Source organism: Saccopteryx leptura, chromosome 1 (genome assembly GCF_036850995.1).
Source record: "Saccopteryx leptura isolate mSacLep1 chromosome 1, mSacLep1_pri_phased_curated, whole genome shotgun sequence".
NCBI classification, from domain to species: Eukaryota; Metazoa; Chordata; class Mammalia; order Chiroptera; family Emballonuridae; genus Saccopteryx; species Saccopteryx leptura.
In genome coordinates this window covers 303,144,907-303,216,099 of record NC_089503.1, presented here as the reverse complement: position 1 = coordinate 303,216,099, position 71,193 = coordinate 303,144,907, and the positions used below count along the sequence as shown (strand labels likewise).

General features: G+C 47.3%; 1 protein-coding gene across 2 annotated transcripts; it reads right to left on the bottom strand.

The window, feature by feature from the left end:
* Window positions 1–15,929: 15,929 nt before the first annotated feature.
* Window positions 15,930–51,995, bottom strand: CD9 (CD9 molecule). 2 transcript variants are annotated; one of them, XM_066357572.1, is made up of 9 exons: window positions 51,881–51,995; window positions 51,386–51,563; window positions 27,669–27,771; window positions 21,164–21,261; window positions 20,412–20,486; window positions 18,361–18,459; window positions 18,129–18,218; window positions 17,453–17,536; window positions 15,930–16,429 (listed from the first exon to the last, which is right to left on the bottom strand). In XM_066357572.1, exons 2-9 carry the CDS (start codon window positions 51,449–51,451, stop codon window positions 16,364–16,366), a joined length of 681 nt encoding a protein of 226 aa, XP_066213669.1. In that variant the 5' UTR covers window positions 51,452–51,563; window positions 51,881–51,995; the 3' UTR covers window positions 15,930–16,363. The 2 variants fall into 2 exon arrangements, with proteins under 2 accessions (XP_066213669.1, XP_066213660.1); XM_066357563.1 differs by having other exon boundaries at window positions 51,386–51,568; window positions 51,881–51,898.
* Window positions 51,996–71,193: the final 19,198 nt, after the last annotated feature.

Genomic DNA, 71,193 nt, shown 5'->3' with positions numbered 1-71,193 from the left:
ACTGGGTTTTGGAGCCCAGTGTATGTTTTTACTTGCCCGCCGGGTGCAAGGTAGGATTAAAGGCTATGGCCCATCAGTTTTTGGCTCCGCTGTTTCTTTACCGACTGTCCGAATCCAATGCGAACCTGCATGGGCCAGGCGGCTGCTTTGATGGTGGCCCTGGCCTTGACTGCTGGCTTTACAGGCAATGTTGGGCAGATAAAATGTATTATGCTCACTTTGTAAAAGATAACGCTGCCCACGTGGAGGTGCCCAGGTGATATTAATGTGTGTCTCTGTGGGCAGGTAGAATCCTTGTAGCCTGGTGCTTGGTTTTGGCATTAAGCCTTTCCCACCCGTTTTGATGTGGGGCCGTACAATCCAATCATGCCTCAGAGAAGTGTCTTTGTATTAGAGACTTCCCTATTTTGTATATTGGATTAAAGGTTTGGAATCTACATTATAAAATGGGGGCAGAGTGCCTGACCTGTAATGCTGAGGTCACCGGTTCGAAACCCTGGGCTTGCCTGTTCAAGGCACATATGGGAGTTGATGCTTCCAGCTCCTCCCCCCTGTCTCTCTCTCCTCTCTAAAATGAATAAATAAAATAAAAAATTTAAAAAAAAAATGTAAGGCCCTGGCCGGTTGGCTCAGCGGTAGAGCGTCGGCCTAGCGTGCGGAGGACCCGGGTTCGATTCCCGGCCAGGGCACACAGCAGAAGCGCCCATTTGCTTCTCCACCCCTCCGCCGCGCTTTCCTCTCTGTCTCTCTCTTCCCCTCCCGCAGCCAAGGCTCCATTGGAGCAAAGATGGCCCGGGCGCTGGGCATGGCTCTGTGGCCTCTGCCTCAGGCGCTAGAGTGGCTCTGGTCACAATATGACGAGGCCCAGGATGGGCAGAGCATCGCCCCCTGGGGGGCAGAGCACCGCCCCTGGTGGGCGTGCCGGGTGGATCCCTGTCGGGCGCATGCGGGAGTCTGTCTGACTGTCTCTCCCTGTTTCCAGCTTCAGAAAAATGAAAAAAAAAAAAAAATGTAAAAATAAAATAAAATAAAATGGGGGCAGAATGAGAGCTTGCTCTCTTGGTTCCTGGGATGATTAGCATGAGAAAGCAGAGGGAGCAGAGCAGAGAGCAGAAAGAGGCCATGTGGCCAGGAGAAGCAGCCAAGATGGCGGAGTGCTGAGTGAGATGCCAGTTTGTGCAGAGTTTGTATCTGGGATAAGGAAGGAGATGGGGAACTGAGGGAAATAAGGCTGGTGAGCTAGAAACCTTTGATTCTAGGAAACTCGGATAAGTCAGTAGCTTTGTGAACACTGAATGTGAGTGGGTTTTGGAGCCCAGTGTGTGTTTTTACTTGCCCGCCGGGTGCAAGCTAGAATTAAAGACTATGGCCCATCAGTTTTTGGCTCCGCTGTTTCTTTACCGACTGTCCAAATCCAATGCGAACCTGCATGGACCGGGCTGCTTTGATAGTGGCAGCCCTGGCCACTGGCTTTACAGGCAACAAGGAACCTTTCAAGTACTTCCCTACAGCTACGTGCTCAGCCCCACAATCTGTCCCGGGATGGCAGCCTGAGCCCTGTCCCTATTCTCCTTCCACACATCAGTAAGATGAGCCTGTTACACTGATGACATAACGGTACCACGTGAGGACTTGCCTCTATCGCTGAACACTCTGTGAACTTTGCTGGATCATCAGCAAGGGAGAAAATGGGCGGTGAACCCATAGAAAATTCAAGGCCCAGGCACTGCCGTAAAGCTCTGGGGAGTCATTTGGTTGGATAAAATGGCTGTTGTCCCACAAGCTGTGACTGATAAAGTGCAACCCTTAAGAATGCGAAAGATGGCCTGACCAGGCGGTGGCACAGTGGTTAGAGCATTGGACTGGGATGCCGAGGACCCAGGTTCGAGACCCCAAGGTTGCCAGCTTGAGTGCGGGCTCATCTGGTTTAAGCAAAGCTCACCAGCTTGGACCCAAGGTCGCTGGCTCAAGCAAGTGGTTACTCGGTGTAAAGCCAGTAGCCAAGGCCACTATCACAGCCGCCGCCTGGCCCATGCAGGTTCGCATTGGATTCGGACAGTCGGTAAAGAAACAACGAAGCCAAAAACTGGTGGGCCATCATTTTAATCCTATCTTGCACCCGGCGGGCAAGTAAAAACACATACTGGGCTCCAAAACCCACTCACATTCAGTGCTCACAAAGCTACTGACTTATCCGAGTTTCCTAGAATCAAAGGTTTCTAGCTCGCCAGATTATTCACCTCTGTTCCCCATCTCCTTCCTTCTCCCTGCACAAACTCTGCACAAACTGGCTTCTCACTCAACACTCCGCCATCTTGGCTGCTTCTCCTGGCCACATGGCCTCTTTTTCTGCTCTCCTCTACTCTCTCATGCTAATCTCAGGAACCAAGAGTAACTCTGGTTCTGCCCCCATTTTATAGTGTAGCTTCACAATCTTTAATCCAATATACAAAATAGGGAAGTCTCTAATACAAAGTCACTTTCTGAGGCATGATGGGATTGCATCACCTCACATCAAAAAGGGTGGGAAAGGCTTAATCCCAAAACCAAGCCCCAGGCTACAAGGATTCTGCCTGCCTTTAGCCCACCCCCAACACACATTAATATCACCTGGGCGACGGCCTCCTCGTGGGCAGCACCATCTTTAACAAAGTGGGCATAATATATTTTATCTGCCCAACACTCGGTCTGCTGAAGGCCTGCAGTCAAGGCACATATGAGAAAGCAATCAATGAACAACTAAGGTGTTGCAATGCACAACAAAAAACTAATGATTGATGCTTCTCATCTCTCCGTTCCAGTCTGTCTGACCCTGTCTATCCCTCTAACTCTCTTTCTGTCTCTGTAAAAAAACAAAACAAAACAAAAAGAATGCGAAAGATGGTGTAAACCATTATAGGGATTTTGTAGGAGTTTTATTCCCACCTGGGGCAGTGACTCTGTCATTAGTGCCTCCTGGTGAAAAAAGGGCACGGGTAGGACAGAGGATCAGAACATCAAGCTGCCTTTGAGAAGACAAAAGGACTAGTGAAGCAGATTAAAGCCCTGGGCATCTCCCAAGCAGGGCAACCATTTGAGTTAGCTATGTCTGTGACTCCGGAAGGTATGGGTCAGGTACTGTGGCAGAGATAACAAAAGGGAAGAGTGCCCCTAGGATTTTGGTCCCAGCTCTGGAAGAGGCAGAAACCCAATATACTCCCATAGAGCAACAGCTCCTAACAGAGAGCCCAGGGCTCCTCCAGGTAGAGCCTCTCACACAGCAGCTGGTGAGCTGAACTCAGAATATGGCTGTGTCAATGGGAAGATGAGGGGCGAATGATCATGAGTGTGCCTGTAGGCCCAGTAGTCGCAGCCGTGGGGTGCAGGTTCCCATTAGATTAAGACAGATGGTAAAGAAACAATGGGGCCAAAAACTGCCTTTATTCTAGCCTCGTAACCGGCTGGCGAGTAAAAACAAACACACGGGGCACCAAAACCCACTCATATGTTCTCCAGTTCAACAACCAGGAGAATCTTTTCTGGTTTTTCTTAGAAGCAAAGGCCCCCCACCAGTCTCAGCAGAGCTCGCAAGAGCCCTCACCTCTGTTCCCCATCTGCACACCTTCTCTCTTCTACTCTGCACAGACTATAAAAAACATGGCCTCCTTCCTCTTCTTTCTTCTTCTCTTAAAACTTTTAGGTGTGAAAACCCCTCCTCCAGCACACATTAGGATAACAAAGCCCCTTCCCAAGCAGGAAGGTAATTAGCAGTTTCACAAATCACATATCTGGGCAGCCATTTTTAACAATAAAAGTGAGCAACTCAGAAAATAAAATTTTACAAACTCATTTGCCCAACAGTGCCCTTGAGGTGTCAGGATGTGTAGAGGGACATTTGGATTCACCTGAAAGACCTGAGGTAGTTCTCCCTGTCTTCCACTGGCACAATCATTTGGCTGCTGTTTTATTTTGTTTGTTTGTTTTTGTGGCAGAGACAGAGAGAGTCAGAGAGAGGGACAGATAGGAAGGGAGAGAGATGAGAAACATCAATTCTTCATTGTGGTGTCTTAGTTGTCCATTGATTGATTCCATTGATTGATTTCTCATATGTGCCTTGACTGGGGGGCTTCAGTAGACCAAGTGCCCCTTGCTCGAGCCAGCGACCTTGGGCTCAAGCTGGTGAGCCTTGCTCGAACCCGATGAGCCCATTCTCAAGCTGGGACCTCGGGGTCTTGAACCCGGGTCCTCCACATCCCAGTCTGACACTCCATCCACTGTGCCACCGCCTGGTCAGGCCATCTGGCTGCTGTTTTTGTCCCCTCCATTGGGCTGGAAGACACTATAGAACATATAAGAGCACTTAAAACTCACCTGGCAAGCCTTAAATGATAGACAAGCCTGTCTCTACTGGATACTTAAGTGTCTTTAATGAGAAAAATTGTCCTACAAAATTGGATGGCTTTGGACATTATTATTGCATCACGAGAAGGCATCTTTGTTATTATTCAAACAGAATTGTTGACTGTTTATACCTAATGAATTTGCTAATGTAGAATCTTTATTAAATCACATGAGAACTCAAGTAAATGCCCTGAGTGATCCTACTCCTAACCTAGGAGACTCAGTAAATCAATGGTTGGAATCATGCCTCTTGGTAGAGAAAATTGTTACTTATTCTGGGAATCATTTTAATCTGTTTTCTCTCACATGTACCTATATTGTTGCTGTGGCATCTGCCTCCTATGTAGCCAGGCAACTGCCAAATGAGCCACGTCCATGCCAGTGAAGCCCTGAAGCCCCTTGCTGACCACTCAAACACATTGTGGAAGGGGGTGGGGACGTGACAGTGTAAGAGCTGGTCATGAGGGGTGGGGTGTTGGGGGAGGTGATCAAGGGGATGTGACTGCTAGTTGCCCCTCGAGCTGGATTTCACCTGGGAAGCTCTGAAGTGATTTTAAACCAGTACCATCCTTGCAGCGTGTGTTAGAACAGCCCCTCTGGTCCCTCACTGCTTTGCTTGGCCAGCAGGTCAGTTCTGTCACCTTGGAGCCTTTCAGAACTGGGGAGATTCTACACTGGGATAAGATCTGATCCTACTGGCATTGCCAAAGGGGAAGCAGATGGTTTGGGGAAATCCAATTTAAAAATAGGAGAAATTGAATTAGTTCTCCAGGGATTTGTTGGCCAAAGCTTAAGTGAAAACTATTACATTAGCTGCTCAGGCCTCTCCAAGCCAGCATTATAACTGAGGGTGGGTGGGGTAGACTGGGGGAGCGTGTGGAGAAAATTTAGCTTGGTGGAATAAAGTCCTTAGACTCTGATGATCCCTGGCTTGGGACCCATAGAACTACAGCTGACCCTCCACTGACTTTCCATTGCTCACACACCCTCTGTAACTTCCTTTACTCAGAGACCTACATGCATAATCCTACTTCTTTTGGAGGGTAGTCATACTTATTTAAGGAGAACACACCTCAATAGGCATATTTACTCTAAGAATTGCACTGCAGACCTCCTTAGGATATAAAGACTATGGGGCAGTGTAAAGCCAGTAGGCAGGGCCAGGGCCACTATCACAGCAGCCCGGCCCTTGCAGGTTCGCATTGGATACGGACAGTCGGTAAAGAAACCATGGAGCCAAAAACTGGTGGGCCATAGCCTTTAATCTAGCTTGCACCCGGCGGGCAAGTAAAAACACACACTGGGCTCCAAAACCCAGGCACATTCAGTGCTCATAAAGCCACTGACTTATCCGAGTTTCCTAGAATCAAAGGTTTCTAGCTCACCAGCCTTCTTCTCCTCAGTTCCCCATCTGCTTCCTTATCCCAGATACAAACTCTACATAAACTGGCATCTCACTCAGCACTCCACCATCTTGGCTGCTTTTCCTGGCCTCCTCCACGTGGCCTCCTTTAGCTGCTGGCTCTACTCTCTCCGCTCTCTCATGCTAACCTCAGGAACCAAGAGCCCAAGCTCTCGTTCCATCCCCATTTTATAGTGTAGCTTCACAACCTCTAATCCAATATACAAAATAGGGAAGTCTCTAATACAAAGTCACCTCTGAGGCATGATTGGATTGTACCACCCTACATCAAAAAAGGGTGGGAAAGGCTTAATCCCAAAACCAAGCCCCAGGCTACAATTCTCAACACACAGTAATATCACCTGGGCAACAGCCTCTTTAACAAAGTGAGCATAATACATTTTATCTGCCCAACAGGCAGGAATCATCTAGAGTGGCTGTCCCAGGAGGTCCTTAAACCAGTCAACTCTAACTAGGGGAGGAGTCCCAGGAAGTTCTTTCTGTCTAATTTCCTGAGCTTGGGAGGCCATGGGGTATCCTCAACACTGGTACTGCTCCCTTAGCAACAAGCACTGGGGCCAGGGATCCGTGCCCTGAACAAAGATAACAAGGATGCTCCCCCCGCCCCATCAATACCTCTATTTTATAAGTAGAAAATCTAAGACATTTCATGAGAAATAAAATCCATTGTACAATGTATAAATAGTCAAAGATCTGAAATTCATTTGGTGTCTTAACTATTCCCCATCTTTAATCATTTACATTATTCATCCTAAGAGGAAGTAAAAAATTACCCATATTAAAACACTGAAAATAAACATCATTAATAAACACCATTAAACAATGAATAATTCAACATCTCTCTAACCTCTTTGTTTCATTAACTAGCAGCACTCCAGAATAAATATAGTTATGGCTTCATATTTCCTTTAAAATATTAACTAAAATAGTTTTCAAAATAGATAAACCTACACCTAATGCCCTTTGGTTTTAAACAGAATTATATCTTAATCATCAAGCTAAAGATATAAGAATATAATGATGTTGGGCAGATAAAATATATTATGCTCACTTTGTTAAAGATGGCACTGCCCACGTGGAGGCCGTCACCCAGATGATATTAATGTGTGTTGAGGGCGGGCTGTGGGCAGGCAGAATCCTTGTAGCCTGGGGCTTGGTTTTGGGATTAAGCCTTTCCCACACTTTTTGATGTGGGGTGGTACAATCCTATCATGCCTCAGAAAGTGATTTTGTATTAGAGACTTCCCTATTTTGTATATTGGATTAAAGGTTTTGATTTCTACTCTATAAAATGGCAGAATAGGAACTTGCTCTCTCGGTACCTGAGATTAGCATTAGAGAGCAGAGAGCAGAGAGAGGCCACGTGGAGGAGGCCAGGAGAAGCAGCCAAGATGGTGGAGTGTTGAGTGAGAGACCAGTTTGTGCAGAGAGAAGGAAGGAGATGGGGAACATAGGTGAATAATCTGGTGAGCTAGAAACATTTGATTCTAGGAAACTCGGATAAGTCAGTAGCTTTGTGAGCACTGAATGTGAGTGGGTTTTGGAGCCCAGTGTGTGTTTTTACTTGCCCGCTGGGTGCAAGCTAGGATTAAAGATGATGGCCCATCAGTTTTTGGCTCCATTGTTTCTTTACCGATTTTCCGAATCCAGTGCGAACCTGCATGGGCCAGGCGGCTATGATGACATTGTCACTCGAAGGTCACTCAGTGTACTTGTTCACCATGTAATCAGACACCTTTAAATCAACTCCAGGAGAAAGTCTAAGGAATTCAAGTATGGTTCTCCTAAGCACATCAAGGAAAGTGCTAATACACTGGACATTTAAAAGACAATGACTGGCCTTATCAGGAGGTGGCCCAGTGGATAGCGCATCCGACTGGGATGCGGAGGACCCAGTTTCAAGACCCCGAGGTCACCAGCTTGAGCGCGGGCTCATCTGGTTTGAGCAAAGCTCATCGGCTTGGACCCAAAGTTGCTGGCTCTAGCAAGGGGTTACTCGGTCTGCTGAAGCCCCATGGTCAAGGCACATATGAGAAAGCAATCAATGAACAACTAAGGTGTCGCAATGAAAAACTTGATGATTGATGTTTTTTTGTTTGTTCCTGTCTGTCTGTCCTTATCTCTGACTCTCTCTCTGGCTCTGTAAAAAAAAAAAAAAAAAAAGACAATGGGTGTAGAACAGCTTATTTAAACTTTTGGTAATAAAACAATACAGAAAATGAAACCCTTCTGAAAAATATTTTCTCAATACTTTATACTTGTGTAACACTGTAAAATTTAAAGAATAAAATAAGCAAGAGAGCGCCATAATACACTTGAAATATGAAAGACTACTATAACATTTACAGGCACAAAATTCCTTAGGGTCCAAGCAAGTCTAGTCAACCTTCATTATTCATTAGGACAATTTCAGGAAGGCCTGCTAAACTAAGCAAATACACTACAAATGGCTCTTACTATTACCTAATTCTTAGGATAAACTCGCTTGTACTCGGAAGTCACGTGGATACTATACACATGACTACTGTGTATCACTACTGGGTGAAATTTCTTAACTCATGATTTCTTCAGCCCCACCCCCACCCCCACCCCCACCCCCACCCCCACCCCCAGTGGACAAAAGATTTTTTAGGAAGGTCTGAATCTTCTAAGAACAGTGTACAGTTTATCTCCTGATCTGAATCCCCTCTAATGCATGACCTGAACAAAATTTGTGAAGAGAGGGGCAAAGTTTTCTGTTGTTCTTATTTTATAGAACTCTGAAGATTTCAACAAAATTTCTTCTAACATGAAACTAGAGGTGAGTGGGCAGTCCACCCTTCCAAATCTGAGTGCACTGGCTGCTGCTCGCACAGGCAGCCGCGGAAGAAAGCCACATGGAAGCGGCGAACGGCAGGACCCATGTGCGCCAAACGTGCCGCGCCCACGGGTGGGGCGTGCGCCGTGCAGGTGCGCACAGGCTCCGCAAGCGGCAGGTCGCTGCAGACGTGGACGTGCTGGGCGACCTGGCCGCCGGCGCGGACGCTGCGACGGGAAAGGAGACAGCGGAAGGAGTGGGGGCGGGGGGCCTGTGAAGCCGGGGACCGACAGGCGACAGGCGCAGCGGCTGTGGGATGCCTCTTACTGGACAGTGACAAACCTTTTAAAACCTTTTTGCTAAGCGAGCTTGAATGAGTTGCAGAAAGCGTAGCGATAGGGGGGTGGGGATGGAGAGCAGAGGCCACGTGAAGAGCTGGGAGGAGCCACTGTCTCAGGTCCCTGCACGGCCTGTTGCACAGTCTAGGCTGGGGCTCACAGAAACTCGGAAGTCGTGGTATGCCTGCTGAGATGCCAGACACCCTTCAGACAAATCCCATGATTTAAGGGTTTCAGTTAAAGGGCTCTCTTCCTCTCATCCCGAAGAGTTCAAGAATGGCATGAGTATGAGAAATGCAACAATTTCATAGATAAAACACAATTTTGAAATATTTTGGGTTTGCCCATAGAAACTGTTTCTTACGTTAACCTTTATTAGAGATCCTCCTCTCACTCTTGCCACCTCCATAATGAAAACTTTATTTTTTCCTTAGCTACCTACATCTGTATAAGTGCTTAGGGATGGAAAGGATATAAGAATTCTTCGTCATTATCACAGCAAGAATTGGCACAACCCTATCTCCAGCGTCTCCTGGGGTGACCACTACTCCTGGAGAGCTTCTTCTCTGTTGGAGATCCCTGGTTTTAAGTTTTCTTTGTGTTCAAAATCTGTTTCTCTGTGAGTTCCACCCATCAGTTCTCACTGTAGCCTCTCAGACAGTGAATACCCTTTTTAAAAAAAAATTTTTTTTTAATTTTATTTATTCATTTTAGAGAGGAGAGAGGGAGAGAGAGAGAGAGAGAGAGAGAGAGAAGAGAGAGACAGGGGGGAGGAGCTGGAAGCATCAACTCCCATATGTGCCTTGACCAGGCAAGCCCAGGGTTTCGAACCGGCGACCTAAGTGAATACCCTTGATATAATATAGCACTTATAGCTCTTTAGATATTTGAAAACAAAGATCATTGTGTTGTTGCCCGTCTCTCCCCCAGGTTAGATTCCCCCCCCCTTCACTCTCCTCTTGGAGGACATGGTTTTAGGCTCCTCCCCAATAAGGTTTGTCTCCTTCAGGTTTCTGTAGTTGACCACCTTCCTTTTTTTTTTTTTTTTTTTTTTTTTTAAAGATTTTATTTATTTATTTATTTATTTATTTTTTACAGAGACAGAGAGTGAGTCAGAGAGAGGGATAGACAGGGACAGACAGGAACGAAGAGAGATGAGAAGCATCAATCATTAGTTTTTCGTTGCGCGTTGCAACACCTTAGTTGTTCATTGATCGCTTTCTCATATGTGCCTTGACCGCGGGCCTTCAGCAGACCTAGTAACCCCTTGCTGGAGCCAGCGACCTTGGGTTCAAGCTGGTGGGCTTTTCCTTAAACCAGATGAGCCCGCACTCAAGCTGGCAACCTCGGGGTCTCGAACCCGGGTCCTCTGCATCCCAGTCCGACGCTCTATCCACTGCGCCACCGCCTGGTCAGGCTGACCACCTTCCTTTTTAAGAACTGGCCCCAGGGCCCTGGCTGGTTGGCTCAGTGGTAGAGTGTCGGCCTGGAGTCCAGGGGTCCCGGGTTCGATTCCCGGCCAGGGCACACAGGAGAAGCGCCCATCTGCTTCTCCACCCCTCCCCCTCTCCTTCCTCTCTGTCTCTCTCTTCCCCTCCCGCAGCTGAGGCTCCATTGGAGCAAAGATGGCCCGGGCGCTGAGGATGGTTCTCTGGCCTCTGCCTCAGGCGCTAGGATGGCTTTGGATGCAACAGAGCGACGCCCCAGAGGGGCAGAGCATCTTCCCCTGGTGCGCATGCCGGGTGGATCCCGGTCGGGCACATATGGGAGTCTGTCTGACTGCCTCCCCGTTTCCAGCTTCGAAAAAATGAAAAAAAAAAAAAAGAATTGGCCCCAGATTGGAGCATCATACTTGCATTTGTGACTCGTTTGTCTGTCTTGATCTTGACACCCATCTCCCTGAATGAAGCCCAGGACAGCCTCACTTAAGGTTGTGGTAAGCTACATTTCCATGTCTATTTTCAAATGAAATTGTTTCTCCCGCCTGCATTTTATGAGTTCTTCCAATCAAAAGATGTTCTGGTTTGTTCCTGTTGAATTTCCTCTTATGGTATTAATCCTGGGAGGCACCCTCTGTGAAACTAGAGAAAGATAAACCTTTATTCAGGTTTGTATCCAGTATATTAACTGTATGATCTTGGGACAAATATTTAACTTCTCTGAACCTCAAGTTCTCCAACTGGAAAGTGAAATAAAGACAACTCACTTGTCCCTTTCCTACCTTCACTATAGATTGGAAGAACTAAGTATGTTCTGAGCCTCCCCTATAGTTATGAGTACCCATGTGACAGATTTGGGCCAATGATACACAGATGGAAGTTGGTTTACAGTATGTTGGAGGAAGCTTTCGCATTTTAGCTAAAAGGGATAGACTTAGTGAGCATTTGTCCTTCTCCCTTCTTTTTTTTTTTTAATTTTGTTTATTTATTTTTTACAGAGACAGAGAGTGAGTCAGAGAGAGGGATAGACAGGGACAGACAGACAGGAACGGAGAGAGATGAGAAGCATCAATCATTAGTTTTTCACTGCGTGTTGCAACACCTTAGTTGTTCATTGATTGCCCTCTCATATGTGCCTTGACCACGGGCCTTCAGCAGACCGAGTAACCCCTTGCTGGAGCCAGCGACCTTGGGTTCAAGCTGGTGGGCTTTTGCTCAAACCAGATGAGCCCGCGCTCAAGCTGGCGACCTCGGGGACTCGAACCTGGGTCCTTTGCATCCCAGTCCGACGCTCTATCCACTGCTCCACCGCCTGGTCAGGCCTTCTCCCTTACTTCTTGCTGTGAATGTATAGATGGCTGGAGCTGCAGCAGCTACCTTGTGACCATGGGGGACAAGCCAAGGGAATCAGATATGCCATCTTTGACAGCGCCTAGTTGTTAAATCAACACCTTGTGGTTGCCTCCAGATTTAATACATGAGGGAGAAAAATCCTATTACCTAACCAGCTAAACATCTGGTTACCCTACTCAAGTTGTAAGGATCAGGGACTGTGGATTTTTAAATTTCATCTACCTATCATTTCTTTCTATTAAGATACATTATTTGAGTGTCATAATCTATTATTCTAGACCCGGAGATCTCTCTTTGAACTATAACTGTTACCCAAATTACTGCATTTCCTTCAGACCTTTGAAATGTATGATATTTAATAATGACCCAAGTTATCATTTAAAACATCAACCAGGATAGGGCAACGCAGGGCCCCTAGCCCATCAACAGAGACCCCTCCCCTTCATGAGGGTGTCTGGCCGCCTGTGGATCTGCCTCATTGTGCTAGAAGTCCATCCATACTTCTCCATTTTTGCCCATGAAGCTCATGAGGTGCCCTAGCCTTTCACTGAAACAAAAATTCACTACTCCGGGAGTGTCTTAATGCACTAGTCCAAACCCTCTTCCCAAGGCAGTGACAGCAGCATGAGAGCTGGGACACATGGGATCTTGGCTCACTTGTACCACACCACTGTAGAGGACATGGGATGTGGAGATGGGTTCTTGTGAGGTGAGTGCCAGGAGTTTGGGCATTGTAAAGCACCTTTAGTTCTTGAAGGGCACCAGGTGAAGTAATAATAACCTTTTACTATCCAGCTGTTTATATTCAAATTTATTGCCTTGGGCTGCTTTATCAGTTGAACCAAGAGGCTAAAATACCCAGCTATAGGTTTCTCATTTATTTATTTATTTTATTTTTTATTTTTTACAGAGACAGGGAGTGAGTCAGAGAGAGGGACAGACAGGGACAGACAGACAGGAACGGAGAGAGATGAGAAGCATCAGTTATTAGTTTTCCATTGCGCGTTGCAACACCTTAGTTGTTGATTGCTTTCTCATATGTGCCTTGACCGCAGGCCTTCAGCAGACTGAGTAACCCCTTGCTGGAGTTAGCGACCCTGGGTCCAAGCTGGTGAGCTTTGCTCAAACCAGATGAACACGTGCTCAAGCTGGCAATCTCCGGGTCTTGAACCTGGGTCCTCTGCATCCCAGTCTGACGCTTTATCCACTGCGCCACTGCCTGGTCAGGCTATAGGTTTCTCTTTGCTTAAGGAAGTTCTTTCTGGACCCACAGCTGTTGTTGCTATAGGCAGTCTTTTGCCTTTTTGTGACCTAAAACTTTTTTTGTGTGTGTTAGAGTCAGAGACAGAGAGAGGGAGAGAGATAGGGACTGACAGACAAGAAAGGAGAGAGATGACAAGCAGCAATTCTTCGTTATGGCTCCTTAGTTGTTCACCGACTGCTTTCTCAAATGTGCCCTGATGGGTGGGGGTGGGGCTCCAGCAGAGCGAGTAACCTCTTGCTCAAGCCAGCGAGCGATCTTGGGCTTCAAGTCAGCCACCATGGGGTCTTGCCATGCTCAAGCCAGTGACCCTGCACTCAAGCCAGCAACCTTGTGCTGAAGCTGGTGAGCCCTGGCTCAAGCCAGCTACATTGGGATTTCAAACCTGGGTCCTCTGCGTCCCAGTCAGATGTTCTATCCACTGTGCCACCGCCTGGTCAGGCTGGGACCTAAAACTTTCTAAAGGCCTTTGCTCCAAAAGTCCGTTAGGTCCTGATCGTTCTGCATCATCTTGGTTTTGCCTTAACTCCAGAGCGCCACCTGGACCCGTATGCTTGGAATCAGGGCAAGCTAATTTCTCTGGATTGATGGCAGGGTGGACCAGCTGGCTTATTTCCAAGTGTCTACCAGCTCTCAATGATCCCTCCTCTTCTGGTCCTGAGCCCAGTCTCCAGGTCAGAGGGTGGCCAGGTCTATACTACATGCACCCTTTGCCCCTCCTCACCGGCTACGAGGCAGGGAGATATCTGACTGAAACTGGGTCCGATTTTTCTCTCCTAAAGCTTCAAATGGGGCTAATGTAGGTTGTCCCTGTGTAAACTTGGGAGATGAGGGCCAGCCCCTTTCTCAGCCCATGTGGGCCGAGTAGCAGAGACCTTTGGTCTCTTTGGAAAGCAAAGAGCACACAGAAGTGGAGAGCTGCAGTTCCTGGTCCATGGTCCCAGGATCTTCCTATGGCTCACTTGTGTTTCTATTCTTGGGTTCCATGAGACACCACCTATGTTCTTAATAAATTGTTTGCTCTTGCTTAAGTTAGTTCATTGTTCTGTTACTTCCGGCAAACTGAAAAACAGGGTGTAATATGAAGGTAGTCCTCCTTGAAATAGTAGCAATCTGCTGTACTGGCTCCACCCACCTTCAGCAAAGTAGTAGAGTGGAAGTGTGTATATGGGAACTGCTTCTCCTAGAGGGAGCTAGCAAACAGTGGATATTAGAATTAAGAGGGGGATGTGATGCCGTACATAAAATGAATTGTTAACCTTTTATTTTCACAAATAGTAGTTAGCCCTCAGATGCTCAAAATAGGGACCTGGGGCCTTATTTGCTGTGGCTCAGGATGCCAAGCCTACTAATTTAAAAATTGTGATAAATGTAACATAAAATTACCATTTTAACCATTTTTAAGTGTGCAGTTCAGTGGCACTGTGTACATTCACAGTGCAACCACCACTCTCAAGTTCCAGAACATTTTCACCACCCTAAACGGAAACTCTGTGCTCATTAAAATAGTAACTCCCCATTCTCTCTTCCCCCAGTCCCTGGTTATCTTTAATCTACTTTCGCTCTCTATGAATTTACTTATTTTAGGTACCTCATCCAATTGGAATCCATATAGTATTCTTTTTCTTGTTTCTGGCTTATTTTACTTAGCATGTCTTTAAGCTTCACCGTGTAGAATGTGTCATTTCTTTTTAGTATTATTAGTATTATTTAGCAATAATATTCGATTGTATGGACAGACCACATTATCTGTTGATGGATAGATATGGGTTGTTGCCACCTTTTGGCTATCATGAGTAATGCTGCTAGGAATATTGGTGGTCTGATTTTTTTTAACATTATAAAAGAACCCAAACTGAATCAAGGGGTGTAAAATAAAAACAGGCTTCGAATGCCTCTGTACTTATCCTCTCTTATGACAGTTTATCTCACTGTCATAACTGCCTGCCTAACTTTGAATTGCCCACTAGACTGTAGACATTCTGAGCAGGGCCATGTCTCCCATACTGGTGGCTTGGAAAGTGGTCACCTGGTGAAGCTGAACTAGACTTCCCAGCATGCCTTGTCCTGAATGTTTCTGGTTAGAGTGGAGCAGCAGGAGATCCAGGAGACCCTTGTGGGAGGTCTGGAGGGAAATGAAGCAGCAGTCATTTTGTAGTTGACACACATTGTTGCTTTTTTGCTGGCTCACTTCAGCTTCTCCCAACTCCCCGCCAATAATTGATTTAGCTGTACTACATAGGTTCCGGTCCCTGCAGGACCTACACCACCAGCATGGGAGGAGATTTATCTGTTTCCAGGGGCTTATGTTGGCAGTTTCAGCTTGTTCTTGCCCTCCCGAAATTCACATCCATCTGCCCTTCCCTTCAGTCCTGTGAGCTTCAAGCTCCAGCTTCAGAGGGGAAGACAGTCATCTTATAGAGGTTGTGCATCTTACAATGACTGTACAAGGTCAAATCCTTGTAACACATTCTCTTTCTCTCTCTGCATAATATTTAATATTATGCTTCTAGGATTACACCCTGATGGATACAACTCATTTATCAACCAAAAAATACTGATTAACAAATAAGGAGCAGCTACTATGCACCAGGCACTGGGTTCTAAGTGCTAGGGGCACAGCAGTGACTAAAACAACGTCCTTGCCATCAGGGAGCTCACATTTACTGTTGTATCCCCAAGATACAACACACCGACCGCTGCAGGAGCCCTGGGTTGGGTTCCAGTGTGGACTGTAGATCGACAACTTGTGTGACCTTGGGTCAGAATCCCTTCCTCTCTCCACACCTTGGTTTCTTTATTAGTAAAGTAGGAAGACCACCTTCCAACCCACTTCTCATGAAAATGCAGTTCAAGCAAATAGCAGTTGAAAAACATCTGAGAAATACATAGCTCTAAAAAAATAAGGAAGCAACCCCCCCCAAAACCAGTCCAGGAATATTGTCATAATCTTTTATTATGTATCAAATTGTCTTCAACATAAGTTACAATCTGATTAAATTGGATAGACATATTTAAAATCTATTTAAAGACAAAAAAACTTCTCTTTATGTACAATATCTTTTGTCCAGAGTCTAGCAAATATAGTACCTTTCATTGCAGGATTTCTGCTTAACATAATAAGCAAAAACAAAACAACCAAAAATTATAAACCAGAGCAAACCAAATCCCCCAGTCTCTCAACTATCAATAGTGAATAAAGCATTAAAAAGATAAACACAGTAACTTTTTTTTGTTTTGTTTAGAAATGCAGAACGAATACTAAAAGTTAGTGGTAAAAAAGAAAACAACAACAACATAAAAAAAAAACCCCAGGAAAATGACCAACAATCTTCAGGGGTAAACTCTCCCGCTCAGGAGTGCAAGCTGACTCTAGACCATCTCCCGGTTCCTGCGGATCGCACAGCACAGGATCATGCTGAAGATCATGCCAAATATCTGGAAGACAGGAAGGAACAGGAGGGTGGCTTTGCAGAGGGAAAGACATGAGTCATTCAAGCCAAGACAAAGGACCAGAAGAGTTAAATGTCAAAGCAGGGGAGTTGTAGGCTACATAATGGGAAGGATCACTGACAGGTGGGATTCTGGAAGTCTACAGCCTCTTGGTAATGCAAACCACACAGGCCACTTCCCCGGGAGAGACAAACTTGAATGCTCAAATTCAGATATTCCAATAGTCCACACAAACAGGACCTTTTGCTTCCACCTTTGTGTATCTGTGTTTTATATTCTATTTTAAAAGCTTATCTCTTTTACTAAAAGCTACTCCAAGCTCTTCTTAGATACAGATGAGAGGTACAAATATAACCACTAAGAAAGGAAGCAATTCTCTTTTGGAGTAGTGTTTGTAAGGGGTAGAGGAGACCACAGGGACCCTTGATGGTTTCTGGGAGCTGATTACTACAGAGTAGGTTACTTGATGCTTTTGTGCTTACTTCTGGCTGTCCACCTTGGATGCCTTTCAGAGACTACAAGGGTAGGTGAAACAATTCACATCCATGTAGCTTTTATTGAGCTACTTTCTTGGGGAAAAAGAAGAGCAGATGCGTGATAAAAACACGTTTTGAACATTATCCCAAAATAACAGGCTTGGGGTGATCAGGATCTTTGCATGGTCCTACATTGATGCATGGTCTGTGGACCAGCGGCCCTGGCGTCACCTTACATTTACCCCTGAACCTTAATGGTTAAGAGAATGAATTGTGGATACACACTGAGTTCGAATCCCAGGTGCTTCACTCACAAGCTCAGAGACTTTGATCTGTTTACTCGACCTCTCTGTCTGTTCCTTCGTCTCTAAAATGGGAATGCTAAGAGTTCCCACCTCATAGGTACAGTGAGGATTCAAACACTTGACAGATGTATAGCATTTACACAGTGCCTGGCCAGAGCATGCACTTAATCAACGTTAACTACTAAGAGGACCATCCCCCGCACCTCCACCACGTCTGGGACACTCACCATCACCACGGCAATCCCGATGCCCACTGCGCCGATGATGTGGAATTTGTTTTGGAAGACCTCTTGGATGGCGTCAGGGCAGGACTTAGGGGGCAAACCAAGACCCTAGTTACACATAATCCCGGCTCTTGGCACACCTCCTTCCTCCCACAGCACCCATTTCATACCCGGGGCATTGGTGGTCCCAGAGAAAGAACAGGGGACAGGGGTGTGCAGGTGTCTTGGTTGGTGGATGGGATGGAGAACAGAGAGAGAGATAGGAGGTGGGTCCCAAATATTTGTGATCTCCTGCTTTGGGTCTATTTCTTATCTGGGTTACATCTTATAATTCTGAAGTTTGGACATTAGCTCTTGCTTACAATCTTGAGCTATTGTTGACAAGTCTAAAAAAGCAGATGTCCAGGACTCAGGGCACACCTGTCCCTGATTTCTTGGGTACCGGGAGAGGCAGAACATGGGACAGCAAAGGCAGTTCCAGGTGCCAAATCACTGCAGGCAGCTAGAACACTTTGCTGTTTCCCTGGTCTGGCCTTTGTTTTGCTGTCCTTGAGGACACCGAGGTGGCAGGGCAGGGGCAAAATGAGATGGCCACCCTGGGGTCTTACAGGTGGGAGAGGTGAAGCGTTTGGATGCCTGTCCTCCTGGAGTAAGAGGGCAGACTTCTCTTAAAGTTTACCTTTACTGTGAGAGTTGAGAGCGGATCTTTTTGGGGGCAGATGTCTGAGATGAATTGTTCTATTCCCCCAGCCACACCACAGCAGTTCAACTGCAGAAAGAAGGGCAGGGAAGGGGGCAAGAGAAACAAATTAAAAAAACAGTTGAAATAGAGACGCACTGATCCGGTAGAGCGGGTACCCTGTGTGCATGTGTTCTGGGGACCGGCTGGCGTCTCTGCAAGGATGACATACCGCGTAGTGGATGGCTTTCAGCGTTTCCCGCTGCGGCTCCTCCTTGTTTTTCAGCTTCATGTAGGTATCTGTGTAAAATTCCTGGAGCTCCTTAATCACCTGTGATGGACAGACAGATGAGAGAGTAGCAGAACAAATGAATGAAGATCACCTGTTCTGTTTTCTTCGCACTCAGCCAAGCAATTCCTGTGCTTGGAAAACTTAACCAAGCGGATGGCCCCTCCTCGCTCCTTGCCCCCACTCTCTTGTTGCCTGCCCCAGCCTCTTCCCTTCTCCTGCACCTATGGTTGGTCCTTTCAGCCCCGCTTGGCTCCTTCCTTTCTGTCGATGAACACAGTGGAATCTCTTCAATCTAAATATTAATAAAAAAGACCCTGGCTGGTTGGCTCAGTGGTAGAGCGTCGGCCTGGTGTGCAGGGGTCCCGGGTTCGATTCCCGGCCAGGGCACACAGGGGAAGCGCCCATCTGCTTCTCCACCCCTCCCTCTCTCCTTCCTCTCTGTCTCTCTCTTCCCCTCCCGCAGCCGAGGCTCCATTGGAGCAAAGATGGCCTGGGCGCTGGGGATGGCTCCTTGGCCTCTGCCCCAGGCGCTAGAGTGGCTCTGGTTGCGACAGAGCGAGGCTCCGGAGGGGCAGAGCATCGCCCCCTGGTGGGCAGAGCGTTGCCCCCTGGTGGGCGTGCCGGGTGGATCCCAGTCAGGCGCATGCGGGAGTCTGTCTGACTGTCTCTCCCCGTTTCTAGCTTCAGAAAAAAAAAAAAAAAATTCTACTCCTGATCTGGCTAGTTCCTCAGGCTTCCATCTTTATTCCCCTCACTCAAGAGACTGTGTGACTTTTGGCAAATTAATCAAGCCCCTCTCTACGTACATCCCGTTCTGCATATTTAGGCTGGAGATTATATTAATCCCTCTCTGAGAGATTATTGTGAAAATTTCAATGTGACATTGCATGTTAAGCCCTTAGCACAGTGTCTGGCACAGAGTGAATTTGGAATAAGTATTAGCTATTAGAAAATAAAGGGTATATTATCATCCTCCTGTAACTGGGTGCATCCCAATTTAATGGATGCTTGTCTCTTGGTCCCTCCACCCCCAAACAGCAATAAACCAACCAACATCCAACATTTCTCTTTCAGTATCTTTTATAATTATCCCTTCCTAGTTCCATGACTGCAGCTTCTATATCTGAATAATTAAATTAAAAAATAAACAACAAAAAAACCCCAAACAATCCTCCCCCCCAAAAAAACCCTAAAACAAAAAATAAAACAGGGTTCCTGTATTTAGTGTGTCTCTTTCCTTCCTCCTGTTAAGTAGGTTAACACAGCCGCTCCTAAAACATTGTTCTGATGTAGCCTATCCTGGCCTATAACTCTGGTCTCTCCATGGGTCCCAAACTCAGACCCTTTCTTTGCCAGGTAATTACAGTCTCCCACCAACTTTCCTCCTGAGATCTTGCCTCTCAAAGTTTAGGTCAGTGTCCTCTTCTCCACGAAGCTAGAGATTCCCCTTCCCCACCCCACCCTTTCATATCCCATGGGACTCTTGGATAAAAGTGACTTATATGACACTTATCAAATGCATGTCTTTCTGCCACACTAGGTGGCAAAGGACTATAAAGTGAGGGGAACGGTTCATGCATTTCCAGACAGCAGCTGGGTCATATTTATGGACTAACTGAAGGAGCAAGGGCGTCCGGCCCAGAAAGCCACGTCTTCTTAAACTGCCTTTCCAAAGGAGTTGGGGAAGGATACACGCGGACACACACAGACGGACACACACACACACACTACTTCCTGAGCATCTACTATGTGCCAGCACTCCTCAGGGAACTGGAAGCAGAGGTTGGCACAGTACCCACTCAGGGTAGTGTAAACACTCACATTCCCGGCCCTGGGGAAGTGCACATTCTGAGGAGTGTGTGGGAATGTGGTAAAATCAGAGGCAGGATGAAAGCTGACCAGGGTGGCCAGGACCCCCCTCCACCCTCATCAGCACACTCCCAAGCCTGTATCCCTGGAGTTCCCAAAACATCTTATGGAAAACTACTTACCTCATCTTTGTGCGAATATCCCCAGATGGCCGCAGCTATTTCAAGGGCGAATATCACCAAGAGGAAGACAAAGAACTAGAAGGCAAAAGGGGGCGGGGTGAGGAACGGTCCCAGCCAACCAGAAAAAGCAAAGGGTATTCTGGAGAACGGGGAAGAAGGACAACCACATGGGGCTGGGCATTGGGGGGACACAAACGAAGATGTTCACAGAACTGCAAGCACACAGCCAAGGTGCGGAGCGAAAGCTGTTGCAGGGAAAGAAGTAGCCACAGCCGCCCCCAGAGTTGATATTCCTAAGAAGTTACTCAGGAGTTGGCCATAAAATGCCACAGCTCACTCGCAAAAGCCCAGAGATTTGAGGAAATTAAGTGAATACACTCTGGAGTTTGAGGAAGATTGTAACAAATTTTTGAAACAAGAGAAGGGAAAGGTGCCAGTGGATTTGGGGGGGGGGGGGGGAGCAAAAGTGGTCCTTGAAAAAAGGAAAAACGAAGTCCTGGCATGAATTCACCTTAGGGAAGTAATCAGATAGAATCCAAAGAGGAAGAGGAGAAAGGCATCACCACAGGGAGGAGAACAAGATGGACGCCTGGCTAGGAGGCTGGGCTACCCAGAGTGGAGGGGCCCTTGGCTGTAGAGGACAGCGCATGCCCTTAGGACACCCTGTTAACCCCATCTCACCCCATCTGTTGTATGGGGTTGTGGAGTCAGGGGCCATGGAGTGGGTGTGGGAACACAGAAGGGGTACTCACCAGTCCCAGCATGCACTGGGACTCTTGCACAGCCCCACAGCAGCCGAGGAAACCCACCAGCATCATGAGGGCACCGGCTCCAATCAGGATATACACTCCTGAGGGGAGAGACAGGAATGGGACATTAGTGCAAGGCCTAGCTGTTTCCTGAGTCTTTTTCCCCTCTATATGATTGCAGTCCCACATCGCTGTTGTCCCCATCTCATGGAAGAAGTGCCTTCTTAAAAAAGAGGCCCCATAAACCTGACCAGTTGGTGGTACAGTGGATAGAGCATTGGCATAGGAAGCAGAGGACCCAGGTTCGAAACCTCGAGGTTGCCAGCTTGAGTGCAGGGTCGCTGGCTTAAGTGTGGGATCCTAGACATAACCCCAAGGTCGCTGGCTTGAACAAGGTGTCACTCCCTCTGCTAGTCTCCTGGTCAAGGCACATATGAGAAAGCAGTCAATGAACAACTAAGGTGCTGCAACAAAGACTTGATGCTTCTCATCTCTCTCCCTTCCTGTCTGTCCCTTTCTCTGTGTCTGTTGCAAAACAAAACAAAACAACAAATAAACCAGCCCCCTCTACCTTTGCTTTCAAGTCTCCTTCCGCCAGGCTCTCTTCTAGAACCCCTTGCCAAGTCCTCGCTCCTACCTTACCTTCAGCCTTCCTGGAAGGTGCCTATTACCCCGTAACTGGGACAAAGTATATCCTTGGGAACCCCCAGATTCTACTCAGGACACAAACTGGTCCAGTCTGCCAGCTGTTTCCAGCTAGAAGAATCCACTGACACTACTTAAAACAGACCCTCCAAGCTTGGGGTCAATTCCTGGGGCTCTGATGAGCCGCCTGCTGGCCCCTGCCCGATAGAAGAGCAAGCTTTTGGCAGCAAGGGGCTGTGCACAATCGGGTGGCCAGCTCTGCCTACTATCGAGACCAGATGGATGTCCCTGCCCTGCTGTGGGTGGCAGCATGTGCAGTTAGTAACACCCAAAGGCACATGTTGGCAAAAGTCTCTTTAGTGCAAAGAAGATAGGCCTGGTGTTAGGAGACTCTTGATGTGATCCTAATTCTGCTACTAAGTTCTGTGTGATCTTGGTTAAAACACTTCCCCTCTCTTGACCTCAATTTCCTTATTAGTAAAATGAGAGGCTGTTTACTAGAAAATTTAGAAAGGTCCATCCCTAAAGCACACTAAAGAGATCTTATAGTTACAATTTGGTTATTCTCCATTAGCACTGAAAAGTATCAATTCTCTTGTTAAGGGAGGGGTGGTGGTGGTGGAGTAACATTTTTTCTAAGCCCTCAATTTTAGTGACCCATAGAGGGCGGTGAGAAGGGCAGTGACTTCTACAGTTTCTGACCGTGCCCAACACCAATGCACATTCCTGGGATGGGGACACAGTGGTGCATACTCGTCCTAGTCACCCCCAACCCCCTGGAATGTCCTGGTGGCCCATCTTGCAGTTATACTCTGGAGAAGCCACAGCTGTTCTGCAGGGACCACTCCTTGACCTGGCTGCCCCAACACGCAGGCTGGATGGAAAACCAGCAGAGAGGTCCGGAGTCTGCCTGTCTTTCAGGCCTGTTCTATCCGCCCTGGGCGGAGCTGCCGAGAGCCAGCACTGTGACCCTCCGGAAGCCACTTAGCCTCTCTGTACAACATTTTCCTATCTGCAAAACAGGGATGGTAATAATGTCCACCAAGGGACACTTGTGAGGATCACTACGTAACCAAAATGTGCACAACAGATGTGAGCTACTGCTAATCTTAAAACTACAAAGGATGGGTGACAGTTATTAATAATCCCAGTGATGTATATTTACATACTTGCTGACTGCTCTCTGCTCACGGGGACCAGGGCAGCCTCCTTGAAGTAGGGGCTGAAAGGGAGAGAATCTATGATGTTGCCACACAATACACAACAGGATACTGCAGCAAGGATCCTTGGCAGGTGTCAGTGACTTCACTGGCCCACATCTGTACTCCTAGAGTGGGGCTGAGGCTTTGCCGGCAACAAACCGTGCAGTCTGCCTGCAGCTGAAGCTCACGGGCAGCTCCGAGCAGCACACACACAAAGGAGCATTTGTCTCTCTTCCCCTTTCCCCCCACATCTGTCGTGATGTCAAGTCACGTGGGTTTACTGGCAAACCCCTGTGTTATATGAATATGGGTATTGTTCCCAGGCATGCCTGGCCCAGATTGGGCAAGGGGACAAATGCAGTTTGTCCTCGAGTCAAGTCCCATCCTCCTGGGCAGTCAAACACTGTGGGGCCACAGACTGGACTGGAAGAGGCAGTGAAGCCCCAAACATGACCACTGCAGGAGGAGAGCTCAGACATGGGGACACCAGTGCACCGAAGCAGTGGCATGGCCCCATCTCATTGGGACAAGACAATGGAGTATGAATCACTCCTCTGAGCTCCATAGCACGGGCTGAACAAATAGTGAGTATTAAGAGACAGAAGCATTCATAGGTACCTGAAATCTGTTTAGTGGGAATGAACAGATAGGCATGTTTTCTCTAAGTCCATGTCCCCAGTTGGTAAGCCATGAGACCCTGGCAGAAGTTGGGGAGTTGAGTGAACAGCATTAGGGAGCTGTGACAGGAAACAGCATGTCCCACGCAGAGGCAGAGAATCCTCCTAACGGGCCTCAGTTAATATGAAACATTCACTCTCAGGCTTAGCAGACAAAGACTTTAGGACAAAGGGCGTTGTTGGTTTTAAATCTTGCTCAAGCAGCTGCAGATCTGGGGTGTCTTGACTTCACCCTGTCCAGTCCCCTGGCAGCTGTTTATGAGGATTTCAGCAGCAGCGATAGGATGGCTCATCTACAAGCAGCCCCCTGGAAGCCATGGGATCACTGCAGGGCATGGGCTGCTGCTTAAAAGGACCATCAAGGACCTCCCTTGCAGAGCTCCTCCTAGCCTCCACTCTGAGCTCGTTAGCAAAGGCCACCATGACAGATGACAAAGCGTTCCCTTTGTAAAACAGGCCGAGTGTGGGCTTTCTGTCTGACTCATGGAAAAAGTTATTTGTCACTGAGCCTTCTCTAGGATTACTGTATTAATTTGCTTAAGGGCTGTTGACTCTGCTTTCTTCAGGCTGGCTGACATTATAGCTAGTTTTTTAAAAAGCCCTTAGTGTAGCTGTGGCAAATGCCAGAGTGTCCTTTACACCAGAAATGGGCCATTCTTTTTTACCTGTTTATCAGTGCTCTCAGCTTTGGCTGGGGAGAGGACACATCAGACTCCTGTCAACACCTCAACCCCATCTTGCAAAGAGCACTCACCACACCTGCTTGGTCGGAGAACAAAACCCAGCAGAGCTTCTGGCCTCTACTTGCTTAGAACAGTTTATTATCTCCAATTAGCATACTCACGGTTCCCACGAGCCCTAATTCTGCTCCCAATGGCTCTTTTGGTCCCTCTCTGTCCCACTGATGGCTGTTCTCATTAATGAGCACCACTGTGAACCCCATTTGTCAGGCACGGAGTTCTCTAGCTTGGAGAAGTGTGGGTATGTATACTCTGCCAGTTTCAGGGCAGGAAGACGAGTCACAGAGCAGCAAAACAAGCTGCCCCGGGCCCCAGGCTGAAAACAGGGGAGCCAGCTAACTGCAGGCAATAGTCAGGTACTGCATCATAGAAGGGGGACAGTCCTTGTGAGTGTGGATGCCCACAGCCTCTGGTTGGAACCCCCTCGCCCTCCTGATACCCTCATTCAGAAGCTGTATTCTGGGAGGACATCAAGGAGTTAAGGCGTTAAGGAGGGCTGCTGGCCTGAGACCAAGTAAACGAAGTTCCCCAACATGTTTGCAGCCTGGGATTACGAATACTGCTGACAGGTTGAATCTCCCAGGGCCTGAACTGCAGAGAAGGCCCATATAAGGCTGCCTGTCAGCTGTTCTGGATTCACTATGGACTGTTTTGAATGTTGGAAAGTTTCTTTTTCACTTGCTTCTCTGTCTGGTTATGCATTCCTTCTCTACTTTGAAAGCTGTGGTCCCGCTGCAGAAAAGACACCCTGGGTCCTTCAGATCTCCTGATGGGTCAGCTGCACGGTCAGGCTGGCCTATGGGTTGCCCGGTGGATGGTTGGTGCCCCTGTGCAAGGGATGGTCACTCCCCGATGTTGGGAATAACGGCTTGGGTAGAGCTGGCACTCTACTGAAAGTCGGGCGATGGGTCAATATCAAGGCTAGTGTCACAGTCCAGGAGGAAGGGGACACAATGTATGAAGCTTCCTCAGCCCTCTGCCCCTGGATGACAATTATTTACTTTCCCAAAGTGCTCAGTGAAGGGCAAGGCCCAGCTAGACCCAGGTGGCCACCTGGCTGACTGATGTTCTGGTGTCACTTGCATCAATCACCCTCTGTTCCCTGGGTTCCCACAAGCTGAACTCTTCAAAGCTGAGCCCTTTTCCAGGCAGGGGGGCCAGCAGTAAAGGGTCCATTCCCTCTGTTAGAGTTTCTGGGGGCAGAGGCCGCTGGCCCCCAACCAGGTATTACACTTTCAAATCCCTATCCTAGTCACTTAAGGTAGAACTACTGGCCATGGAGGGCGGGGGATGGGGAGGGCCTGCAATGACCTACGGTACCTGAATCCTGTGAGGCTCCCAGAAAGCAGGTCCTAACTCCCCTAACAGTGTGATCATCACTTTCTTGCCATCTCTGCATGACTTCCCCACCTGTCATCTGCTGGCTGGGGCCACCGATACTTAAGGTTTCTCACCCCCAACTACAATTTGGGTACAGCCAGAGGCCAAAAGAACCCCTGCCCTGCCCTGCCCCTGGGGAATGTCCAGTCAGTATAAAGGTTTTCTCTTCCCGCACGGGGAGTCCTACCTACAGTCTAGCATAGGTAATACAAGAAGCAACGTTCACCGGACTGGGTTCAACTCCTACCCATATGCGCTTAGACAGGTTATCTAACTCTCTAGGCCTCAGTTTCTTCATCAACGAGATGGGACTTATTCCATGTACCTTAAAGAGTTACCAGGATGACATTTATAACATCACGTGTGAGACAGTGAGTGACACACAGAGGGGGTTACTGGGAGAGCGAGGCAGCCAGGCACCCTGCAGAGAACAGCGGGAGATGTTGGGGGACTCCCCACCTAAGATGAATGCCCTGGCTTCCTCCAGTCCTCCAGCAAATCTGCTCTCCCTGCAGAGGGTGCCCAGCTTCCTGGTGGAACATGACATGACCAGACAGAGGGGTGCTCATGGCCGCCCCCCCGCCCCAGCTCCGCCAGCTCCACAGGGCAGCATTCCAGGCCGCCACAGACTCACACAAAGCAGGCTGTTGCTAAAACAAGTCGGGGCACTATGGAAACCTGCTCCCTAAAAACTCCGAGTGTTTTAAAAAAAAAATGCATTGTGCTTTTCTTCCCCTCACTATTTTTTTTTCTCACAATAGGAAGCCACACCCTGAAAAACACCAATTAATGACAAAAGTAATAAAAGCTGGGAAAGTGTCCCCAGAGCCTGGCTGGGTGTAACCCAGCGGGCCTCTGGGGGCGGGCGGGGGTCTGCACGCCGGCAGCTGCCCACCACGTTCCTCCTGAGGGTCTGGGTGATAAGTCTCTTCAGACTGTCTTCTTCATGGTTTTGTTTTGTTTTTTTTTAAATAACTTCTTTGGTGGGCGGGAAGGAAGTGACCAAATATACACTTTGGGCCCGATGACATGACAGCACCAACCTAAAAATAGGGGGCTGCTTTTGTTTCTCGCAAATGAAATGCTTCTATCCCCAAATCAGGCAGAAAGGAGAGCCACAGGTTCTGAGTGTTGTCCCAGAAACGGGGCGATGGCATCTGACAGGCGTCAAGGTTCCCACTCATTTTAGAGGCGCTTCCACGGGGAGACAGCGGGGAGAGGGGCAGAATGATGCGAGAAAAGATGCCAAGGAGCCTGTTTATACGAAGAAACCCGCGACGTCAATTCTTGCTTAAATTGGAAACCTTCTCCCAAAAGCAGAAGCACTTGGCCTCTCCACCAGCACCGGGGCCCCAGAGGGCTGGCACCTCTTCTAGCCTAGCGTTTTGACTGTTATTATCAAGGAGGCAGGTCTTACAGGTCTCAGAGTCCCTATCTGAGCTGTGGGGAGGCATCACCTCTCCTTTTCCTGGCACTGTGGATTCCCCAGGACGTGTTTGTTTTTTTTTGGTTTGTTTGTTTTTGTTTCTTTTTCATTCCGGAGATGATTAGGCCTGAGAAGCCATGCAATGAGGAGAGGTCCAGGGACCAAAACAGAGCTTCCTACGCTCTCATGAGTGGCAGCAACTTTGGCAAGCCAACTTCAGAGCAGAGGACAGTCAAAGCGCCAGGCTTTGTCAGCATGAAAGAAGAAACCACACCAATCAAATGCAAATTTACCGGAGCAACTACACAAAAGCAAGGCTTGAAAGGGCCAGGAGGATTGTCAGTGTGGCCGGAGCAAATGTCCTTCCCCAAGGCCAAGTCCCTGGGCCGGCAGGGCATCTCCACAGTTGGAGGAAGCACCAAGTCTCCCCGTGCTCACCTGTGTAGAAGCTGGAATGAGTATTCTCTTGCTCGAAGATGCTCTTGGTCTGAGAGTCAAATCGAAGCCATAGTCCAATGGCAAGGACTGCTATCCCTGTAAGCTGCAAGAAACACAGGATGTTGGCATTAATCCTGGCTGCCAGGAAGAACACGGTTCCCCGAGCATGGAAGGTGACACCACCCCTGGTTTCTGCTCCTCACCCATGTACCTGTAGTAGCCGCAGCCAGTGTGGGGATGGGAGTGTGGGATCAATCTATTAGCTAAAAATACCGGTTGGGAAGAAATAATTACTTACTAGGTGTACAGAAGTAGAACGGTTACTTTATGAACAATGGAATACTACACAACAGCGAAAAAAAGCCATCTTGTAGCAATGTGCGATACTATGAGTGCATCTCATGACACTAAACAAACGAAGAACCACAAGAATACATTCAGTATGATTCCATTTAGTTAAATATCACTCCACTGTTTAGGGGTGTATATAGATGCAAAGGGGAAAAAAAAGAAGGAAGCAATTATTATAGAGTCAAGTGGTGGTGATCTTTAGTGGGAGGGAGGGATTTCTCATAAGGGAAGAGCACTGGGGGCAAGGTCTGGGGCACTGGCAATATTAATAGTCTAGCTTGACTTGGGGGGTGGTGACTAGGGTATCCACTTCATAGTTATTCTTTTAGCTGTTCATGTTCTGTGCACTACTTACTCCATGTATATACCATACAATAAAAAAGAAAAAGTTGCTGAAAGCGCACATGCACCACCAATGGGGGCAGCTGTGGTTCCTTATCAGACCTCAGAGCCCCTCTCTGGGTTGTCTGCCTTTGGTCCTTACAAGCTGAGCTGCCCAATTCCAGGTTTTAGGTGCATGCTTACTTATGAGTGATCCTTCTGAATAACAGACAAAAAAAACCTCCAAATAATTTCCCAATCTTATGAAAATCCCATTTCCCAGATAGGCAAGTCGAGATACTAGACTGTAAAGCAGACTTTCCCAATAAAGAACCGAATTGAGGTGCCAAACCTTGGCCTGGCACCCACCGCTGAACTAGAGCCTGTGGAGGTGGCCTCCTGCCAAGCCCTCACCCCACCCCCAGGGCCAGCTGAGCCGTCTCTCACGCTCGTACCAGGGCTTGCTGGGGAGTGACTCAGGCTGCAGGGCAGCGGCCAGCTGGATGCGTGAGTGGGTGGGCTCGGGGCCAGCGCGCAGGCGCCAGGTTTCGCTGGTCTACCCTTCTCAACAGAGACGCCCTACGTCAGAGCTCCGCTCTTCAGGAAGCTTGGTTCTCTGCTCCGGGGGCCGGGGCAGCCTGGAGGTGTAGAAAGCCTTCTCTTTCCTTCCTTTTTTGTCCCCCCCCCCCCTTTTCCCATGACTTGGCTGTGGTTCGGAGGTGTTGGGTGGAGAGGAGAGAGGGCAACAATGGGAGGGGCCACCCAAGACCTCCGCCTGCAGTAGTCCCAGTGGTGTACACTGCCCTGGGCGTGTTTCCCCAGCGAGGGGCTGGAATTCCCAGCCCAGAGTTCTGCTTCGGCTTTCCCACCCGTTAACCAGGAATGGGGAGGTGGCCCTTCCTTGCCTTTTAGGTATGGCTAAAAATAAAGGAGATTATATATTACAAGTACTAGAGGTGACTGAGAGTGATTTCATCAGTACTCAGGTCGCCAGTACTGACTGTACTCCTATCCTCTTGCACAGTTAGTCACTTCGCACCTTCCCAAACCTCTCAGTCTTCCCTTAGGGAAGGCAACACCGAGCATCAGTAAGAATGGTGTAACACCACAGGCCCCGCGGTTGCACAGGGCAGAAAAGAAAACCTCATGGAGGCCAGGCTTGAAGGAGCCGAAATTTTAGAGTTAAAACAAACCAGAGAGAGAGAGAAAACAAAAAATAAAAAAAAAAAAAAACAAAAAAAACAAACCAGAGAGCTTTGGGTTCAAGCAAATGTGGCAAGTTTCCCCTCTTGTTAAGAAAAAGACATTCAGGTAAGCGAGGGTCTCCTGGCCTAAGTCAAGGACAGCAGACATGGCTCTGTGAGGGAGTATGAGTCTCTCTCTCTCTCTCTCTCTTTCTCATTCCCAGCCTGGACACCCGGTCCACACTGGGTTCTCCTGGCTCAGGAGCATGGCCCTTGGAGCTGAGACATGGAGGGGCCCAGCTGGGACATCCTTGTCTACTGGGTTCAGGATGAAAACACACTAAGTACCAAGTGGGCCTTGACTACATGGTGCGCAGGCCCTGGCCTAGCACCCCTGGACTCCTGGAGAGTTAGAAGAAAGAAGGTGATGCTTACCCTCTCCCCCACCCTAACACACGGAGGCCCAATCAGACCCCTGGGAAACGGAAGCCAGGCTGCTGGCCGCCCTGCGGACACAAAAGCTTCACTCACACCTGGAGGTAGTTCTATGTTTTGTTAGCACTTGACCACTGACTTGTCCCTCACCCTTGTCCTAGCGCTGCTGCTGCCGAGGGCCTGAGAGAGGCAGTATGTCGTTTATGGTCCTTTCTGCTCTAGGCTTGTGCATGTCAAATAATTATTTTCCAGCCATCTTATTCTCCTGGTTGATAAAAGTTACTCACCCACCCCACCCCTTCCTCTGCCAGGAAAGTTCTTAAACCAAGAAAAGAATGAAAGCAATTCTGCGCCGAAGAAACGATGAAGCTACGGAGGATGATGCAGACTCCACTGTGCACAGAGGCCGCTCTCGGGCAGAAGCTGGGTCTCTTTGGGAGTGACACCATGCTTGGATCATGACAGGGCTCTCAAATAAAACCTCTAATGGTAAAGGCTCTTCCATTTTATAATTTCAAGGCTCCTGAGCCAATCTGTAGAAGTCCAGTCACTTATCTGGTCTATATATGCATAGGGGGCAAGGACAATTTCTAGAGAACTGAGGCCAGAAAGGAAAAGACTTCAGTTCTCACCCTGGCCAAGGACAAGGCCAGATACAGGAATCGGGGTCCTGCATGTCTGGACCGCGTCCCGAACCTCACATTATGCTGCTGGGTTGTCAAAGCCAGAACGCTTTGCAGGATTGGGGAAGGAAAAGCAGCTGGCTCTGGAGAAATGGAAAAAGTGGGACTAGATCTCAGTCTCATACCTAAAACCTCACCACAAGAGAGGGCAAGGGAGGGCAGGGGCAGGACTGGGAGCAATTTGGCTATGACTAAAATCACAGAGGAATGAGCCTTGCTGACTTTTCTGATTGGATTACTGAGTTAATTGGCCCGAGGAGATGCTGTGTAAGACACTAGGCCGCCCCATTTTCTGTAATGCTATTGGAGAAATTGCTTTAGTGGGCTGGGTCACGATGGCTGGGGGGTTGGGGGGTCTCAGAGCCATGAAACGAGTGCAACTGGGCCCACCTATTGATGAAATCCACGGTTGTGCAGACAGCACTCAGCACTAGGCGTTCAGAGTACTGCTGAGGAGAACTCACTGTTGGTGGCACAGAGGGCTCCCAGCCCCCAGCCTGGCTCTTGCCCCAGGTACTTGAATACTAAGAAACCGAATGGGAAGGGGCAAGCAAGAACTAAAGAGAATTCTGACCTTTTAAAAAGGGCATCCAGTCAATGATTAAGGGACTCCATAAAATAAGAAAAGAAGGCCAAGAAGTTAATGGTTTCCTCCCAGGGTCATGACTGCTGTGCGGCGGGAATGTTGGCTGCGCACTTGCACTGGCGGTTACTTTACTCTTGCCCATCATGGTAGGGTCTGAGCAGGTTCCACGGGGATGCTCAGGTAGACAAACCTTCTCACAGAGACCTGCCCAAGATCACAACTGCTCTGGTGGGGACAGAAGTCAAAAGTCCAGTGCCTCTACTCCCAGGCCCTGCCCTGCTGGTTACCTCTCCTTTCCAAATATGACCAAAGGGAAATGTTCTTGTTTTGCTGAAAAAAGTTCCTTTGCCTTTGGGCTAGAAATGGTCTTATTCGATTAACAACACCGGGAGAGAAAAGAATATTTTTTTTCTCCCATTGTTTTATTGGAAATGTCTTTTATGTCTTTAAAGAATTCATTTTATCAGAAAATGGGCCATGAGAAAAAAACACCACCACCACCAATCAAACTGAGGATGTTCTACAGAATACTTGACCAAGACTTCTCATCATGGCCAAGGTCATGAAACACAAGGAAAAACAGAAACTGGTACAGACCAGCGGAGATGGAGGAGACATGACAGTGGTCATGTGGCACTGTGGAGGGGACCCTGGAGAAACATGAAGACTAAGTCTAGTTGAGTGAACAGTAATGACCCAGGTTGTTTCCTAGCTGTGTCAGCTGTACCTTGGCAATGGGAGATATTACGAATAGAGGAACCGGCCTGACCTGTGGTGGCGCAGTGGATAAAGCAACGCTGAGGTTGCCGGGTTCAAAACCCTGGGCTTGCCTGGTCAAAGCACATATGGGAGTTGATGCTTCCTGCTCCTCCCCCCTTCTCTCTCTCTCTTCTCTATAATGAATAAAATCTTTAAAAAAAAAAAGAATAGAGGAATCTGGAGGGGAATATAGGGGAACACTATATGACCTTACAACCTTTCTATACATCTAAAACCATTCTAAAATTTATTGTGTATGTCTAATAGAAAGAAAATGAGGCCTCTCTTTTAAGGCTGTCTGTCTCCCTTGAGAACCTGCCCCATGAATCCACCCCCTTCCCGCCTCTGCACTGTCTCTGCCATTGTTTCATCCTTTGCCAACACACGTGGGCAGGTCTGTCTATCCGAAAACACCAAAGAGAAAATAAAACCCCTCTTCCTTCCACCTCGCTCTGAAAGGCTGCCGACAGCTTAGGTTGCTTGCCAACTTGAAGGCTTTTCGCTCTGTCTTATTTGTTTTATCTCCCAGCAGTCCGACAGCATTCAACTCTTCCTCCTCCCCACGGGTTTGCTTCGTGTTCGGGCTCACTCCAGGTTTCCCAGCTACATCTCCCGTCCTCCTGCCTCTGCTCAGTCCCTCCTCCTGGAGTGCAGTCACGGCCGCCTTGGCCTGCTGTTTCCCCACCGGGTACTTCCTTGGTCTTCTTGCGAGGAAACGCAATCCCTTGACCCCATGTTTATTCCCTCCAGCACTGTCACACGCGTGTGCCTGTCTGTGTTTCTGAGCAGAGCTGATGCTCCCTGAGGGCAGGGACACTGACTCATTTCATCAGCGTCCCTACCCCACCCACACTTTGCACAAAACAGCCAATAGTAAGTAGTTATTCCACAAATGAATGATTACTGCGTGAAAGAGGACCTCTGAAACCCACCAGAATGTCCTCTCCCCATGGACAAACCTTTCCTACCTGGATTTGCATCCAGATCTACCTTCTAACATCTCAGGTCAGAAACTACAAAGAATAATTGCTTGCCCAGAGGAAATACTGAGAAAAACCCATGAGGATATGTGGTGAATATGACAATAAGATTTAGGGGCAAGTCCACATAAAGTCTCTTGAAAATAAGAGTTTGCCTGACCAGGCGGTGGCACAGTGGATAGAGCATCGGTCTGGGATGCCGAGGACCCAGGTTCGAGACCCCAAGGTCGCCAGCTTGAGTGCAGGCTCATCTGGTTTGAGCAAAAGCTCACCAGCTTGGACCCAAGGTCACTTGAGCAAGGGGTTACTCGGTCTGCTGAAGGCCCACGGTCAAGGCACATATGAGAAAGCAATCAATGAACAACTAAGGTGTCGCAATGCGCAACGAAAAACTAATGATTGATGCTTCTCATCTCTCCGTTCCTGTCTGTCTGTCCCTGTCTATCCCTCTCTCTCTCTCTCTGTAAATAAATAAATAAATAAATAAAAATAAATAAGTAAATAAAAGAAAATAAGAGTTTATAAAAAGCCTATGCACTGCTGTCCTCACTGCTCCCCTGACCCCCAAAGGAGTCCAGTTGGACACTCTGATTTTTGATGAGCACACGACACAGGTAACTCTACTGCCTGTTTTGCCAGCTTCAGGAGACATGACACTCAGCACCCCGCCAAGCTCAGGCCCACAGCAAACAGCGTCCTGGCCTCTCTCTGCCACAGTAAACACAACGTACTGAAAGTGCCCATGCAAAGAGCGGTATATCAGTGAGTCCCGCTCCAGCAACAGGCCTAGAAATCTTACCCTTAAACACACCTGGCGCTAAAGGAAATATCTCCACTTCCAAAGGAGGATTGAAAACAAGTCAAAGAGTAATGCTGCTCAGGGCACCTGGCTGCTCTGGACCCCACACCAAGTATGCAAAACTGGTTCCAGTTAGAACCTGAGGAGCTTTTAACAGAGGCAGCCCTGTCCAACGGAAATGCTTAGAGTCAGCTTGCAGAAAGATGAGGAGGGGACAAGGAAAAGAGCAACTGGCAGATGAGGAGGGTGTTTCTGTGTGTGTGTGTGTGTGTGTGTGTGTGTGTGTGTGTGTGTGTCGGGCTCCTGTATCCCATTCCTCAGATGGAAGGAACCAAGTCTGCCTGTGGGACGAGTCCCACTTCAGTGAAAACTCCTCTCATGGCAAGTGAATTGGGTGGTCTTGATGAGGTCCCACTACCCACACCTTTTCCCTCTAGGTCCCCTCTTTCTTCTGTAATATGACCTGACTGGTAAAAAAAACCCCACTTTTTTTTAAAGGACAATATACTCATTACGCTTTCTCTATCCAGCTGTCTCAGAAAGCCCAGAAAGTGAGGGCAGATCATTGTCCACAGTGGTTTCTCTCTGAGGCTGGCCTCGGACTTATGGTCACCTCCACCACTGTGGAAGGGGCTGCAGGTGGGCAGTGGTGACAGGATGGGGTTGGGGAGCATGAGAGCACTTTCTTTTTTTATGTCCCATTGTCTTCCTGGAAAAGTAATGGCTATTTGGTTACTGTGAGCCTATGGTCAAAGAGATGCTGCAAACTTTTTTCTTTTCAGTAAAGGACAAGTGGCACAGCAGAAAGAATGGTGAGCAGGGAGCAGGAGACCTTGACTTCATGCCAATCCATCTCTTGCATGCCTGTGTTACCCAGGGCCTGGTTTACACAGGGTCAATGGCAGAATCCCTGGGAAGTCTGTGCACCCAGGTGCTTCCTCTGCACAGGCTCGCAGAGAAGGGCTGGACTGGCTGAGGGGCATGGGCTCAGGTCTAATTCTGCCACTGCCACCTGGGAGCTGTAGGACACTAAACACTTTCTTTAGCTTCTTTGAACCTGAACATTCTCATTTGTTTAAAAAAAGTTTGTATGGTCCCAGTCTTGCCTTTGACCTAGGCTCAGGGTGAGGATGAAATGCGGCGATGCATATAAAACACTCTGAAAACTGTGAAGTGCTATAACCAGACAGATTCTGTAGGGGAAAAAAAAATGATACAACAATAATAATGGCCCTTGAGAAAGATGAGACAACAGTGGGGCAATTCATGGCACTTGGCGAACGTCAGTTGTGTGTCCTTCTGTGACTGAGGAGGTGGCTGGGCGGGAGCGAGGCAATTTAGGACACTGGGGTTCTATTTTCTGGTTTCTGGGAGCGTCAGTGAGAGCTGTGTGGCGGGAGAAGTGGATAAATTTACCTTCTTCACACCCATACACAGTCTCCAGAGCTCGGCTAGGGTCAGGTGGGAACAGCCACAGGAAAGTGGGGAAGGGAGGTTAAAGGGAGATTGTTGGCTAAGACTGGAGGCCTCTGTCCTTCCTTGGATCAGACTGCTCTCTGTGGGCGAATTAAGTCTGCAGAACTGAGTTATTAAAGGAGCAGATATCAGAAGAGGGAAGGAATTTTACCTCTTGACTTCCTCCCTTCAGTAAGATACATGTCAGCCTTGGTTTTTTGTTTTATTTTTTTTCATCATACTGGACTTTGGAGACCTCTGGGCATGGTTGCCCACAGTGGCCAGGAAGTCAGAGCGAGACTGAATACTGAGGATGCAGGTTTCTCCTACCAGCCTTTTCTGGGGCCCACACTACTACCTAAGTCACGCTTTAAGGAAGCCTCAGAAGTGGAGATAAGGGCCTCTATGTTCACACAGGCTTCAACGGTTACAAACAAGTTAGGCCACCCAGACCTGTGGGCTCTGGGCCTCACCCATCTCCATGGCAACCCTGGCTCACCACTGCATGCCAAGCTTGGATGGGCTGATTCACTGTCAGGAGGCTGGGACAGGCACTGCCAGCAAGAACAAACAGGCGCCCAAGCCCCACTGCCTCTTCTAATCCTCTCCTGTATTAGAGGAAGGCTAAGGCTGGAGCTGTTGTCTTCGGAAGGGGAAAGCCACTTGGGCAGGGACAGAGTCCTCCCTTATCCAGTCCCATGACGCTGTAATACAGCAAAAATGAAACAACTTTATTCAGTAGCAAAAACCGCCATGATTTGCTTTCACTAAGGATCACATGTAAAGTTAGTTCACAGCAGAATTTTAAGGTAGCAACCAGGAATATTACTAAGTTTTATTAGAGGTGAGTTGAAAAGCCCCAGAAATCACAATTCTGGAGAACAAGTTCCTTAGTGAGTGTGATCACCTTGGGATGATACTTCTGCTCTTGGGAATTCTACTGAGCTCCCCACCTTAGGGCCCTGTGCAAATCTATAGAAGCCAGTATCCTCAACGGCCACTGGGAAACTGTTTTCTAGACCAGTGCTCTTCCATGTGTGGTCTTCAGACCAGCTGTTGCAGTAGCATCTGGGAACTTGTCAGACACGGAGATTCGCTGTCCCCATCCCCAATTATTCAACAAGCAAGTTGAGTGGGGTGGGGCCCAGCAATCGTGCTTTAACAAGTAATGGGTCAGATGATTCTGAGGCTTGCTCAAATCTGACAACTACCACTTTAGGTCTTCATATACATGCCCAACAATCAGGAAAACATGGGAAAGCTCTCGGGGTGGGGGGTGGGGATTCTGAACCCAGAGGCTAGCTGTCTAAATGCCAGTGTGGAAGGGCAGACAGCCATGGAGTAAGGGGGTGAGCCCTCTCTGGGCTCAGCCCAACAGGGAGCAAAATTTCACCTTTCCGTTAACGTTATGAATCTGAAGAGTGTGGCTCAAATGCCCTGCCTCGGGCTGTAAAGCCGTGGGGATTCAGCCTAAGGACCACCTTGAACTGCTCACGGTGACAGTTAAGGGGCAGGGTACAGGACCGTTAAGCTGGGAGGAAGACAGACAGACACTGGCTGGCCAGCTCCACCTTGAACCCACTGAGCCTGGGAAGTCATAGTTAATAGCTCAAGTCACAACTTGCATTTGGCTTCTGAAAGTGCATCCACCACACAGGTCCAGCCCTTTGAACGCATCTCCCCAGGAGGCCAAAGCAACTCCTAGAGCCTCAGAAGCAGGATAGCTCTGCTTAAAAACTCTGCTCTGATTTCTGCAGCCTGTGTTCTCTCCGGGCCAGGCTGTTCATGAGAGCAGACTCTTCCTCAAAGCACCTTAGACTCTAAAAATAAGAATTAAAAAGTGTAAAGAATACATGCAGAGGCAGATGGTCAATGATGATGTAGGCTATTTAGCTTTAGTGTTAACCTGACTTCTGGCACGCTTTTCTGTCCATTAGCAACTCCTCCAGAGGCCAGAGAATGGAAAATAAACAATATAATAATAGCAGCAAGTATTATCTACGTGTGTCCCACATTATAGGAGGTGATTTACATATATCATCTTATTTAACCCTCTTGTCACTCTTATAGATGAAACAGGCTCAGAGAGGCTAAGCAGCAACAATTTGCTGAAAAAGACCCAGCCAGCAGGAGGCAGGGCTCAGGGGACCGTGGAAACACAGAGCTGCACTCTTCACAGCACTGTGTGCCCGGTGAAGGGGAAGAATGGGAATTCCTAAGGACTTAATTCTTGCGAAAAAAAGAGAATGGTCCAGACATGTTGAATTTGGCACAATGTTGACCCTAAACCTTCATCTGCCTGCTGTAGTTAGATGACTCAGATTCAGGGCATCAACCCGGCCAAGGGCAAGGCCCAGAGGCAGGGAGGGCACTGACCGCTGTCTTCTCCCTTGGGTTCCCCTCTCCCTCCGCAGAGCCTGCGAGAGGCAGTGGTCTCAAGTCCAGTCACTGGGTCCCAGGAACAATGCACCCTTCCGGGTCAGCTCTCCCTTCCTCTCTTTTCTTCCCATGGTGCCCACACAGAAGCAGTGGTGACTTTGGCTCTGCCCACCTCTGGGATCTGCTTCCAGGTGTCAAGAAAGTTCTAGATAAGAGGGATTCATCCCATTTTGGGAAGCGGAAGTGAACAGAAGAAGAGATGCCAAGGACACCCTCCTTGGTTTGGAAGCTGAAGAACTTTCTTCTTTTGATTCCCGTCATTCAATTCCTAGCTGGACACCAGAGGAGAGCCTCTCCCAACTGGGCAGCCTATGGAGCCATTTCTAGCAAAGGGCAAACAGGTACCTCTCCTCACCCACCTTTCCCAGACTGGGAAGATCCCTGAAATGGGCATTGTGAGAAAGACAGAAAGACAAGTCCTCTACTTCCTCTTCTGAAAAGGATGAAGCCCCGTGGTGAAAGTCAGCTTTCAACAATCCGTGTGATGTGGCTTTTACAAAACTGCAGCAAGGAGCTATGGGTGAGTGTGAATGTTCACAGCAACTTCTACCTCAAAACAATTCTGAGAGGTATTATTGTAACTCCACGACAGCTGCTGACATCTGAGCTCTTGCTATGAGCCAGGCATCAGGAGAAAAGCTTTACATGGACTATCCCATTATTCCTCCTAATGGTTCTCAAACTTTGGTTGTATTATTACCTTCATGGTGCAAATAAGGAAAGTGAGGTTTATTTGTTTGTTTGTTTGTTTTTTTGTATTTTTCTGAAGTTGGAAACGGGGAGGCAGTCAGACAGACTCCCGCATGCGCCCGACCGGGATCCACCAGGGGGCGATGCTCTGCCCATCTGGGGCATCGCTCTGCCGCAATCAGAGCCATTCTAGCGCCTGAGGCAGAGGTCACAGAGCCATCCACAGAGCCATCCTCAGCGCCCGGGCAAAGTTTGCTCCAATGGAGCCTCGGCTGTGGGAGGGGAAGAGACAGAGAGGAAGGAGAGTGGGAGGGGTGGAGAAGCAGATGGGTGCTTCTCCTGTGTGCCCTGGCCGGGAGTCGAACCCGGGACTCCCACACGCCAGGCCAACGCTCTACCACTGAGCTAACCAGCCAGGGCCGGAAAGTGAGGTTTAAATAGTCAATTTTTGCTGCCGGGAATCTTCATTCTAACAAATCAACTACCCCTTTTCCCAATGATCAGCGTGTGTGTGTGACTCCATGTTGCCCTTTTACACATCATGGCTGGCTGGGACCTCGACAACAATGAAAAGTCCAACCATTGAGAAGCTAGAAGCCAGGTCCTTAGGGAAGCCAGCTTCTGCCTCTTGTGGCCAGATTAGTGCCCTGAACACTGACAAGATTATGGCACCTCCCCTACCACCTATATATTTCAACATTAAAAAAAAATAAAAAATTTAAAATTAGCATACACAAGTTCAAAAAAGTGCTAACTTGCTCCACCATTCCGTGGGCTTGCCTGCACTGCAGGCATCCTAAGCACATGCTCAACCTCTTCCTGTCCCTGTGACCTCCCTTTCTGGGGATTCTAGTGTACTTGGGGGCTCTCTGTGGGGAGGGGTGATAGTGGCTGGATTGCTACAGCCTGTGGGTTCCATCCTATCCCTATGCCTGGCTCTTCTGGACTCATCCTATCCCTATGTTTAGGCTTGGGTTCAGGCTAGTACAGGTTAATGGGCACATTCCTTGTAGGAGCAAGTGAGGGATGATTTCCTGGGGAGGAGAGGAATACTGGAAGATAAATTCTACTGTAAGGCTGACAGCCCCTTTGGAACCTAAGAGTGCTGGAGGGACTGCCTGATGCTTCATCCCGACTCAGGTGAGGAAAATAGACCCTGAGAGGCCAAGTAACTCGCCCAAGGCCACAGAGCAAGTCTGGAGCGACTCAGCTGCCAGGTCTGTCTTGTCATGTGCCATCTCATCCTTGGTGAAAGGGAGGTAGCTTGGTCTCCTCTCTGGGGTGTGGCAGAGGATGAAGCACCTTGTAACCTTTTTCTCAGCACACTTTTTAGAAATTTGGGAGCAGCCTAATTTGTGTTGATAAGTTTTCCATTTCAAGGACAAAGTTGGCCTCATTTAAAAACCAGAACCTTCTGACCAGGTGGTGGCACAGTGGATAGAGCTTCAGACTGGGATGCGGAGGACCCAGGTTTGAGACCCTGATGTTACCAGCTTGAGCTGGCAACTGCTTTGAGCAGATCTCACCAGCTTGGACCCAAGGTTGCTGGCTTGAGCAAGGGGTTACTTGGTCTGCTGTAGCCCCATGGTCAAGGAACATATGAGAAAGCAATCAATGAACAACTAGGGTGTCGCAGCGAAAAACTGATGATTGATGCTTCTCATCTTCCTCCGTTCCTGTCTGTCTGTCCCTATCTCTCTCTCTCTCTCTCTCTGACTCTGTAAAATAAATAAATAAATAAAAATAAATAAAAACCAGAACTTTTATTCTGCCTAAGAGAGAAGAAAAACTTCAGCTAATACGATGTGTGGTGTTAAGTAGCTTGGGGCTCAGGGAGTGGGAGGGAAGGTCTGTGCCCAAGGCAGCCTCTTTCTAAATAAGAAATCTCAAGTTTCCATTGCCTGCTTGCCAGACACGTAGTATATACTAGCCAGCCCATAAATCCATGTTCTGCCTGATCTGTGGTGGCGCAGTGGATCAAGCATTGACCTGGAACGCTGAGGTCACCGGTTCAAAACCCTGGGCTTGCCTGGTCAAGGCACCTATGGGAGTTGATGCATCCTGCTCCTACCCCCCACCCTTCTCTCTCTCTCTCTCCTCTAAAATGATTAAAAAAAAAAAAAAAAAGCCTAACCAGGCAGTGGCGCAGTGGATAGAGCATTGGACTAGGATGTTAAAGACCCAGGTTTGAGACCCCAATGTCGCCGGCTTGAGCGCGGGCTCATCTGGTTTGAGCAAGGTTCACCAGCTTGAGCTCAAGGTCGCTAGCTTGACCAAGGGGTTACTTGGTTTGCTGTAGGCCCCCATTCAAGGTACATATGAGAAAGCAATCAATGAACTAAGGAGCTGCAACAAAGAATTGATGTTTCTCATTTCTCTCTGTTCCTGTCTGCCTGTCCCTATCTGTCCTTCTCTCTGACTGTCTCTGCCACAAAAAAATAAATAAATAAAAAATAATAAAATCCATGTTCTGCTGAAAGCAGTCATTCTGATCTTAACCAAACTTATCTGATGTGGAAGACTGTTTTGGGGATGTTTTGCTTTAAATTCCAGAACATCACTCATTTGTTTTCCACTGCATGCGCCTCACGAAGATGTCCAGTGATCACAGACACACACACTCTTGCTTATGCACCTTAGCCATGTGGACCAGCTAGCTCTCATTCCATCCCTGAAACCGGTTACCAGTTGCTTGCATAGCCCTGAGTAATGGAAGATACCCCTTCTTTTACACATTCCGAGCAATGCTCCATGGTGTATGAATTGGCAGTGTTGGCAAATGGCCCTCCTCCCCCATCATAGGGCATTTTGAGTATCAAGCCAGCCAGGGGACAAGAGTCAAGGTTCCCAAGCTGCTGTGTCTAACCTATTACTTGCCCTATTGTTCTGCCCTGATCCCTGCCTTCATTTTAGGTCCCTTGATTATTAGCTAGCAAGCACCCCTATATTTGCTATGTCCCACATCCTACTCAAAGCACTTCTTTTGTATTAATTTCCACAGTAGACCCAACAGGTAGGCAACATTAACTTTCATATTTTAGATGAGAAAACTCGAGCACAGAAGAAGCTTATCTGAGATCACGAGTCAAATAAATGGCCAAGTTAGGACTTGAACCCGAAATAATCTGAATGCAAAGCCCAAATTTTCAACAATTTGGTTAACTGTTTGTCTTTTTGATCTGTTTTGTAAATTTCAGAGCCAAATTTTTTCACTTTTGTTCTTTTTCCCTTACAGCCACATCTGGTTCTATCAAAAGTGCCATCTTCTATCATCCTTAAAGGCCCCAAGAGAGTCCACCTGCAAGAGCAGAGGGCCCTACTTTCTCACCGACAGGAAGGCACCTGCACAGGCCATGTGACCTGCAGGTGCCACCTGAGCCTGGCCTCTCGGGGGGAGCTGCAAGGGGACAGACTCTAGAGAGCCCGCACTTTCTCTTGCTGGCCTCTGGCCCGACAGCCTCGCCACCCCCTTGACGCACTGGCCAGAGAGTCAGCATGGACACAGCGTTGGTCTGGGAAACAATTCTCTAGAGTAACTGGACACATCTTCTCCTCATCCTGGCCTCACTACTCCTGCAGGCCTGGCAAGTGTGGACACTGTTGCAGCTGCCCACAGGCCACCAAGTCCACAGATGTGGCTGTGGTACATCAAGTAGCCACTGCCCCTGAATTCACTATATGACTTTATGGTAGGACCCAGAGCCTCTGCTCTTCCCAACCTGCTGGCAAAGGGAATGAGACAGCATCACAAGTCTGGGCCCGGGGACCTAGGAGGTACCCACAACATGAGGATAATGCCAGCTTCCCATAATACTCAGGGGGTCCCTCCCCAAATCATCTCTAATAATTTATCTTTAAAATGAAATTTCCGGGCTGTGGGAGACCAGAGGTTATCTGGTCTTAGAGAGTTGGGGCCATACTTTGATTGGCGAGGGGAAAGAGTATGGGTAGGTTTCCTCAGGCCTGTAGAAAGGGAGCTTTAACAAGTGTGAGTGTAAGGTTGAAACCCACAGCCCCACATCACAAGGAAAGTGTTCACACTGCACTGGGGTGAGCAGGAGGAAGACACTCAGCGAGAAGGGTTTCCTGCCTCTGGAGTATACATTCCGTTCTAGGTCTCCTCAGCAGCAGGGCTGCTGAAGGGGTGCTTGCTACCAGTCAGAGAGGGGCACTGAGGAGAGGGACACGTGCAAACAGCACATTGCGACTGCTCACCTAGAAGGAAGAGGTGATTTTGATTTGAACCTGTAAATAAGTATGTCTTGGTCCATTTGGGCTTCAATAACAAAGTGCCATAGAATGGGCAGCTTACAAACGACAATGATTCATTTTTCATGGTTCTAGAGGCTGGAAAGTCCAAGATCAAGGTGCCAGAAGATTTAGTGTCTGGTAAGGAATTGCTTCCTGGGTCACAGAAGACTGTCTTCTTGCTATAAGGGGGAAGGAAAGAGGGCACTCTCTAGGGTAGCTTTTATCTCCTTCCATTTTAAAGTTATTTTTATTTTTCAGTTACAGTTGACATACATTATTATATTAGTTTCACGTGCACACTCCAGTGAGTAGATATTACATAACAACTAATTTGTACTTCTTAATACCTTAACCTTTTCCACTCATCCCTAAGCCCCTCCCCCTCAAATCTGGCAAAACGTTCTCTGTATCTATTAATGTTTCTGTTCTGCTTGTTTGTTTACTTTGTTTTTTAGATTCAATTGTTGATAGATATATATTAATAAATCTTTTTCTTCTTCTTCTTCTTGAAGACCCTATAACATTTCATGTAATACTGGTTTGGTGGTGATGAAGTCCTTTAGCTTTTGTGTGTGTGTCTGGGAAGCTTTTTATCTGTCCTTTGATTCGAAATGATAGCTTTGCTAGGTAGAGTGATTTGGTTGTAAATCCTTACTGTTCATTGCATTGAATATTTCTTGCCAGTCCCTTCTGGCCCGTTAACTTTCTGTTGAGAAATCAGCGGACAGTCTTATGGGAGCTTCCTTATAGGTAACTAACTGCTTTTCTCTTGCTGCTTTTAAGATTCTCTTTGTATTTAACCTTTGACATTTTAATTATGATGTGTCTTATTGTGGGCCTCTTTGGGTTCATCTTGTTCAGGACTCTGCTTCCTGGACTTGTATGTTTATTTCCTTCACCAGGTTAGGAAAGTTTTCAAATAGGTTTCCAATTCCGTGTTCTCTCTCCTCTTTCCAGCACCCCCATGATTGAATGCTGGTATACTTGAAATTGTCCCAGAGGCTCCTTACACTATCATCATTTTTTGGATTCTATTTTCTTTTTGCTGTTCTGATTGGGTTTTTTTTTCTCTTCCTAACCTACTGTTGATTCTCTGTAAATTCTTCTTCATTTCAGTTAGTATATCCTTTATTTCTGACTGTTCCTTTTTTATGCTGTCAAGGTTCTCACTAAGTTCATACAGCATCCTAATAACCAGTGTTTTGAACTCTGTATCTAGTAGATTACTTGTCTCCATTATTTTTTTGTTCTTCTTCTGGAGATTTGTTCTGTTCTTTCATTTGGGACATGTTTCTTTGTCTCCTCATTTTGGCAGCCTCCCTGTGTTTGTTTCTATGTATCAGGTAAAGCTGCTCTGTTTCCCAGGCTTGGTAGACTGGCCTAATGTAGTAGGTGTTCTGTAGGGTCTAGTGGCACAACCTCCCCAATCACCCAATCTGGGCACTCGAGGTGTTCCCCCACCACGTGGGTTGTATACACCCTCCTCCTGTAGTTGAGCCTTGATTGCCATTGGCACATCCACGGGAGGGATTTACCCCCAGGCTGACCAGCTGCAATTAATAACTTCACCACACAACTCCATGAGGATCAGCTGTGTAGGGCTCACCCACAGGCCAGGATTTACTTCAGCAGGGTTCTGGTGCCCCTAGGGCATCTTCTTTTAAGGGCACTAATCCTATTCATGAGGATTCCATCCTCAAAATTTAACCACCTCCCAAATGCCATCCATTGGGCTTTAGTATTTAACATATGAGTTTTGGGGAAACACACTCCATCTAGAGAAAACTATCTTTTAAAAACACCGAACTTCTATCGACTGAGAAAAGTAACGAGTTCACAACTACGATTTTGTGGATCTTTTCATTTAAAGCTTTCATAAATCAATGTTATCACTTTTCACGCTATTGATTCAATCAATGTAGGTTTAAAGGTGAATTAACACTAAAGTGCTATAGTAATTTTTTTGAATTCAATAAAACTGTCCAATTTCTGCTTTGACCCACGTGTTACGTTTCTGCACTTGGACAGTGACTTGCAGCTCAAGACTGAAGGATAAGCAAGGGGCTGTCTCCCGAGCAGTTTGGAGGCAGGGGTTTGGTAAGAGTCATGAGCCACTGGCCTGCCAGGGCTTGAGTGTTCACTGGAACCTTTATGTATGTCGGGTAAGCTTTGGAGGGTTAAGCTCCTAATAGAGCCAGCAAGAGCCACTGTTTCTGTTCCCCTCAGAAATGCTTGGCAAGAGGATAGAACAAGAAAGACCCCAAAGACCCAGATTTCTGATTTTTCTCCAAGCCAACTGTCCTCAAAATTCTCTGGAATCAAATAAATCTGGCCCCTCTCCAAGTCATGGCTCCATCTTCTCTTGCGACTTAACCAACCTGCGTGTCATCTCCTTAGAAGTCCAAGTCCCCAAATGACTCCCTGAAGACACTTCTCCCTTTCCAAAGTCCTCAGGGGCAAGGCTGGGTAGGGTTGGCTAACACTTCTAGTCTCCATTTGGGGGGAAGGAGGAGGAGAGAAAGATAGAAGTCCACTTTTCCCTGACAAAGACAAATCACTCATACTATGGGAAACCCTAACCCGAGAAGCAAACTTGGCTGGAAGCTCATAAAGTGGATTCTTCATGTGGACTAGAAATGCCAAACACTCATTAAATTAATCAAGAGTCAAAGCCACTCCTTGGGCAATGATTAAGCGAAGAGTCAGAGCACGGATGGGTGGGGAGGCTGGCTCTGCAGTCTGCGCTGTTCTTGATCACCAAGGGCACTTAAGACTCTCTGATGCCTTTCTCCAAGTCCTCCTATTATGCCCCCATGCAATCCTCAGGGAGCAGTGAGGCAACCTGCTTCTCCTGGCAGAAACATGGGATTCAAGACAGAGTGGGGGTTGTCGGGACACCAAGAGAAAAAAAACCAATAGGGAGTGTGCATAATCTGAGATCCGTGAGCCTCCAGTAAAAAAAGCAAAAAAGTGGGCATAACATGTTTCTAGAGGCAGGTCTCACTGACTGCATGGAATTCTCTAAAAAGGTTAAGACCCACCAGTGTAGGATGACAGCATACAGTTCTTAAAGACTGTCCAGAACTTAGTATATATATATATTTTTGGTGGGAGGGGAGGAATTACCGGATGGATGTAATTATTATAAAATTATCTCATCTGGAGACAGGATGCTGTGTTCCACAGCTGCCTGCCATCATTTGACGGAAAGTGAAAATGCCCCCCACCAGCATTACTTTTTCCACGGAATGAAACAGGCAAGTGATCTGCAGTCAGGCTTCAAAAACATAAATTTAAAAAGTGTACTGTTAAGATTAGCCCTCAGTTGCAAAGGACAGCTCTAGATAGTTGAGAACATGGCTCCAATAGGCTTTTACCCAGATTTTCAAGCCAAAAACAATGAAGTCATTGCTCTTCTGTAAGAGGTAAAGACCGTTTCTGCAGGGTTTTGGTTAAAAGGACCTATGGCAGGTTCACATCAAGTCCCAGCAACCCCAACCTGGGGGGAGGGGGGACACAGATCATAAGTGTGCAATTTCTGAAACTGCTGCACTCTCCTCTCTCCAACTCAGCACAGGTGGATCGAACATGCAGCCACCAAGGTGGCAACAGGACCACAGAAGCCACTGGAACTGTGACCTCAGATCCCTTACCCCCACAGCCAGACCCCAGCAAGGTTTGTGTCCTTTAGGAAAAAGGGTGGCGCTTTTTTAAGTCCAAGGTATTATTAAGTTCCAGACTGTGCGACCTTCCCAAAGCCACGCCTCCTTATGAAAGAGAACAGAACAGGAAAACAAAGAGACAAAGCAAACATGGGGCGCACAGCTCCGTGTATAAGTGGAAAGATTCATATCCAACACAAATGGAAGACGTGACAGCGCAGATCTGTGATGTCTGTGTGGCCACAGAAGAGTCAATTGCAGAGTAAGTGCTCTGGCAAGGATGGCCCTCAATAGGGCTGCTATCAAAGCACTCCCAAATTCGGGTCTTAACTAGCAGCAGATTCCTGAGTACAAAAGAGTAAGGTTTGGAATGGTGCCCATGGGCCACTTTGAAATGAAAGAGGTAGAGTGTGTCTGTGTAGAGGAATCCTTCCCACCAGCCCCCCAAAAATCATAAGTCAAATTCTTTGTTGTTTACATTTTGAAAAAGCCGGGAGATTCTGGGCAGGGGAGAAGTCTTCTTTTCCTTAGTGGATGCGGACACCTGGCCTCGCCTCACCTCGCCCCACAGCTGCCAGCCTCAGTGCAAACACAGCTGGCTTTCCCAGGGCTCCGCTGTCCAGGTGCCAAAGTCAGGAAGCCATTTTACTCCACAGCCCCAGCTGCTCGTTCAGCCCAACACTGAAGGCAACAGTCTCTGGGAGCAGCAGCAGGTTGGGTGGGTGGGAGGGGCTTTGCCACCACTATCCCCCCACTCCCCACTAGCCCACACCCTGCCCAGACCCAGCATCTCAACCATGCAGTTTTATTTTCAGAAGTAGGGCTGCCCCTCCGCAGTCAAACGCGTAGCCACACATGAAATGGAGTCTGCCCAATCCAGAGCTGGAAGAGTGTGTGTGGGTTGGGAATTCACTCCTGTGGTCACTTCCACACTTTTTAGGGAATTGTTCCCGCCCTCCCCACCACCTCAACCTACTTTCAACTGGCAGTGAGCAACAACAGCTACAGGAAGTTTACTCTGTATCCAGTGCTAAGTGCACACATTCTCTCAGTTCACCCTCCTCCCCCACGGAGGCACCGGCTCCATCCGGTGATGGGTAAATGCAATCCAGAGCTGGCACTCTGACTATTACACTGTACTGCCACAATGGCTAAGGGTGATGAAAACAGAGCACCTCAAATAGAGAGACCCTCCCACCACTACTCAGGGGACAGCAGAGAGAACTGTGAGGTTAAAAGAAAAGAGCCTTAAGGATCAGGTGCCAAGGTAAAGGACAAATGAAGCCAATCTCTGAGGACAAGCCTTACTACTCATTGTGCACTCTATTTCCTGACTCCACTTCGGGTTGTGTGGGAAAAGTCCTATTTCTTGACGCAGTGGGGAAACGGCTGGTTTCATAAACTGAGCTTGAAAGGGACCCTTTGAGACCATGGTGCTCCAACACATTGGATTTCTCAGATGAGGAAACTGAGGGTTGGAACATAAAAATGACCTGCACAAGACTTCAAAGTGTGTTGGGGATACAGCCGAACCAACACCCAGACTCTGAATTCCCATTCGGGTTTCTGCGTATGGTTCTATTAGGTCCAAGCAACACCATTTCTTGGGAAAGAGAAGTTCCCTGCTATTTCCATCAGTGAGGGAGGGCATGGGGTGAAAGGCAGTGAACAGAGTGGCGGGGGTGTAGGTCGGTGGGGCAGGGTTAGGAACTGGGCCCTTGCATTGCAGATCTAGGATATGGGGGGAGGTAGCGGGGAACACACCAGGAAGACAGGTTCTGACCTGGCCCTAGTCTTGGTTCCCCAGCTACAGTGTGACAGCTCATTACTCTGATACCAGTAAATGTTTTCCCTTTTAACCTTTCCTTTTTATTTATTGATTTTTTTTTAGGGGGGTGGGGTAGGCAGGGAGGTCTGATGGGGATGGAGAAACTGAAATAGAGCTGGGAAGTTAGGGTTCCGAGGACACTGGAAGAACAGAGTGATTGTTGGTTTGGCTGGGGGCATCAGAGGCCCACCTTTGGGGAGGGCAGGCAGCACAGGTTCAGCAGTCACTGAGGGTCCCACAGGGCTGAAAGCAGGGGCCAGGGAAGAGGCACAGCCCCATGCCTACCATGCTCAGATCATACCACTGCCACTGAGGTGGGCTTCTTGTGTGTGGATCCCTGCTTGACCACCCCTCAGCAGCCTCAATTCAGGAGGTGCTGGTAGGCCCTGGCCTCAAAACTCTTGCTTTTCCAAGGCTCACATCAGGACCCCAATCCCAAGTTTATAAATTCCTGCTCTGAATAGAGAAAGGGAATTGCTGACATCATAACAATCCAAGCATTTCCCTTAGATTATAACCTCCCTTAAAAGATGTTTGTGAGCTTGTTCTCACCCTTCTTCCATCCCCACCCAGTTGAGTATGGAAGGTTGGATGAAAACAGCTTTGGACTTGAAGCCAATCTGCTTTCAAATTGCTTTCTGATGCTATCCTGCCACCTGACCCTTGGATAAGTCATTTAACCTCTTTGGGGACTAGTTTACTGGTCATCAGTAAAATGGGGATAATGCTTCCTGCTCTTGGCTATATCACGATGGCTTGGACTTTGCAGACTGTAAAAGGCTTCACAATTGGATCATAGAATTATTTTATTCCATCATCTCCTAGAGCAGGGGTAGTCAACCTTTTTATACCTACCTCCCACTTTTGTATCTCTGTTAGTAGTAAGATTTTCTAACCGCCCACCGGTTCCACAGTAATGGTTATTTATAAAGTAGGGAAGAAACTTTACTTTATAAAATGTATAAAGCAGAGTTACAGCAAGTTAAAGCATATATTGATAATTACTTACCAAGTACTTTATGTTGGATTTTCACTAAGTTTGGCAGAATAAATCTTTATAAAACAACTTACTATAGTTAAATCTATCTTTTTATTTATAAGTTGGTTGCTCTGCTACCTCCCACCATGAAAGCTAGAACGCCCACTAGTGGGCAGTAGGGACCAGGTTGACTACCACTGCCCTAGAGGATGAGGACTTCATCTCTATAGGGACCTTGATACTACTAAACAATAATTCAGAAAAAACATAGCTACTGCCTACCCCTCACACCAACCCATTGCCAGGTCTCCCTTGTTGGTTTTGTGATGGAGATAGAAGGCACCCAGGGGGTGTAGTATTGTCTGGGTCTCTGTGGTCCTGAGCAAACCACCCCCTCTCTGGTTCTCTGCTTTCTCACTGTAAATAAGAGGGCCGGACTGGATAATCTCTAGTCATTCCTAGCTCTAAACCCAAACATTCCCAGAGTGAGTTATTTCTGTTTCAGAGGACATAGCTGACCAGCAGCACCTAGCCCAGGCAGAGGCAGCTCTGAATATGGTGGGGTGGCAGGTTGGAGGAAGGAAGAGGCTGAGATACCAGTGTGGCCCTCAGGGCCTCCCATCAGGCTCTGGCATGCGCCACGGATCAGACTAAGGCGTGGAGGCACACTAGTAGTCAGTGGTTTTCCCAGCCCCAAACCCTGATGCAGTCAAGGCTGAGGCTAACCAACAGACTGGTAGAAGAGACTGCTGAAAACTCCCCAAAGGTCAGGGGTGGGGCAGGGCAGGGCCAGCCTCCCTTCTGACATTCTTTTCTGGTTGCCAGGAGTTGGTGAGAGGAGGGAACCGAGCCTGGCAGCTACCCTGATGGCTGCTGGGAACACCAAAAAGGGACAATGCCCACCTCAGGTGGGTCTCCTTAAAACTGGCCAAAGGCAGTTCACTTTTTTTTACCTGATCAGCTCCAGAGAGAGGATTAAATCTCAAGAGATTTCTCCCAGGTTCATGGGAACCCCAGTGACCAGTTTCAGGGGAACGAGTACATTTTCTGTTACAAGCCTCTAGTGGCATACTTCTGTTTTTACAGCCATCTCTCTTGAGAGCCGCACAGGGGCTGCCTTTCCAAACTCCTTCCCAACTGCAGAAGAGCAAATACTGTTCATCTGTGTGCAGGGTCGGTGGCCCTAAGAACCAAGACACAAAGGTCCCCTATTCCTTGCTTCCATATCTGGTGGTCCCTTAACGCCCAAGGGAAGGTGTAGAGGGGCCACTCCCCTTTATTGCTGCCTCCCTCCGGCTTCCCATTGCAGAGGAGCAGAGTGCAGCCAGCAGCCAGTGTCCTGAAGCTGCTGGCCTCCTATCCCCTCCAAGTGAATGAGCGCTCTCCCGGGCCCCACCTGGCCGCTGGATGGGCTGGTGGGAGAAAGGGTGAGGCCGGAGACCCCAGGGGGGCCAGCACCTGATCTTTCCCGGAAATGGAGAAACACAGACTCATCTCACTAAAAGCGCCCATGGGCATCTGCCCCTCCTCTCCTCAACTCTCCCAGAATCCTCCCCAGTTCAGATACTTATCGCCCTTGGAAAAAAAAAATCAAGACAAGCTAGTCTTTCAGGTAGTTTCGAGGGAGCTCGGACTTTCTCACGGCGGCTCAGAACCAAAGTTTGAGAGAATGGGGGAGGGGGACAACTGAAGGCTCCTCTTTGAGGGTGGAAGGGGGTGGTTCCCGACTCCAACTTTGGGACGGGGTCCCGGCCACCCAAGGCCGGCGCGCCCCTTCCTCTCCGGTGTTAAAATGCCAACGGCTCTTGGCGGAGCTTCTCTGCGTCACCTAAGACCCTTAGAGCGCCCACAGCCTCCCCTCCTCGCGGCCCTGCCACTTGTGAGACCCCAGACCAGTCGCGAAGTGCGATGCCTGCCAAGGTCCTCTTTGGCCAGGGTCTTGAGTCCCCCAGTAAAGAGTTCTCCGTTTCTCCCTACCGGTTTCCCCTCCATTCGCCTGCCCCTGGAGGGGCAGACAAAAACCCCAGCCAGAACTCTTGCCAAGGAGAGGCCGGGGACCGGTCTCCGCGCCCCAGATCCCTGAGGCCCCCTCTTCCTTTGCCTGCCCGGCTTCGGTGAGCCCCCTATGAACGTACCCAACCCGCCCGTCTCCGGCTCCGGCTGAGTAGCCAGCTGGCGGCCGCAGTGCCCTTCCTCCTGTCCCCCAAGTCCACCCGGCGGGCTGTGCCAGTTACCGACACCCTCGACTGCGGACAGGGTCCCCGGGGCGGACAGGTGGTCCCGGAGAGGAGCGCACGGCTGTCACGCTCACTCACCCAGAAGATGAAGTTAAAGCCGAAGAGCAGGTATTTGATGCACTTGGTGCCTCCTTTGACCGGCATGGCGAGGACTGGATTCTCCTGGGCTGCTCTAGTGTGGGACGGGGGCGCGCGGCCGGGACGGGCGATACCAGGCTCGGACTGAGATGCTGGCGGCTGCGGGCTGGCCTCAGGGCTGCACTTTTAAAAAGTACCACTCCTTCCAGTGCGCGGCCGGCTGCGGTGCGCATGTGCCGTGGACCCCGCCCCCGGCCCGGGCCCCACCTGCCCCGCCCTCGCCCTGCGGCCCGCCTCCCCCCAGGTTCCGGGGATTCCCGCCCCAGCGGTCCCCCAGCCCCGCCTTTCCCTGTTTCTGCTATTGTCTCCAGCTCAGGCCGCTCCCGGCAGAATGGGCCGTCCCCTTTCCCTCCTCCCAGCCAACCACCCAGGGGTCTTTGCAGACCGCCACCCCGTGCTGCTTTTACCTAAGAGTTAGTTATATGTAAGCCTCACCTCTCCGGCTCTTGCCTTGTAGATTCCGGCCTTCCCGCCCTTTAGGAGACCCGCCTCGGGTCAGGTTATCAGGGTAGAGCCCCCTTACACAAGGCCGGCTGCCCCCGCAATGAGAGCAATGACTGCTTCGGCCTGGGTTTGAAGGGAAGGCGCCAGGCTTTCTTTCTCCCTAGGGCGGCTCCTTGCAAACCGTCGCTCATTGAGCACACTCTTATTGGGTACCTCGTGTAGAGTAGGAGGAATTAGATGCTTGAGTCCAGGTGGGAAGATAGGCGGGCGGTTTATGGAAGTAATTCTCAAATGTCCATCACTGAATAGTAATTTGGCAGAGGACTGGGCAGGCTGGGAACGCTTTCTGGACTTGCGGTTTAGATGCCCCGAGAGAGGAAGAGGGAATTTATAGCTGGGCTTCTGTTCTTGCCTCTACCTTCTCTCTTGCTCTTTGGACTTTGCCCGGTACCACCTCTTTAATGCTCCAGATACCGAGTTCTGAGCATTCTTCTCTGCTCAAAAGCTTTCTGCTCTCCACACAAAATGACCTCAGTGGAAATTCCTCGTCTTGCACCTGTAAGGAACGCTCTGCCCTACCTGGCGTTCCACACCTGCGCCCAGCTCTGCATGCAACTTCCGGCTGGTGGTCCCTCCCCTCTTCACGTGTAGAAATTCTTTGGCTCCTTAACCACTAAACGTTTCTTTCCAATTTCTCACCAAAGAGAGGAGATTACCCCTTCTTTTGAAGTCCCAAAACTCTTTGTATTTTTTTTTTCAAAATGAAGTTTTATTTAGTGTTCTTTTTATTATTACAAAAGCAAAACCTTCTCATTACAGAAACACTAGAAAATACCAACAAGCAAAAAGAGATTAACTCAAAATTTCACCCATTGGAAACAGTCAGTGTTAGCACTTCTAGCTCTTATTTAGCTGTGTATTTTCGTAGTTAGATTAGTCTCATTGATTTATTCATTCAAAAATACTTTTCATTATCTACTTATGAAGGCCTATTATTAGGAGCAGGAAGGAGTTGATCCTGTATTTGCCCTCCAGGAGCTCTGAGTCCACATGGGCGGGACTCAGGCTGCCTACCTGTGAGATCAGAGTGCTGTGTGTGTGTGTGTGTGTGTGTGATGGGGTGGGGGCTAAAGGAGCTAAAAGGACCCAGACTTGGAAGCAGTGTTGCGGAACCATGCAAAGGTTGCAGACCCAGAAAATCTTGGGTAAAGCCGAGGCCAGACTGTCTGGGGTCTGGGCTGGAGCTCACAGTGTGTGGTGGGGTATCGGGAGGTGAAGGTGGGGACCTAATTAGGGGAAGGGTGCAGAGGAGCCTCCCGGTCCTGGACTTTGCATTTGGAGGTGAGGGGTCACTGACGAATTTAAGGGCTGTGTGATTTAGTTCAATCCCTGCCTATACCGTAGGTAGTTGGGTAGAGAGGGCAAGAGAGGCAGACCGTTGTCCCCTGAAGGGTAAGGACGCTTGTTTGTATGTCAGGGCCTTGGTTCAGAGCTTTGGTGAATTAGATTAGAAGTTAGGGACCTGCAATCTGGCAATGTGAGGGAAGCAGCAGGTGGTGAAAGGGAAGGCCATGGTGTGAAGCTAGAGAGAGTGCAGCACAACCAGAAGAGGGGACAAGAGCTATTGGACTCGGGGCAGCAGGAAACAGATTATGAAGATGTTGGTTCATTTGTGCTTCTTCTAACGTTTCTTGAGGTTTCTTGAGTGCCTGTGATGCTTCATGCACTGTACCGTACGCTGAGATGAAATGACCTTGACCCCACATGTAAGACTTCAGTGAGGATAGATGAGCACAAGCCCATGGAACCCTTGCTTGGGGGAGATGTAGCCTAGGAACAGGCAGAGGCACAGGGTGTGTCCCCAGCTCTACCCGAGTCAGGGGAGAGGTGTCCCATTGCAGGGGACACTCTAGCAACTGAATTTGGGGAACAAGTCAGCAAATAAGCCCGGGAAGGAACTCAAAGCAGAGAGAACTTTTATAAAGGCACAGAGTATGAAACCACAGGCAGCTGACTATACCCAGAAACTACCAATAGTGGGTGAGACTGGGAACCAAGGAGAAGGAAGGAGCAGAAAAAAATGGGGTTCCCTTAAATGCTGCCTAATGCCAAGAGCAGCCAAGCAGAGGAAGTTTGATAATGTTTTACCTAATACAGTGTTCGCTGAAGATGGTTTGGACATGGAAGTATGTGAGGCACTGTGTGAGGTAGAAACACAGACAATGTCCCATTGTGCCGGACAGTAGCGTTCACCCATCTTGAGAGAATAGGTCTAACAAAAGAAAATATTGTATCTCCTTATATTCTGCCGCCCCTCCCCTCCATTAACAAGCACACTTGAGAGGAATTTAGTAAATGTTTAAACTTAAAATAGAAACGACTTCTTATGGTAATTGTGAGTATTGAATAGGTAATTCGCAGCAGGACTTGGTACAGCGCTTGCCTCAGAAATGCTCAAAGAATGTTGGCTACTGTTATTATTATTTACACACAAGAAACAATTTGAGGTGGGGGCTGTAGATAACTGCCAAATAACATACAGTCAAAGGGGTCTTTACAGTGTGAGTGAGGAGATCTGAGTTCTGTTCTTGGTTGGACAGTTTTGCTTCCTTTGGACAAGTCACTTGCTCTCTGGATCTCGGTCTTTTCACCTGTAGTAGGAGCATGTTGGATTAGATGGCCCTTTCATTCTAACATTCTCCAGTGCAATAAGCCTTGGGGCCAAAGTGTGTTTGTTCCAGGCTGTTTAGTTCTACAGGCAACCAGGAAAAAGAGAGATGGAAAAAATATGGTTTGCTTTAGCTGGAAGGGGAAAATCTGGGTAAGCCCCTGAGTCAGAGATCACATGGAGACAGGAGGTCTTCCAGGCTTTGTGTTGCTGGAATGGGAAAACTTTCCCTTCTTTCCACAGGGCATCCTGTTTCTGGAAAAACAAAACACAACACCCTGGTTCACCATGAGGGTCCACTTTGGCTCTTGTGCTCCCCCTGGTGGTATGATTTGAACATGCAGGGGGCTGGTGAGCTAATGACCCCTCACTCCCACGCTGCTGTAGCATTTGTCCCTGCTATCCCTTCTTTCTAGATACTTCTCCCTCAGTGTCTCTTGTTGTAAGGCCAGGGGCCGCCACCGCCATCGTGGCCATTCACAGGCAGGTTCTCATTAAATGCGGGCAGACAGTAAAGAAACGGCGGAGTTGGAGGATGGTGGGCCATTCTGTGTATTGGTGTCTCACCAAGACTGGCAAGCCACAAGAAAAGCCAAGGGAAAAGCAGAAAACCTGCTTTTCCCATGGAGGGCAAGGGATCAGGGAGGAGAGAAAAAAGAAATCCTCCTGCACCTCTTGGTGGTGGGGGCAGAATCTCCCTTCCAGTAAACATTAGCAAGACAACGGCCCTTCCTAATCAGGAAGACAAGCCGCAACCTCACAGACCACTATATCTGGCGTTGCCCAGCCCCCAATGCAAACTATAAGTGAGCAAACATATACATCATATTTACAGACTTATTTGACCAACACTTGTGTACTCCCTTGGTTCGTTCTCTTTTCTTCTAGAAATATCTTCTTTTTTTTTTTTTTAGAGAGGTTGAGAGAGAGAGAGGAAGGGAGTGAGGAAGGAGAGAGATGAGAAGCATCAACTCATAGTTGTGGCACTTCAGTTGTATACTGATTGCTTCTGATACGTGCCTTGACTCCAGCCGAGCCAGTGACCCCTTTCTCAAGCCAGCAAACTTGGGCTCAAGCCAGCGACCTTTGGGCTCAAGCCAGTGACCATGGGGTCATTTTGATGAGCCCATGCTCAAACCAGCGACCCCACGCTCAAGCCAGCGACCTCAGGGTTTTGAACCTGGGACCTCATTGTCAATGCTCTATCCGCTGTGCCACCACCGATCAGACTTGAAACTTCTTTACTCCTTCTCCTACTGAGTTAAATGCTACCACTTCATGAAGCCTTTCTTCACTCCAGTCTTTGCCTCCATACCTTGCTGGCTCTATCGTGGGTGAATCATTGATCTTCATCATGTTCTTTTGTGTGTGCAACAATTTGGTGGTGAGGTCCTCTGGAGTATACTTGCATTTGATTCATTTCTGAGTTCTCCACAGTACCCAGTCCCTTGCTGGCTCGGAGTAGGCCCTCTGCAAACGTGTAGAAAAACTGTAATGGAGTGGGTCTTCCTGAGGCTCTGGTCCCTGCACTGTGTGCTCCTCTCACACTGCACTCTCATCCCCTCTTTTCTTTTGAGCTGACTTCCTCCCAGACTCTTCATGATATCCAAGGGTCTGTGGGGCATTTCCATTTTAAAGCTTCTCTCTTGAATATACCCACATCTTAATCCCCCAAATCTGTGAAGGTGTTACCTTATTCAGCAAAAGGGACTTTGTATATGTGGTCAAGTTAAGGATCTTGAGATGGGAGGTTATCCTGGATCAGACTTGTGGGCCCTGTGTCATCACAGGAGTCCTGATAAGAAGGGACAGGAGGATCAGAGACAGAGAAGGAGATGTGGGAGTGGAAGCAGAGATCGGCCACTTGCCAAGGAATGCAGGCAGCTTTCAGAAGCTGGAAACAGCAAGAAAAGGAATTTTCCCTATAGCTGCCTGGAGGGCAAATGTACCCTGATGACTCACTTTAGACTTGTGACCTTCAGAACTTTAAAATAATATGTTATTTTAAGCCCCTAAGTTTATGGTAATTTGTTAGAGAAGCAATAGGAGACACACACACACACACACACACACACACACACAGTTACCTTGAAATAAACGTCAAGATCAGAATGTATTATCTCTGAGGGCCCTCCTACATCCAAAGCCAACTTCCTTTCTTCTTAGCAACCCCCCATCTCCCATCAGTCAGCACCCAAACCCCAAATCTCCATCACTTGTGACTCCTCTTCCAGATACCACACCTACTTTGAGAATGTGGTTCTTGCTTCCCCTTATCTCTGTCACTGCTAGGAGATACCACAGAACCTGTCTAATTTAAAGACAAGGAAGCAGGAGATAGTGATTTAGCGGCAGAGTAAGCTCACATCTCAGGTCTTCTGATTCCAGCCCTCCAGCTTTCATTCCTCCTACCACCCCTCGTGATGGGGGCTGTGTCTTTAAAACTCTTCCTCAGCTCAAACAACTGCCCACCCTCCCTCCGGTCTCCGTGTCATTCACCTGTCCAAACTGCACACAACACAAGATCAACTGTCTTGCCATGAGATAAGAAACCCCCCCTTGAACTAAGAGGCTTCAAGGGCATTTTATGATTTAGGCCAAGCGTTCAGAGAGATTTTGTAAATATGATTTTTATACTTGTGTATGAGTTACAATGAGAACTAGGCAACACCAGCTCAAGATGGCCAATCGCATTCCTGCTTAGGAAAGGCTATTATGTTGCAAATGGGAGGTTTTCCTACCAGAAGGTTTTGAAAGGAAAGAGGAAAGAGAAGTAGGACCCCCCCCCCTTCTCCACACCTGTGAGGAGTAAGATAAACAAGTAGGGAATGCAGGGGGGAAAGGGAGATCTGAGGCGCCCCTGCCTCTCTCCTTTTCTTTCAGTTTCTGAGACCTTAATGGGCTATTTACAAACGCTTATCTTCTGATATCACGTAAACCCCCTCCCATCCTGAAATCCTGTGATTGACGTGTGTACCTAGTCTAGACAAAGGAATCACGAGATTCATGTATGTGAACTTGTGTTCTATAAAGGGTATATAAGTTGTAAGAAATCTGATTTCAGGGAGCATGTGTCTTTGCAGCTACTAACCCCATGTGCTCCACTGGCTTTTTTAAATAAAAATTCTCTTTTCCTCTTATACAGTTATCTGAGTGTCTGTCCTTTGTTGATTCGCTTTCCTGCGACAGCCATGGCATGGGACTTGGGCTGCTCTATTCTTACCCATCACTTCTTTTCATTGCATTCAACACACACGCAGTGCATGTGGAGACCACCAAAGGAGAGTGTGGAGTTTATGAAGATTTCACGGAGAGGAGGTGCAAGGCCAGGAGCCATGGCTGTCACTATCAAAGCAGCTGCCTGGCCCATGCAGGTTCCCATTGGGTTCGGGCAGATGGTAAAGAAACAGCGGAGTCGGAGGATGGTGGGCCATCCTATTTATTGGTGTCTCACCAAGACAGGCAAACCACAAAAGAAGACAAGGGAAAAGCAGAAAACCAGCTTTTACCATGAAGGGCAAGGGATCAGGGAAGCCCCTGCAATCGTGATAGCAGGAACTGTGTGTCCAAGCTCCTGGTCTGTCCCACTTTATAGCGTAGTAAACCAAAATCCCTTAATCTAATATACAAACAAGGAAGTCTCCGATACAAAGTCACCCATCCAAGGCATAATTGGATTCCTCAGGAGAGTGCACCACCCAGATCATACAATCAGTCAAGGGTGTGGGGAAAAGCTTAGTCCTAAAACCAAACCTTAGGCTACAACGACCTGGCCTGCTTATAGCCTGTCCCCCACACCCAATATAAGTCACAAGCGAGCAAACATATATATCATATTTACAAACTTATTTGACCAACAGGGGGTAAGACAGGACAGCTCCCATGCTGGAGACCGCCACTCTAAACATCCCTCCTTTTTTCCAGCTTCTATTCTGTGGCAGCCACTCTTGCCTTGTCTTCTGCCCCAGCCCGGCCCCTGCCAGCCTCCTGGCGCTTGCTCTCCCATCCATGTGGAGCAATGCAGCCTTCACTTGGCATTTCCAGTTTATATCCTTCACCTCCACCACCTCAGTTTAGCAAAAACAAATCATAGTTCTCTTAGGATTGGTTTTCTTTAGAAGATGGGGGGGGGCAGGGAGGTGTTGTACATATCTAATATTTAATATTGTTGACCTGAGAAACATCCAGACCTGTAGAGAATTTGTTTAAATTTTTTTATTTATTGATTTTAGTGAGAGAGGAGAGAGAGAGACAGTAACATGGATCTGTTCCTGTATGTGCCCTGACAGGGAAGCTAGCTCTGAGCTTTGGGATGATGCTCTAAGTCTAACTAACCGAGCTATCTAGCCAGGGCCCTGTAGAAAATTTTTATAAAAATTTATTTGAGCCAAAAAAGAGAATACACTTGGAAGCTAGATCACAACAGACTGAAATAAATACTTTCTCGAATACTAGTTTGCATCATCTTTTATGCATTTGAATTTAAGGAGGGACTGTAAGGAATGTGACGTGGAGGTGGGAGAAAGCAAGGCGGGGATTGGATTACAAGAAGTTAACAGGATATGTGCTCTTTGAGCATGGTAATCGGTTATTTCTAAGGTGTGTTAATCTAGATGCACAGAAACAATGGACAGGATTAAACTGTCCATTGTGCTTAAGGCAGAGGTAAGCCTTTTACTAAAGAAATTTTATGTCTGGGTGCAACTACCCACCCTGACCTACCTAGTTAGGAATTTATGATCAGATCACCTTGTGAGATTATTTTCCCTAGAACCCTTTCTTTCATCCACAATATCATCCTTTTGTCAAACTCCTAAAGCTTTTCTTAGCTCTTTTTCTACTTGTTTTACCTGCTCAGACACCTTCCCGTTCTCCCTGCTTCTGTTGTTTTCCATAGCACTTACCACTTTCTATTTTTTTAAAATTATTTATTTATTTATTTATTGTGCCCGAGACAAAGAGAGTCAGAGAGAGGGACAGATAGGGACAGACAGACAGGAAGGGAGAGAGATGAGAAACATCAATTGTTCGTTGCGGCTCTTTAGTTGTTCATTGATTGCTTTCTCATATGTGCCTTGACGGGGGGGGGGGGGGGCTACAGCAGAGTGAGTGACCCCTTGCTTGAGCCAGCGACCTTGGGCTCAAACTGGCGACCTTGGGGTCTTGAACTTGGGTCCGCCACATCCTAGTTCCACGTTCTATCTATCCACTGTGCCACCACCTGGTCAGGCGCACTTATCACTTTCTAACAGGGTGGAGAATTTCCTTTGTAGTGTACTGTTTATCATCTGCCCCCTCCCACTAGAATGTAAACTCCAATAGAGCAAGGAGTTTTGACTATTGTTCTCAGATGTATCCCAAGTGCCTTGAGCAGTGCCTGAAGCACATCAGGTACACAAGAAGCATTTGTGGCATGTGTGAAAAGCCAACATGTTAATTCTAAGGTCATCAATAAGACCCTCTGCTCTCTTCTCTTAATCTATGTTGTAAAGTACTGTACCTTTGTTGTAAAGTAACGTACCTCACTTCTGTGGGTTTATGTAGAGACACTAAATTCAGATGAATTTTGAAGGGTTTTATTAAAAGGAGGAGATTTATTAATATGCCAGCCGCATATGACTAACTTGGGGTATATCAGACCCAAATCGTGCAGCCCCAAATGTATCTCAGAGGCTGGTTATATTCCCTTTGACCACATACAGGTTGGGGGGGGGGGAGGGGAGGGCATGGCAGCATGACACTATCATTAACAAGCTTATAACATTTGTCTAGGGCAGTGGTCCTGTTGGGCAGATAAAATATATTATGCTCACTTTGTTAAAGATGGCGCTGCCCACTTAGAAGCCGTTGCCCAGGTGATGTTAATGTGTGTTGGGGGTGGGCTCTGGGCAGACAGGATCCTTGTAGCCTGGGGTTTGGTTTTAGGACTCAGCCTTTCCTACCCTTTTTGATGTGGGGTGGTGCAATCTCATCATGCCTCAGATAAGTGACTTTGTATCAGAGACTTCCCTATTTTGTATATTGGATTAAAGGTTTTGATTTCTACACTATAAAATGGGGGCAGAATGGGAGCTTGCCCTCTCTCGGTTCCTGAAATTAGCATTAGAGAGCAGAGCAGAGAAAGGCCATGTGGAGGAGGTCAGGAGAAGCAGCCAAAATGATGGAGTGCTGAGTGAGAAGCCAGTTTGTGCAGAGTTTGTGCAGGGAGAAGGAAGGAGATGGGAAACAGAGGTGAATAAGTCTGGTGAGCTAGAAACCTTTCATTCTAGGAAACTCGGATAAGTCAGTAGTTTTGTGAGCACTGAATGAATGGGTTTTGGAGCCCAGTGTGTGTTTTTACTTGCCCGCTGGGTGCAAGCTAGGATTAAAGATGATGGCCTACCAGTTTTTGGCTCCATTGTTTCTTTACCAACTGTCCGAATCCAATGCAAACCTGCATAGGCCAGGTGGCTGTGATGGTGGCCGTGCCTACTGGCTTTATCCTCAACCCCCGGGTCGCGGACTGGTACCGATCCGCAGAGAAAGAATAAATAACTTACATTATTTCTGTTTTATTTATATTTAAGTCTGAACGATGTTTTATTTTTAAAAAATGACCAGATTCCTCTGTTACATCCGTCTAAGACTTACTCTTGACGCTTGTCTCGGTCACGTGATACATTTATCCGTCCCACCCTAAAGGCTGGTCCATGAAAATATTTTCTGATATTAAACTGGTCCGTGGCCCAAAAAAGGTTGGGGACCACTGGTCTAGGGGATTTAAAAAAACGTTAAAACTTTCAAGGTAACACAATGGTGATGTCATTTTACATATTAAAATACATTCATAAACCTTTTTTTTTTTTTTTTTTAGAAAGAGGAGTGAGAGAGAGAAGGGGGAGGAGCAGGAAGCATCAACTCCCATATGTACCTTGACCAGGCAAGCCCAAGGTTTCGAACCGGCGACCTCAGTGTTCCAGGTCGACGCTTTATCCCACTGCGCCACCTCAGGTCAGGCCATTCATAAACCTTTTATTTTTATTTTATTTATTCATTTTAGAAAGGAGAGAGAGAGAGGAGAGAGAGAAGGGAGGGAGGAGCAGGAAGCATCAAGTCCCATATGTGCCTTGACCAGGCAAGCCCAGGGTTTTGAACCGGCAACCTCAGCATTTCCAGGTCAATGCTTTTATCCACTGCGCCACCACAGGTCAGGCCCATTCATAAACCTTTTAGTGTCTATCTCCCCTCCTTTGCCTAGAGATACACCTTAGTCTCAGGATTCCAGGAAAGGAGGGAGAGCTAAAATCAGTGTTGGGTGGTATGTAAATTTTGTCTCTTATGAAAATAGAGAAAGGAAGTTCTTCAGATAACCTTAATCCTTTTGGAGAACTAAAACTAAATGACCCAGTTGTCCTTGTAAGTCAGGAGACTTTCATATCCTTCTCCCTCCATTTTCCAAAGAAAGGATGGGACAGAAAGCCTGACTTTTCCTCTTTAAAATGGCGTTGCCAATACTAAGTTTTACAGTTCTCTGGCACCTTACCACATCTACACAGCTGACCCTTGAACAATGTGGGCTTGAACTGTTTGGGTCCACTTATATGTGGACTTATTTCAATAAATATACATTCAACCCTCCATATCCTCGGGCTTTGCATCTTTGGATTCAACTGAGTATCAAAAACTGTTTTCGCCTGACCAGGCAGAGGCATAGTGGATAGAGCGTCGGACTGGGATGCAGAGGACCCGGGTTCGAGACCCCGAGCTCGCTGGCTTGAGAGCGGGCTGTAAAGCCAGCAGGCAGGGCCGGGGCCACTAACACAGCAGCCCGGCCCATGCAGGTTCGCATTTGATTCGGACAGTCGGTAAAGAAACCATGGAGCCAAAAACTGGTGGGCCATAGCCTTTAATCCTACCTTGCACCCGGCGGGCAAGTAAAAACATACACTGGGCTCCAAAACCCAGTCACACTCACAGTCACACTCAGTGCTCACAAAGCCACTGACTTATCCGAGTTTCCTAGAATCAAAGGTTTCTAGCTCACCAGCCTTCTTCTCCTCAGTTCCCCATCTCCTGCCTTATCCCAGATACAAACTCTGTACAAACTGGCATCTCACTCAGCACTCCACCATCTTGGCTGCTTTTCCTGGCCTCCTCCACGTGGCCGCCTTCCGCTGCTGGCTCTACTTTCTCTGCTCTCTCATGCTAATCTCAGGAACCAAGAGCCCAAACTCTCATTCCATCCCCATTTTATAGTGTAGAAATCCAAACCCTTAATCCAATCTACAAAACAGGGAAGTCTCTAATACAAAGTCACCCTCTGAGGCATGATAGGATTGTACCGCCCCACAGCAAAAAGGGTGGGAAAGGCTTAATCCCAAAACCAAGCCTCAGGCTACAATGATTCTCAACACACATTAATATCACCTGGGCGATGGCATCTTTAACAAAGTGAGCATAATACATTTTATCCGCCCAACACGGGCTCATCTGGTTTGAGCAAAAAAGCCCGCCAGCTTGAACCCAAGGTTGCTGGCTCCAGGAAGGGGTCACTCAGTCTGCTGAAGGCCCACGGTCAAGGCGCATATGAAAAAACAATCAATGAACAACTAAGGTGTTGCAATGCGCAATGAAAAACTAATGATTGATACTTCTCATCTCTCTCCATTCCTGTCTGTCTGTCCCTCTCTCTGACTCACTCTCTGTCTCTGTAAAAAAAAAAATAATAATAATCTTTAAAAACTGTTTTCTTTTTAAAAATTTTCCATTGATTTGAGAGAGAGAGAGAAATAGAGAGAGAGGAAGGGGGAAGAGAGAGAGAAAGAAGCATGAAGTTGTCATTTCACTTAGTTGTGCACTCATTGATGGCCTCCTGTAACTGGGTGCCCCAACCATATATGAATGCCCTAAATGGGGGTTTAACCCATGACCTCTGGTGTGCTGGGTCAACACTTTATCCACTGAGCCAGCTAGCCAGGGCCAAAAACAAGTTTCAATCCGGATTGGGAGTCCACAGATGTGGACGGCTGACAGTATGCATTGTGCTATGTCATTTTGTATAAGGGATGTTAACCCCAAAATAAAAAGGCCTTTCACAGTGAAAGGTAACTGTAAGAATCCATGGGAGTCCGAAAGACCAGAGTAACAGGCTTTATTGAAAGGAAGAAAGGAACCCTGCCGGGCACTTCTCCGGGGAGAAGAGCGCAGGTTACAGACTACAGGTGACTTATATAGTGTTTGGGAGAGCCTGAGGGGATACTGAGGCAAAAGTTCTGGTGTGTCCGGAATGCTCCTCCTTGGGGGGCTTGTCAGCTTTCTGGAATTCCTCTGTCTCAGGGGGAGAGTTTAGTAGGGGTGAGGTCTGACAGATAAGCGGAACATCAAGAGGGCAGTTTGGAATACACAAATCTATCAGTAACAAGCATTTGTTGAGATAAATAAGAGCAGTTATTTGGGCTGCACTGAAGGCAATGGGTATTTATGAGAAGGGGAAGGGAAACAATGACATCAATAGAAGGAAGGCTTTTTTTAGGTATATATTACTTTTGATATTTAGTTATTTTAAAAATTAAATTTATTGGGGTACAAGGTTTAGGTGTACAGCACAATAAAACCTCATCTGCACACTGCATTGTGTGCCCAATACCTCAAGCAAAGTCTCTTTCATCACTATTTTCCATCTTTGCCCCCCTCCACCGACCTCCCATCCCCCTTTCCCTCTGGTTCTCGCCATACTATTGTCTGTGTCCCCCTCCCTTCTGACAGCTGTCAGTCTGTTCCATGTACCCATGTCTCTGTTTTTATTTTGTTTGTCAGTTTAATGTGTTCATTAGATTCCACATGTAAGTGAGATCATATGGTATTTGTCTTTCTCTGCCTGGCTTATTTCACTTAGCATAATAATCTCCAGGTTCGTTCTTGGTGTCACAAGAAGTAACATCTCCGTCTTCATTTTTTTTTTTTTTGACAGATGCTGCCTCAGGTTCATTTGTACAAGTAGCACAGGAAGACACCAGCTCCACTCAGACAACAGCCCAGGGGTCATACCAGTCCTTCCGTCTTCACATTAGCAGACAGAGACCTCTACTGTGGAGCCTTCATAGGGCCCTGGGCACTTTTGGGAGCCTGAACCTGAGCTTGAGCCTGAGTATCTGCTGTAGCCGAAGCCATAGCCTGGGGCTTGGTTTGAGTTTCGGCCTTGCACTTTGGTTGGTTAGAACCTGAGACCCTTGGTGATGTAAGCAAGAGCGCATTTCTCAAGCTTGGTATGAGTGGTGTAGGCAAGTAGATTGAGGTTGTGGCTGCTGCCCTTTGGGATCTTGGGCTTGACCTTCCTTGGCCTTTACGAGGGCCTTGATAGCCTCAGCATGTGCCCCCCTGGCCTTGGCATTGTTGGCCTGCATCTTGTTCAGGCACTTCTTGCTGTGCTTCTTGGAATGTTCCTCAGGAACTTGGGGTCTACCCCTTAGGAGATTCATATCTTTGTGAATGGGGTTTCTTGATGCCATTTCTCTGCCATTTTTGGGACTGGTTGTGCATGGTGTGGTTCTTGGACTTGGCCATATCTGCACCAAAGCATGTGGTTCCTGAAGTGCCTACAACTGCAACAGAAATCATTTCCTTCATTTTTATGGCTGCATAGTATTCCATGGTGCAAATATACCAAAGCTGTTTTATTTACTCATCCACTCATGGGCACTTGGGCTGTCTCCAGATCTTGATTATTATAAATAACATTGCAGTGAACATAGGGGTGCATATATTCTTTCAAATTAATGTTATGGATTCTTAGTATATATTCCCAGGAGTGGGATTTCTGGGTCATAAGGCAGTTCCATTTTTAATTCTTTGCATTCCCACCAACATTGCACGAAGGCTCCTTTTTCTCCAAATTCTTGCCCACACTTGTTTGTGGATTTATTAGTGAAAACCATTCTGACAGATGTGAGGTGATATCTCATTGTAATTTTAATTTGCATCTCTAATGATTATTGACCTTGAAAATTTTTTCATAGGTCTATTGGCCATCTGTATGTCCTCTTTGGAGGAGTGTCTATTCAAGTCCTTTGCCCACTTTTTAATTGAATTTTTTGTCTTCCTTCTGTTGAGTTGTATAAGTTCTTTATATATTTTGAAAATTAACCCCTTATCAGATGTATCATTGGCAAATATGTTCTCCCATTCAGTGGGTTGTCTCTTCATTTTGTTGGTGGTTTCCTTTGCTGTGCGAAAGCTTTTTATTTTTTTTTATATGATGTACTACTTCTTTTTTTTCTTTATATTTTCTTTATTCATTTTTAGAGAGAGGGGAGAAAGAGAGAGAGAGAAAGAGAGAGAAGGGAGGAAGGAGCAGGAAGCATCCACTCCCCTATGTGCCTTGACCAGGCAAGTCCAGGGTTTCGAACCAGCGACCTCAGTGTTCCAGGTTGATGCTTTATCCACTGCACCACCACAGGTCAGACGCAAAAGCCTTTTAGTTTGATGTAGTCATGTTTGTTTATTTCTCCTTTGCTTGAGGAGATATAGCAGAAAAATATTTTGCTGTGAGAGATGTCTGAAATTCTACTGCTTATGTTTTCCTCTAGAATTTTTATGGTTTTGTGACTTACTTTTAGGTCTTTTTTTTTTTTTTTGTATTTTTCTGAAGTTGGAAATGGGGAAGCAGTCAGACAGACACCCGCATGCTCCTGACTGGGATCCACCCAGCATGCCCACCAGGGGGCAATGCTCTGCCCATCTGGGGCGTTGCTCTGTTGCAACCAGAGCCATTCTAGCGCCTGAGGCAGAGGCCATGGAGCCATCCTCAGCGCCCAGGCCAACTTTGCTCCAATGGAGCCTTGGCTGTGGGAGGGGAAAAGAGAGACAGAGAGGAAGGAGAGGAGGAAGGGTGGAGAAGCAGATGGGCACTTCTCCTGTGTGCCCTGGCCAGGAATGGAACCTGGGATTCCTGCATGCCAGGCTGATGCTCTACCACTGAGCCAACCGGCCAGGGCCATTTAGGTCTTTTATTCATTTTGGGTTTGTTGTTGTGTATGGTGTAAGTTGGTTGTCCAGTTTCTTTTTTTTTACATGTAACTGTCCCATTTTCCTAATACCATTATTGAATAGACCATCTTTACTCCATTGTTTGCTTTTGTTTCTTTTGTCAAATATTAATTGACCATAAAGGCGTGGGTTTATTTCTGGGCTCTCTGTTCTGTTCCATTGATCTGTGTGCCTGTTCTTATGCCAGTACCAAGCTGTTTTGAGTATAATGGCCTTGTAGTATAATTTGATATCAGGTATTGTGATACCTCTAACTTTGTTCTTCTTTCCTAAAATTGCTGAGGCTATATGGGGTCTTATTTTTGTTCCATATAATTTTTTTGGAATATTTGTTCTAGATCTGTGAAATATGCCATTGGTATTTAATAGACATTGCATAGAATCTATACATTGCTTTGGGTAGTATGGACATTTTAATGATGTTAATTCTTCCAATCTATAACTTGGTATATCCTTCCACTTATTTGTATTTTCCTTAGTTTCTTTCTTTAGTGTCCTATAATTTTCTGAGTACAGGTCTTTTACCTCCCCAGTTAAATTTATTCCTAGGTATCTTATTTTTGATGTTGTTGTTGCAATAGTAAATGGAATTATTTTCTTAATTTCTCTTCCTGATAGTTCTTATTGGTATATAAGAATGCCACTGATTTCTGAATATTAATTTTGTATTCTGCTACTTTGCTGAATTCTTTATTAGATCTAGTAGTTTTTTGGCGCAGTGTTTAGGGTTCTTTATGTACAATATCATGCCATCTGCAAATAATGACAGTTTTACTTCCTCCTTTCTAATTTGGATACCTTTTATTTCTTCATCTTGTCTGCTGTGGCTAGGACTTCCAGAACTGTGTTGAATAAGAGTGGTGAAAGCGGACATCCCTGTCTTGTTTCTGATCTTAAGGAAAATGCTTTTAGTTTTTGCCCATTGAGTCTGATGTTGAGTATGGATTTGTCATATATGGCCTTTATTATAAAGGAAAGCTTTTCTATTGGGACAGGTAACATAAGATAGTGATGTTATTTCAAAACAATGTTTTTAATGTTTAGTCCAGTGGTCATAATAACTGCTTTCTTGTTATCTTTGCAAATAGTTCCCCCCACCCCTAGGAAACAGGTTACTTAGGCCTAGTCCAAGGTTATTTTGCCCTATCTTTAACATTCTGAAGGTTTGAATATAAGATGCTCAAGGCAGTTCCTCTGGTGTGGCAGGTCCATTTTAAAGTGGCTTTGTTTATGTTATTTTTTATAGGGACTTGAGCATCTGTAGATTTTGGTATCCATGGAGGATTCTGGGAACCCCAATGCCCCTTAGGTACCAAGGGACTGCTGTAGTTAAGTTTTTATTTATTTATTTATTTATTTTTATTTATTAATTTTAGAGAGAAGAAGAGACAGAGAGAGAGAAGGGGGGAGGAGCTGGAAGCATCAACTCCCATATGTGCCTTGACCAGGCAAGCCCAGGGTTTCGAACCGGTGACCTCAGCATTTCCAGGTCGACGCTTTATCCACTGCGCCACCACAGGTCAGGCTAGTTAAGTTTTCAGGGAGTCAAAAGTGATACTTGGAAATTTGACTGTACCGGGCTGGTGTCCCAATGCCCATGTTGTTCCAGGGTCAGCTGTATTCCCAGTTCTGCTCCCTCTGCGGGAATACTGCTTGTATTCCTACATCTATGCCTGGTTCCCACCTCTCTTCCCTCAGCCCGAGCTCCTGCTCACGCTCCTCCCTCCTCTGCATGGAGCCCAACCTTCTTTGAGGCCGGCTTGGCTTCCGCCTTCTCCAGCAGCCTCAGTCCCAGTCTCCTTTACTGTCTCTCTCTGCACTCCTGCAGCAGTATTTTTCTGAATCACCCACTAGACTCTGATCAGACATTCTCCTGGATAGTAATTTCACATTTCATGCATCTTAAAAAAAAAATGTCTCCAGCTAGTTCGTCGGGTCTTGTAGTATCCATAGTAGGTACTCTATAGACATTTAATAAAAAATGTAAGTCCAAAGAGTAAACACTTGGATAGGCACATATGATATGCCAGCTGCTGTTCTGCTATATATAAATACACTTAATCTGCTAACAACCCTATGAGGCTGATAGTCTGTTATTTCCATTTTTCAAATGGGGAAACTGAAGGGCTGTGTGGAGTGGGGATGGCTACTGATTTCTGCTCTGGTGGTGGTTCTGGAGTCAGGAGGGGGGTCAGAGGCTGGACAGTGTGTGAGTGTGTGTGTGTGTGAGTGTGTGTGTGAGTGTGTGTGTGTGTGTGTGTGTGTGTGTGTGTATGTAAGACCTGGGAACTTAGTGTGAGTTCAGACAGATATCGACAGGTGAAGTATAGTTAAGACGAACCTGAAGGTGAGAAGCTGTCTCTAATGTCCCCCTGGGGCCCAGGGGAAGGGTGCAGAGAGTGGGGAAATATTCCCTGCGGATAGGTGAAGTCTGTGCCCATTGCGTGGCACAGGAGGCCCCTGGGAATCTGGCTTGTGCTGACATCTGGCACCTGTTTCCCCTCTTCTGGCACCTTAAATGCTGTAGCCATTGTGCACCATATTTCTTTTTTTCCTCTTCTCTTTCAGAATAACTTCTTTATTTTGAATAATTTTAGTTTTACAGAAAAGTTGCAAAGTGAGTACATCTTACCCCTAATGTGCATACCTCACAAAACCATGGTTTATTTGTTAAAATTAAGATGTTAATATTGGTACGGTACAATGAGCTAAACTGCAGAGTGTATTCATATTTCCCCAGTTTTTCCACTAACGTCCTTTTCCTCTTCCAGAATAGAATCCAAATCCCCACTTTGCATTCCTTTAAATTCTCTGAACTCACTGGGCTTGTTCCTGTCTCTTCGCCTTTGACCCCTATCATCTTCTTTGTCTCAAGTAACTTTCCCGTTCCCAGAAAAGTCCTCTTCGGCTTGCAGCATTCCCTCTTAAAGGTCAGGGATAATGTGGGGACCTTGGTAGTGGTGGGTTTGGGGATCTGGCCATCAGCAATATTAAGTGGGGAGGATTGCTACTCCCCCTTCCATACTCAGGATCTCATTGGACTGTCATTTGGTTTTTATGGATCTTTCTTTATGCAAAGCCAAGAAAACACTGGTATATATTATCACTCCCTCCTTCCTTTCTCAGCCATAGTTAGTTACTTAAGGGAATTGTCTACAGGTAACTTTCATGGGACAGTGCAGGTGGCTGGTAGCACAGCAAGAACCAGTCAGTACTCAGGCCTCCTGACTTCTGGTGTCATTGCCCCCTCTGTCCTTTGTGGTTTACCTGTCCCCATTTTCTTATCTTGTTCAGTGTGGGTGTGCATTTGACTCAGTTTGGTGGGTAGTGGATTTCCTGTGGTTTCTTACCACGTTGCACGTTTACCATGATTTCATTATCTTTTGCTTTGGGGACTTTCCTCAGGTTGCTTTAGGCTCTATTGTTGCTGGTGTCCCCACCACCCTTTCACCCACCTCTGCCACGCAGGTCAGGAAACCCCCGAAAGTGCGAGCCCCTGGGCTCCCCGACTCTGCCCACCACCTGGAACTCGGAGGGTCTTCCACCACCACCATCCTCTCTGCCCCGAGTCCCCACTGCCTGGGAAGCTTTCGCTCACCCACCACCCTCTGGGGCCCTTTGGAAGCTAACTCTCTGTGTATTTTCCTCTAAATTTAACTCTTATGTAGATCATTCATTTACATGATTGAAAATAAAAACGCAGAAGACTAGAGAGGGGAAAATGTTCCTCTAGGAGACTTTTATAGATTAAGGGAGATTTAGGAGACATATCAACCAAATACAGTGTGTGGCCTTGCTCGGGTCCTGATTCAAATAGACCAATTATTTTTAAAAAGTTTTGTAGGCAATTAGGAAAATTTAAATATGGAATAAATATTAGATGATATTAAGGAAATATTGCTAATTTTATTAGGTGTGATGATGGCATTGTGGTGCATTTTGGAAAACCCCCCCGAAAACCTTATCTTTTAGAGACACATATTGAATTTTTTATGGCTAGAATGAGATGATGTCTGGGATATGTTTTACACTTTTCAGCCTAGTGAAGAGATAAATGAAACTAGCATGGCAAAATGATGGGAATTATTGATTCTGGGTGACAGGTATAAGGGGTCATTATACTATCTCTCTACTTTTGTGTATGTGAACACTTCTATAACAACAACAGCAACAAAAATCTCCATCCAGCCTGTTCCCTATCAGTCTAACTCTCCAATAACCAACGCTGAATCCTTCTTTAGGCAAATACTAATGTATACTATTACTCACTTCTCCCTCTCCTCCTTTTTATAGCACCTTGCTCCTGGTGCACTTGCTTACCCTCCTTTATTATAAGCATATAATTCTCCCCTTCCCCCAAATGTCCACATCCTAATCCATGGAACTTGTGAATTTGTTTTTGTACACAGCAAAATGGAATTGGCAGATGTGTTAAGGTTAAGGATTTAAGACGGGAGATTATCCTGAATTATCCAGGTGGACCCTGTCTCATCATGTGGATCCTTAAAATCAGAGACTCTTACCTGGTCGTGTTCAGAAGGAGGTGTGACAAAAGGTCAGAGAAACAAGACAGTGTTGGCTTTGGGCTGAGGGAAGGGGCCACAAGCCAAGG

What these genes read in the sequence shown, in the direction of transcription:
- CD9 (XM_066357572.1), bottom strand. Translation starts at nt 51,451, where the DNA reads ATGCCGGTCAAAGGAGGCACCAAGTGCATCAAATACCTGCTCTTCGGC. An exon ending in GATATTCGCACAAAGATGAG is followed by an intron (nt 18,460 to 20,411) that starts GTAAGTAGTTTT and finishes TGTCCATCACAG; the next exon opens with GTGATTAAGGAGCTCCAGGA. An exon ending in TCTCAACTCTCACAGTAAAG is followed by an intron (nt 17,537 to 18,128) that starts GTAAACTTTAAG and finishes TTGCCCCCTAAG; the next exon opens with TCCTGCCCTGACGCCATCCA.